Source organism: Vicugna pacos, unplaced genomic scaffold (assembly GCF_048564905.1).
Source record: "Vicugna pacos unplaced genomic scaffold, VicPac4 scaffold_183, whole genome shotgun sequence".
NCBI lineage: Eukaryota > Metazoa > Chordata > Mammalia > Artiodactyla > Camelidae > Vicugna > Vicugna pacos.
Genome location: NW_027328862.1, coordinates 1,469 through 68,045, shown reverse-complemented (window position 1 = coordinate 68,045; position 66,577 = coordinate 1,469). Strand labels below are relative to the sequence as shown.

At 39.8% G+C, this 66,577-nt stretch overlaps 2 protein-coding genes and 1 long non-coding RNA gene across 3 annotated transcripts in view; 2 read left to right on the top strand and 1 right to left on the bottom strand.

Annotated features, from left to right (window-relative positions):
• Window positions 1-5,925: 5,925 nt before the first annotated feature.
• LOC140695187 (RING finger protein 17-like) lies at window positions 5,926-31,296 on the bottom strand. The gene is given in 14 exon segments (XM_072958047.1): window positions 5,926-6,314; window positions 8,460-8,561; window positions 9,766-9,849; window positions 10,834-11,141; window positions 14,461-14,535; window positions 14,806-14,882; window positions 16,094-16,180; window positions 16,182-16,266; window positions 20,348-20,447; window positions 21,737-21,818; window positions 22,717-22,828; window positions 25,739-25,830; window positions 28,718-28,812; window positions 31,153-31,296. Coding segments are annotated over 14 exon segments (1,632 nt in total). The 5' UTR covers window positions 31,283-31,296; the 3' UTR covers window positions 5,926-6,111.
• Window positions 31,297-51,550: 20,254 nt separating this feature from the next.
• LOC140695185 (RING finger protein 17-like) lies at window positions 51,551-61,130 on the top strand. The gene is made up of 5 exons (XM_072958046.1): window positions 51,551-51,694; window positions 54,035-54,129; window positions 57,017-57,108; window positions 60,019-60,130; window positions 61,029-61,130. Exons 1-5 carry the CDS (start codon window positions 51,565-51,567, stop codon window positions 61,128-61,130), a joined length of 531 nt encoding a protein of 176 aa, XP_072814147.1. The 5' UTR covers window positions 51,551-51,564.
• Window positions 61,131-62,412: 1,282 nt separating this feature from the next.
• The window catches only part of LOC140695186 (uncharacterized), a 5,631-nt gene continuing 1,466 nt past the window's right edge, over window positions 62,413-66,577 (top strand). Inside the window, exon 1 of the long non-coding RNA XR_012070891.1 lies at window positions 62,413-62,499. This is a non-coding gene — a long non-coding RNA (uncharacterized lncRNA). The remainder of the gene's footprint in view (window positions 62,500-66,577) is intronic.

Sequence of the window (66,577 nt, the reverse complement as noted above, 5' to 3'; positions counted from 1 at the left end):
GAGGAGGAGAAGGAGGTTAGTATATCTATTTGTTAATAAACGAATGAAGAGACTAGTGTTTCTGCCTCTCTATTGATGTGTGTGTCTGTCTGTGTATTGGAGGAAGCCTCCCAGGACTCGACTGACCTGGAAGGATGTCAAATGCCACCCTGAGGCAGTAGAAGGACCCCAGAGAGCAGGCTGAGGGGGACTCGGGAGGAAATCCGCAGGCTTTCCTGGGAGGCCCAGTCCTTCCTTGCTGCCCTGTCTGCAGCCGCCCCGCCCCCTGGGCATAGCGCGCCAGCATCCCTGGAGCCAACAAACACGGGGAAGTGCACCCAGTGAAGCTGTGTTAGCAGATGGCGCCCTCAGAGAAGGCTGAGGGGGACACGGGAGGAATCCAAAGCTTACTTCCGCAGCCCCCGCCCCTCGCTGCCGCACTCTCTGGAGCCTCCCCCCCTTACCCCTTAGAAGGACCCCTGAGCGCACAGCGTCCGCCTCCTTGGAGCCAGCCAACAAGGAGATGTTCACCCAGTGAAGCCCATGCAGCAGTGGGCGCCCCTAGAACAGGCTGAAGGGGACCCGGGAGGAAACCCACAGGCTTGCCTGGGCAGCCCCTGTCCCCCTTTGCCGGCCTCCGTGTGGTCGCCCCGCCCCCACTCCTTTCACCGCCCCCTGAATGCAGCGACACCCGCGTCCAGGGAGCCAGCCAACAAGGACATGTGCACCCAGTGGACCTGGGACAGCAGAGGACACCCTCAGAACAGGCTGAGGGGGACACGGGAGGAAATCCACAGGCTTGCCTGGGCAGCCCCCAGCCCCCTCTGCCGCCCTCCTTGTGGCCGCCGTCGCCCCAGCCCCTTTCACCGCCCCATGACCGCAGACGAAGCCTCCTCCAGGAAGCCGGCCTACAAGGAGATGTGCACCCAGTGAACCTGGGGGAGCAGAGGGCGCCCCCAGCGGAGGCTGAGAGGGACAAGGGAGGAAACACACAGGCTTGCCTGGACAGCAGCCAACCTTCGCTACTGCCCTGTCTGCAGCCGCCCCGACACCCCTTCCCCGCCCCCAGCCCCTAGGCATATCACGAGAATATCTCAGGAGCCGGCCAACATCGGGAAGTGCACCTAGTGAACCTGGGGTAATAGTGGGCGCCCCAGCGCAGGCTGAGGTGGACAAGGGAAGAAATAACACAGCCTAGCCTGGGCAGCCCCCATCCTTCGCTGCTGCCCTGTCTGCTGTCGCCCCACCCCCTTCCCCGATCCTGCCCCCTGGGCATACCGCGCCAGCACCCTGGGAGCCAGCCAGCACGGGGAAGTGCACCCAGTGAACCTGGGGAAGCAGAGGGCCGCCCCCAGAGCAGGCTGAGGGGGACAGTGGACGAAATCCACAGGCTTCCGTGAGCAGCCCCATCCTTCGCTGCTGCCCTCTCGCAGCCGCCCGCCCCTTTCCTCGACCCCGCCCCCTGGGAATATCGCCCAAGCATCCCGCGAGCCGGCCAACACGGGGAAGTGCACCCCGTGCACGAAGGGTAGCAGATGGCGCCGCCAGAGCAGGCTGAGGGGGACAAGGGAAAGAAATACACAGGCTTTCGTGGGCTGCCGCCATACTTCCCTGTTGCCCTGTCAGAAGCCACCCGGCCGCCTCCCATGACCCCGCCCCTTGGGCATACCGCTCCAGCAACCTTGGAGCCGGCCAACCCTGGGAATTACACCAAGTCAAACTGGGGTAGAAGAGGGCGCCCACAGAGCAGGCAGAGGGATACAAGGGAGGAATCTAAAGCTTACCTGCGCAGCCCCCGCCTCACGCTGCCATACTCTCTCTAGCCGCCCCGCCCCCTGCCCCGTAGAAGGACCCCTGAGTGTATAGCGCCCACGTCCAGGGAGCCAGCCAACAAGGAGATGTGCACCAAGTGAACCTGGGGCAGCATGGGGCGCCCACAGAGCAGGCTGCGAGGGACACGGGAGGAACCCCAAAGGTTTGCCTGGGCAGCTCCCGTCCTTGGCTGCTGCCCTCTCTGCAGCCGCCCCGCCCCCCTACCCCAATCCCGGCCCCTGGGCATACAGCGCCAGCATACGCAGAAATAAATTCAAAATGGCTTAGACACTTAAACGTAAGACAAGACACCACACACCTCTCGGTAGGAAACGTAGGCCAAACAGTATCCCACGTACACCTCACCCATTTTCTCCTAGGGTAGTCTCCCCAAGCAACAGAAAACTCAGCAAAAATACAAACACAAACGGGAGCAAACTGAATTCATCAGCTTTGGCACAGCAAAGGAAACCAGAAGCAGAACTAAACCACGGCCTACGAAATAGGAGACAATCTTTGCCAAACATGAGACTGACTGGGGGTTCATTTCCACAATAACCAAACAGCTCATCCGACTCAACGGACAGAAGACGACCCAATCCAAAAATGGGCAGAAGACGACCTCAGGAAGCAATTCTCCAGCGAAGACCCTCCAGCGACCAATGAGAGGCACATGACAAAACAGGCTCAAGGTTGCTAATTATCCGAGGAATACAAGGCAAAACTACAATGAGGTGGCATCTCGCCCCAGTTAGAGTGGCCACCATTCCAAAGCCCACACAGGATCAAGGCTACAGAGGCTGTGGAGAAAAGGGATCCCTCCTACACTGTCGGTGGGAATGTCGTTTGCTGCAGCCACTGTGCAAAACAGGAGGGAGGGTCCTCAAAAGACGGAAAATACACTGGTCAGAAGCTTTGGATCTCGGGGGGAGGCTAACAAGCTCCCAAAGGCCCGGCCTCGCCCCTGCTTCTGCCCCAGCTCGCCTGTGCCCCACAGGGTCCGGGGCGGCCTCCACTCCCAGGGCAGGGCCACCCGCGCGGGAAGGCCTCGCAAGGCCTGAGGGCCAGTCTCGGCTGGCCCGGGGCCGTCCAGCGCCCTCCCATCTCCAGGAGCTGCTCCCACTTTGCCAAAGCCGCCTGTGAGCGGCGGCCAAGAAAGCCGCGCGGTTCAGCCAGTACTAAGGAGGGGGAGGAAGGCACCCCAACCAGGCCGGGGGGGGGGGCCCCGGGACCCGCCTCACGGTCCCAACCTGGACGCGCGGCCTGGACCCCACCGACGCACCCCTCCCCCACCCCGGGCGCCTCCCCAACTACAAAGCCCAGGCCTCACCCGCCGACTCCCCGACCTGCGCGCCCCCACCAGCGCCCCCTTACCTGGCTCGCGACGGCAGCAGAGGCGACAGCAAGCGGCGGGAGGCCGAGACCCCAGGCAGCCTTCCTCCTCCGGGAGCTGGTCCAGGAGCACCCAGCTCCCGCCCAGCTTCCTCTCGTTCTGCACGCGCCCCAGCGGCCCCGGCGTCCCCGCGCCAGTGCGCGCGCTCGCGCACGAGCAGCTTTGAGCGCCCCTCCCCCTCCTGCCTGCCTGACAGCAGCAGGGAGGCTTGGCTGCGACTCCAGCAGTAGGGATGCTGCGAGTGGGGCCGGTCGGTGGGGCGGTGGGGCGGTGGGGCGGTGGGGCGGTGGGGCGGGCCCAGCCCGCGGCCAGGGCTGGCCGGTCCCGAACTCCAACGCGGCCCCCCACGCCCTCCTCCAGGGTCCCGGCCCCCAAGTAGGACCACCACGGGCCCAGGGCCAGGCCTCACCCCACCAGCCCCGCTACCACTGCTCGCCGACCCCCCACCCAGTCAATGCCTCCCCACCCCCTGCCACGCCCGGTCCCCGATCCACTGCACCCCCGAGACAAAGCTGCTTCTCCTCACACCCAAATCCCGCCCCAGGTCTGCGCCCCACTAGGTCCTAAGCTACAGCCCCTGTAAACCGCGCTCACCCCTAGGGCCTCACCCCAGGTCCCCCCACCGTCCGGAGATACTCCCCTAACCCTTCACCTAGGAATGAGCCCCCACCCTTCAGCCGGGTCACTTCCGCTCCCAGCAACCCTTCCCCCTCACCCTGTCCGCCCTTATCGCCAGATCGCCGCACACCCGGAGTGCACCCCTACCGCAGATGACCCCCTCAGCCCTCTCCTCGCGAGAGCCGGGCGCTCCCGGCTCCGATCACCACGGCGACAGCCGCTAGACAGGGATGCCCCGGGCCCACGGCAGGCACGCAGTCCTGGCTCCCAGGGGCGCGGCCCCGGCGGCCGGGTGGGCGGGGCTTGAGGCCATTCCAATTCCCTGCCCCACCCCCACGCCCCCATCCCACCCCGAAGCCCAATGCCTCCTCAGAGCCCATGGGTTAGGTGGTCCCGAGCTGCACACCGCTCGCCAGTGGGCCTTGGCTGCTTGATGCTGGTGCGGGGAGGGAGGGTGCAGCCTTAGCCCGGCCCTCGGCCCCCGGGATGGACAGCGGGCAGCAGCGGCAGTGGCAGTGGTAGTGGTAGTGGGGGTGGCGGCGTCGGCGGCGGAGGCGGGACAGGGCGGCTGTCCTGGGAGAGCAAGTCCCCTTGCTCCCACTTCCCCCGCCGCCTGGCCTCTGCTGCCAGAGCTTCCTGGAAGGAGTTTCCCCCTGTCAGCCTGCCCCTGGGAGGCAGGCCGGCTATGGCCAGGGGGGCGGGGCGGCGGCAGTGGCAGCAGCAGAGCTGGAGATGGCAGGATTGGGGCTGACCCATACTAGTAGCCAGGTACTTGCTCCCATTGCCCGCTGTCGCTGTCGCTGTCGCTGTCTCTGTCCCTGTCGCTGCCCCCGCCCCTGCACATTGACTGCACCACGCCCACCTCTCAGGAGCAGGATCACCTGAGGACAAGCCTCCAGGGACCCTGGGGCAGCAGAGACCGCCCCCAGAGCAGGCTGAGGGGGACACGCGAGGACACCCAGTGCTCATAGCAGCACTATTTACAGTAGCCAAGACATGGAAATAACCTAAATGTCCATCCACGGATGACTGGATAAAGAAGTTGTGGCATATTTATACAATGGAAAACTACTCAGCCATCATATATAAATTAATGCCATTTGCAGCAAGATGGATGGACTTGGAGGCTGTCATTCTAAGTGAAGTAAGTCAAAAAGGAAAGAAAAATACCGTATGATATCACTTATGTGCAAAATCTTAAAAAAAAAAAGACAAATGATCTTACTTACAAAACAGAAGCAGACAAAAAACAAACTTGTGGTTACTGGGAGGGGGAAGGGAGTAGAAAAGAATAAATTGGGAGTTCAAGATCTGCAGATACTAATATATATAAAATACATAAATAGCAAGTTCATACTGTATAGAATAGGAGACTACATTCAATACCTTATAGTAACTTATGGTGGAAAAGAATAGGAAAACAAACATATGTATGTTCATATATGACTGAAGCATTACGATGTACACCAGCAATTGACAATGACATTGTAAACTGACTATATTTCAATAAAAACACATATTTTAAAAAATTAAAAAAAAAAGGATGCTTTAAACCCAAACTTGCCTTCCCTCACAAAAGGTATACATTTCTAAGAATACTCTCCTTAAGTTAAATCTTCTAGAAAGTTGTATTTTAATTCATGCTATCTCACTACATAGATTCAATCTAGCTTTTATAAACACAGACGTTATTTCTATCCATAGAAATAAATCTCAACTGCCTTCATCTGGATTGTCCTTCATATACCCATTCAGTTTAAACTTGAAAGGCATAATGACAGTCCCACACAGAAATATATTTATTTATAAAGCTATGACCATTAAATGAAGTGACCATGCTATAATTAATACTAGTCCTTACCACAAGAACAGTATCAGTTTATTTTCCTAGGAGATTGAGGAAACATTTTTGAACACATAGATTGAATTCTAATGTCAATTAAATTTTGGAAATCTCATTAAAAACTGTACTCAATCATCTGGTAACTAACTGTAACACTTTTTTAGTAGGACTATTTTTGTGCCTCATGCCCTGCTTTGAAGCAACAGAGAAGAGTATTTAAGTTTGATATATTGGAAAGTTCCTTTTGCAAGCTCCCCATCTTAATAACACAGACAAATCATACCACTTTACCAATTTAGTAATTAATAAGACAAATTACAGAGCAAAATAAAAAGTCTATACCTTGGAAGTGAAAAAGGATAAATGACTCCTCCCTACCTGTCCAGTTTTTTCTTTAGTATCTCCCTCCTCCACATACGAGTGTGTCTAAGCAGGCCAAGAACACATGGCCAAGAACACATAATAATCATAAAATAACATACCCTGGGACAACCAGGACTTCAGAATTTCCAAAATCTATCATGAATATTTGTATCAGTGCAACTTCATGGACTAAGTATTTGGTTGGACTACGTCTTCTGATATTTTCACTTCCTATTGGAATTAATTCAGTAATAGTTCCTCGACACCACATTCCATTTTCAATACTGTTGACAAATATTCTTGCACCTAAACAATGAGGGAGATGAATCATTATCAATGTTTATGGAGAAAAACACCCAATAACCTCTAAGTTACAAACATGTACATTAGTTTCACCACTAAGAAGTCTTAATTCATGTATTTACTGACGACATACAGTGAATACACAGCCCCTTGTCAAATGCTATGAGAGGGATAAATAAAGCTAGTATATTCTGACAGTTTCTGTAATACAGAAACTCATGAGCTAGACAGGGAGGTAAAAACAAAGAATACAAAGTCAGCAGTCCTTTACTGAGGACCTGTGTTTTATGAACTGTAACAAAGATGAATGAGACCATGCTGCCTCAAGAAGCTCAAGAAAGGAAAAGAGACAGGCAAATTAAGTTACTATAATACACTATGCAAAACATTAAAAGAAAAAAGAACTTCTAGCCTTTTGCATGTACACACACATGTGCACAGATACATGCATGCTGAAATTTGTAACATACTTCTTTGGAAGCATAAAGGAAGAAGCAATTACCTTCCCTCAATTAAAAGTGGAGTGAGAGTAAAGGAACCAAGAAAGGCAGAGTGGGAAAGGCCAAAATTAAGAAATGTACACACAGTGGACTTCAGAAAAGGGGAAGATGAACCAAGGACGTAGCAGCAGAGGAGGGCCTCATGGAGGCATCAGATGAATTACAAATAAATAACCAGGAAAAAAAAGATCAAGCCAGAAAGAGGCCCGAATTTTTACGTTTACAATGGGCTCAGCAACATTCTCAATATTTTGTGTGTGAGTTCACCTCCTCCCCACAACAACCCCATGAAAGTGGTCTTCCACCCAAATGTGTGAGGAAAGTAGGCAGACAGAGCCTCGTAGCTACTAAGGAGAGGTAGCAGGTGGTGTTGGAGGCCATCCTTTTAACTAATTCAGCATTAGAGAGAAATTTGGTATGACCTGGTCACAGATTATATACAAAGATGCTCTATAATCCCCTCTGTATATGCTAATAAACACAGGATAGCTGAGAGGCAATTTTAACTTCTACCAAAACATTAGTTTGGCCTTGAGATTGTCATCAACCCTTTTCTTATGTTGCTATATACCACATGACCTATATTTTTAGTTTTAAACTACATGCTATTAAAACATTCTTTCTTGCAGTAGGTGAGATACAAGTCTACTGGAGCTACTTGTTAGTCCTTATAATGAAGAACATAGGTAGGAAAAGGGAACAGGGGATACTCTGCTAAAGCATCACATCACATTTCTTCCCTTACCAACCACTTCTCAAAAGATAAATGAGTATTTAAATCATGTATATTTGCCTTGAAATAATAATTATCCTTGACAATTTAAAGCAAAGGATGAATTTCTGGCTTTCTTAGCATATTTTCTGAATCTAAACTGAGCTTTTGGGCATATATTAAATTTAAAGAATTATTTCCAGCCATAAAAAATAAGTTTAACACTACACTTCCCGCTTTAGATGCTCATAATTTAAACCCTGTTTTTTAACTTTTAAAATTATTATTCATTTTTGTTAGTATATGATGGTTCTAGTCTTCTGATATTCTGAAAAAAGACACAGACAAGCTGGGAATTAATCACACTTTTAAAGAACTACTATATAAAGCTAAACAGATCATACAGTACTTTCTGGTATCAGTTATATGCAGGTGTTGACCAATGTTAGCAGAATGAGAAAAATGCTATAATAATAAGTCAAATCATAGCCTCATCTTATTATAGATACACCATATTTAATCCATGTTATAAGGGAAGTATTTGTAATGAAAGTTTAAATTACAGCAAGTCACATACAGCCTTAGAATTAAGATGGGCTGATTAAGTGTACCTACCATGCTGTGTGGCCCAGGAAGATATTTAAAAAATATCTCACCTTACTCCATAGTGGAGTTTTTGTGTACCTCATTTGACAGTCAATTTTAATATTTAGTTAAGTTATCTAAATAAGTTAAATAAAATTAAACTTATGTTAAACAATTTCAAAGCCTTTTATGCTTGTACAAATCTGTATCACAAAAAAAGTCTATATGGGTTGGCCAAATATTACAATATTTAAATAAACTTCAGATTTTAACTTGGAGTAATATTTCATTACCTAGCTCCAAAATGTCTGAAGGATCAAGGTGTAAACTCTTATTGCAAAACTGATTCACCTTCTTTTCCAATACTGTTGCATCTTTTATTTGTGAATACTTCCGAATATAGAAGTGGCAAGGATGTATTACATGGCTTACAAAAACTCCGCTCTGGAGAACCTGGATAAGAATATTTAAACCATATTAAGAAACCAAAAGTTAGGAAAAAATTCACTAAAAACAGAATGCAATATCCTCTAAAAGAATAATAAGTGTCTTGTAGCACTGCAAACTCTAGAAGACCTAGGCCCCACAAGAGTCCAAACGATAAAACAGTAACTAGACTGATAAAACAAATAGAGCCCACTTTCACAGATTTCTTTTGCAACCCGAACCATGAACATTTTATTTTACTTGTAAAATGCGTTAAATAAATGAGCTGTAGTTCCTGTGGTAGTTAGGTTCTAAAGTCAGAGTATGTGCTATAACTCTACTGTTTTACAACAAAACACCAACGTTTATTTATAAATATAATTGGAACTTGGAACCCCCTTGATAATGATTAGGTTTCCAGTATAGCTCCAAATCTCCTTTAAACTGTACTAAATCAAAAGAACCAATAATTAGCTCATAGCCACTCTGACTCCTAAATCTTGTCAGGCTGGAGAGGTATGAAAAAAATGCCTGGGAAAGCCAACATATTGAGCAGCAATTGAGGGGAAGATGTGCATGTTTTGGTGGAAGCAAGGGTTGGGTAGAATAAGACAGTGAGAAATTTTTTGTATATAGTTGTAATTAAGCCAAGTGTTTTTACTGATATGAAAAGATCTCAGAGTACAATGTTAAGAAAGGAATTAAAAGAACAGAACAGTGTGTATGGCATGCTACGTTTTGTGCACAAAAACAAAAAACGAGAACTAGAAAAATAATATCTGTGTATTTGTTCGAATATGCATAAAGAAACTCTGGAAGGGAAGAGGAGACTAGATGGAAAGAGAACAGGTTAGGGGAAAAGTTTCATGGGGTGTTTTAATATGTATACATTTAATTTTTGAACAATGTAGATGTTCTAGTAAATCTAGTAAAAATGTTTAAAAAACAAAGACTTGAAGGAATTGAAGGATAGATGATAAAAACAGAACAAACAGATCATTTTACCTATCCAAAACAGACTGCAAAGAAAAATATGCATACTGAGAATGAGGTAAAGAGATAAGCACGTGTAACTGGGGAGATCGCTGAGAGAAGTGCTATAAATTTCAGAAATATTTTTGCCAATAACAGCCAGAACTTTAACCATTAAAAAGGAAGACGTTTTACATATCAGTAAAATTCATGTTACTCATGGCCTCACTCTTCTTAAGAGTTACTATACATAAAGTACCTGCTTTTGATCCAAAAGGAGATTTCTTCTGAAGAGGCTTTTTTTGATATTTAGGTGTCTCCGTAAGATAATCTGTGCAGCATGCTTCATCAAAATAGGGAAGAAAGACAACTGTATTAATTTTATTATGTTGGCAATGGCACACTTAACATACTGTTTAAAAAGCTGTACTTGAATTGGTAAAACACTGGAGTGGCAGGACCCCCTGTATCAGTAGGCAAAATACTGATAGTTTTCTTAACTCACTGAGTTAATCAGTGACAATAATCATCCAGTGGAAATGAGAGAAAATAGCGTGTCCTTTTTTATGTATCCAAAATATTCTGGAAAGTCAACCAATGAAACAGACTGGGGGGGGGGGTGGGGGGGGGAAGGAAAAAACCGAAGTGGATCTTGAAAATGGTCCTGAAGAAGACTGACGGGATAATTGCACACAGCGTGATCTCACTCTGGTGCTGATGGGAGACACCACTGGAAACCCAATCAAACAGCTGTGATACATTTAAAATGTGACCACTCAGATGCTATTGTACTCATGATAGTTCATTTTATAACAGGAGGTATCTCAGAACAAAGATTTAAGACATGGTCTTCTTAAATTTAAGGACAAAGTCACAATCTCTCATTTATTTATAATATTTTCATCTTTTTTTTGGCCTTTTTTGTTTTGTTTTGTTTTATGAGGGGGAGGTAATTGGGTTTATTTATTTATATTTGGAGGAGGTACTGGGGGTTGAACCCAGGACCTTGTGCAGGGTAAGCATGCACTCTACCGCTTGAGCTATAGCCTTCCCACTATTCTCATCTTTTATATGGGTGGAACACTAAAAAGTCAAATACTCTAATCTTAAAATTACATCTCAGAGCTTAGCTAATATTCTTGAATTAAAAATAAAAATAATCTGAACTTTAGGAATGTGACAGTAGAGGCATGGAATCAATAGGTGTTAACTCACAGTGAGGTGTAAGTAACAAAAACATGTTTAAGTACAGGGACAAAGAAGAACTAATTTTGCCTCTAATTCCAGACATGATACATTATTTCTTTGCTTTTGTATTTTTACTCACTTTCCAGGTTTTCTTCAATAATTTCTTCAATGATCACATCAGGGCTGGATCCCATCTGAGGTAAAGCAGCAGTGGTTTTAGGGGATGTTGTTGCAACAATCTCTTTCTGTGGCTGGAAGTTTTTTGCTTCTAAATGCACATTATTGGTTTCCCATCGCAAAGTAGTTGGTGGGGCTTCATTAGTTAGGACAGAAATGTCAAACTTCTTCTTTTTTAGTGATGGTTGTGTACGACTACAAGCAAATTCCTTTTTATGATTATTGTTCTTTAGAACATTCTGTCCAATTTCATTTTCTTGAGGATCACATCTGTTTAAAAATATAAAGGCTACTTTAAGTCATTTGATAAATTTTTTATATCCACCTTCAAACCGTTTCCTTTACACCTGACAGTTAATACTGTGACATGTGCAGAGTTAGTCACACAGGTGTCTCACGGGTTTTTAACAGCTTTATTAATGTATCATTTACACACTATCAGATCCAGTAATTTTTACTAAATTTACTTGTGTAACCATTGCAATCTAATTTCGAATATTTCCATTACCCTAAAAGAAACTTTTGCCCATTCTCAAGCAAGCCCAAGGGTTTTAAAAGGTCAAGAGGTAAAAATCAATGAGAAGCTGAAGAAAGAACCTGACATAGTCACATCACAATGATTTGATCCTAAAAGAACACTGGATGTAGTTTTTAATTTCAATCCATTTTCAAAACTGACACATTGTAACTGACTGTACTTGAATAAAAAAAACTGTTAAGAACTCTAAAAAAAACCAGCTTCAAATTTTTATTTGGCTTAGGTATTTAATTTTAAATTATGTTAAGGTTATTTCTTTTAATTCACTGAAGTAAAAATAAAGTATAGGAAGCAGTGAGGGGTACAATCCAATCCTAAGCAAATTACTAGAAACCTCCACCTAGGCTAAAAGTCACCATTCGTTTGAATACTTTGGGAATGACTGTTCAACAGTCACCAACCTACAGCTGATTATTCACTTTGCTCCATTATTTTTCTGTCTTCTTTACAAATCCACACAGATTTGGGCTCTCAAGTATAGAAATTCTATCAAAGAAATGAGGTTGAGTCGCAAAAGTTTTAGTTAACTCATGATAGATTTAGTTTCTTCACAGATCACCATTTAAGAGCGATTTCAGAAATAAGAACTAACAAAGCCAACTGGAATCAGCACTGACCTATCTTATCTGTCTCTTAACACACACTGAATAAAGGTCCAAACACCTCCTGACAACACACATATGTACACAACTTTGTAACTGAAACATTTCTTTTCACAACCAACTCTCATCTGAACTTTCTGAGACATTTAACACCATCAACCAACTCCAGTCTCATAAACCTCTCCTCTGACTTCTAGAACACCACTCTCTCCTGCTCCTTCTCAGTTTTGTTTTGTTTTTTGCAGGTTACCCTGTCCCTAATTTAAAATTTATTATTTTTCGAGGGCACTGTACTTGATCTACTTCAATATTTGCTCTCACTGGGCAAACCGATTCCTTTATTACCACCTGTAAACGGTAGAGGCAGGTCACAATGATACTTTCCCTAAAAACTAGGAAGAACTTTAAGATTACTCAGAGTTAAATTTGAATCAATACAAACTCTTACAGAGACAGAATAGCATCTAGGATTAAAAATAACTGACAGTCACCATATTCTAGTCATGAAAATATCCAGATGCATGTAATGACTGGAAAGGATGATTATCCATGGAAGTGTAAAACGTCAAGTCACAGAGGAAAACGGGGGCCAGGGCTCCATGTACGGGGGATGATGACTTGAGACAAAGTCCTCTCGTAACATCCTCCCTGTGGGGCAAGGGCTGCAGCATGCTGTCTAGGACTGATGCAGTTCAGTTATTTGATAAATCTTACTCTCTTTATTCCCAAAATGCTGCAAACAAAGCAACCTCTGATGATTTGGCTTCTTGTGTCTGTCTGGATGTTGGAAGAGAATGCCAACGTGACTGTTCTAGTTCCCGTGGCAATTCTATTTGCCCCTTAATTTAATAAACTGCACTCAATTTAATAAACTGGCACTCTTACAAGAGTTTACTTGGCTTAGACTAGATCTGCTCATGCCTGTTTCTGAGCTGATGAGGCTGTGGGTGGGACCCTCATTAGTTTCCCAAGGTGATGAATGTGGTGCTTCTAAGGGGATGATTTCCCCAGGAGACATACCACCTACAGCTGGATGAACTAACTTTCTTCTGCAGGGGGTGGTTTCTAAAGTATTTATATTTGGACTACTCCTGAGCAAAGAGTCAAGTCCAGAACCTCTTCTTAAGTTTCAGCACATACGGCCTACTTCCCTCTGGACATTTTGCCCTAGAGACACAGTAAACCACAGCAACCACATACCCCACTATCTCCCCCTCCCAACTTCTTTCTTTCCTGTGTCCCAGCCTTGGTGGATAATACCACAGTCCACCAACTTAGTCACCAAAGACAGACCTATAACTCATCGAGGACGCCTCCCTTTTCTTCATTCCTCACACCCAACAAACTACTAAGTTTCATCACTTTTCCCAACTTAACATTTGTCATTATCTATTCCTCTCCAGTGCTCTACCTATGTTTGGTTTCTCATCATTTGCTGACACTATCTATATAACAGCCTAAACCATCCTTCAGCTTCCAACCTCATATTCTTCCAAAGAATCCTCTCAATGGTCACTAGAGTTATCTTTAAGAAATGTAACCTAATTCTATTTGCTTTCATGCTGCAAATCTTTCAGTGGTTTTCTATTATTCACAGCTGAGCTGTCCAACAGAACCTTCTGCGATAATGAAATGGTGCAGTGCTACCCAATACAGCAGCCACTAACCACACATGGCTGAGCACCTGAAATGGGGCTGGTGCAACCAAAGAACTGAACTCTTCATTTCATTAAGTTTTAATTAATTTATGCTTAAATTTAAATGGCCACGTGTGGTTAGTGGCCACCATATTGGATAGCACAGGTCTAGGAAACTAAGTGCAGACGCCCCCGCACAGCATACAAAGTCTAGGATTTAGCCTCCATGTACCTTCTGCCATGTGGTATTATACATGCAGTTCCTTGAATGTAGTATGTTATCTTCCTGTTAAGATACCTGCCTCCCTCTCCAACTGCTACTCATTTCTCATGGACGAAGAAACATAAAATCTCCTCTTTCCAAGTCCCCTGTTACCTACCCCCTGCCCCAAGAGCTGCTCATGTCCTTCCTTTGCAGCTCCATTAAATTCTGCATGTGCAACTTTCACAGCAATGACGCACTTCGTTACAAGGGTCATTCTCTACTTAGTGCAACTTCTCTGCATAAATCTCAGTACCTGGGGTATTAGTACCTAGCATAAAATCAGTGTTCAATGCTGGCTGAATGAACGGCTCTCAAAGATGATTCAGACACGTATCATTGAGTGCTGATTCCTTCTACGTCTTTTAATTCTTAAATATCTTACACAGAATTTAAATGATAGAAACCACGCTGCCCTTTACATTGTTTTTCAGCTTTTGACTCACAAGTACTACACTAAACATCAATTTTTCTGTCCCTTAGATAATATTTCTGTCCCTTAGGCCATGTCAGACACTAATGGCATGTTGCTATTCTTTTAAATACTTACTTTGTTGAGTCTTCAAATTCAATCTTTCCCATAGTGTTGAACATACAGATGATCTCACCGCAATTCATGTTCAACCTACAATTAAATACTTCACATAAAAAAATGTTCTAATATAAGTTTACTACTTTCTCTAATAAAAATTAGTTGCTGACATTAAAAACTCCAAAATACAGAACATTTAATAACTTTGTAATTTATCATAAATTACTTATTTTAATTTAGTTGCTAACTTGGGAAACATTTTTGAACTGAATTATCAATCAATAATTGCTTGCTATTTTAATAAATTTAGGCTCTAATACATCTTTATACTTAATTATGATGTTCTCCTGAATTATAACTTACTTGGGAGAGTTCCTTAGTTTTAGAGAGCTAACCTGTGACAATTCACTCTCAAATGTTAGCTTCAAAGTCTGAATAATCTAGAATCAAAAGAGAAGTATCACTTATGTGTGCATTTTATTTTGTTATAAATACTGTTGAAACAGAATGAGATTTGAGAAGCAAAACTATACCCTTTAGGTATTTCACTAAGTAACATGCTTACAGTTTGATCTTAGGCAAGTAAAATGAGGGATGCATGTAAGTGTCTGTGACTCCCCCAACTCCAAAATTTAAAATCTCTTGGAGATACGTATTAACAGACAGCAACAACACAGGACACTAGTTAATAAATGGAATATAGCTACACAGTTCCAGAGGCATTTCTGATCAGATTTATTTTGCATCTGCATTGCTATCCTCATGTTTTTCTTTTTTTCCCCCATCTTCTTAACTAGACTAACTAGGATAAAGACCAAATTTTACTACCTTTTTAACTTCCTAATGCCTCACACGTAATACACAGGAATTGACGATTACTGTTTTTAGAACTATAGCTGGAGGGAGGCCTGGCCAAGTGAGATGGTGGTAAACTCTTCTCCTTTAATTTGCAGTTCAAGACTTTAGAGGCAGGTAAACCAATGGCTTCTATTTTGTACCTCAGTTCAGTCCAAACATCTCATTATCTATGGGTAATGAGGCCCTGAGGATTCAAAGACAATAGAGTAGGATCTATACCCCAAGGGAGCAAGACAGAAATTAGCAAAGAGGACTGATGGTTAACCTTGTCCTGCCAACGAGCGCATAAGAAACATATTTCTCTCTCTGCACAACTCCAGGCACATCACTAGAGGACAGGATAGAGTGAAGCATCCTGTCTCTTGACCTGCACATCTTGGGGTGGCAGGCTGAGAGAAAAACCTGAATGGGATCTTGGTAAGTTCTTAAGCCAAGAGCTGACAATCATACCTAACTGCTTATAAAAGGAAAATAGAGTCCTATTTAATTTGCTACTCTTAACTTGTCCTCATTTTCTATTCTAGTGACCTAGAAACAACTCTAGATTGAGGGTCACCCTACTTGTTCTTGAATCGTGTTACATCATTTCCCTGAGTGATAAATAATATAACAAAAGTCCAAACACATTTATTAATGTTTGTCTTAGAATTCAAACACCTAAGAATTCTAAACTGATGCCATTACAAGTTAGGATAATCTGAAAAACAAATTTTTCTTAGGTTTTAAATATCATATTCCAAAGTAGGTAAAATAAGCTACCACAGAAATAATTCACATGAAATATTAAAACTACCTGATTCAGGTCACAGTATGTCCTTAGAGAAGGTGCCGATTTTAATTCTCTTGCTATCTTCATAGCTGCATCCAAATCATTTTTTTTTCTCCTCAATGTAGCTCTTAGCCATCATTACATTTGATAAATAATCACCTGTATTTCTTACTACTTCTTCACACAGGTTCTTTTTCCTTCATTTACAATAAAGTTATTTTTCAGTATTTCATAAACATTTTTATGACAGTAAGTTTACAGTAACTCAACAGTATTGAAAAGATAATTTCACTATTTTGTGAACGTAAATAAAGTAAGATTATTAAAAGGGGCATTCAGTTGAACTAAAATGTATTAGAGTGGAAGCTGTGTGCATGTAACTAGAGAAAAATCAGCCTCTGTAGGAGGACACAGTTATCATGTCACAGAGACAGCTGTCAGAGCTGCATAGTAAGATAAACCCTGGATGATTCCACCACCACTTTTAAAAGTAGGAGGAACCCTGGCCATCTTGCTGTCATTTGTGCCATTACATCAAACACATTCTGTGCTCATTTCTCACAAGAATCTATCTGTACATTAAAATATTTCTATAAGTAGATACATATTACATGAACTTAAAATGATATTTATAAATACTTCACCAAACCAGAACTTAATTAACTATTATCTTCAAAGTAATCACTCAGGAAGCTTATAGTATTACTCCTTCATTACTTACCTCATTTTACTCAAGAAATTTTCTGTGCCTATGTTGCAATTACTTTATTATGGAAATAAAGATATTTTGCACCAAAAATTATAGTGTCTAATTGCTCATTTTATTCATCAAACAAATGAGTAAAATGATTTCCTCAAAATCAAATCTGGCCTCCAAAAAGACTCGGCTACACTGAACAGTCTGAAAAGGAAATTAAGAAAACCATTTACAATAGAATAAAAAAAAAAAAAGAATGTATTTAGGAATAAACATAACCAAGGAGGCAACAGACGTGTACACTACCCAACACTGCTGAAATTAAAGAAGGTAAACTAAATGCAAAGATCTCTCATGTTCATGAATTAGAAGACAACACTGTTAAGATGTCAATACTACCCAGAGCAATCTACAATTCAAAGCCATCCTTATCAAAATCAGAACAGAAAAACCCATCCTAAAAGTGACATGGAATCTCAAGGGACCCCAACCTTCCAAAACAATCCTGAAAAAGAACAACAAAGTCGGAGAGCTCACCCATCCTGATTTCAAAACTCGCTACAAAGCCACAGTAATGAAAACATTGCTCTGCTGCCACAAGGACAGACAGACAGACAGAGAGCCCAGAATTAAATCTTCACATATATGGTCAACTGAGTTTCGACAAAAGTGCCAAGACCATTCAATGGAGAAAAGACCCTCTTTTCAACAAATGGTACTGGGAATGAATGACGTTAGGCCCTTTCCTTACACTATATACAAAAATCAGCCCCAAATGACTCAAAGACCTAAATGTTAGAGCTAAAACCATAAGACTGTTAGAAGAAAACACAGAGAGGAAGCTTCAGTATTAGATTTGGCAATGATTTCTTGGATATGACACCAAAACATGGCAACAAAGAAAAAATAGATAAAACAGACTTTATCAATTAAAAACTTACTTAGATCAAAGAATGCTATCAAGAGAGTGAAAAGGCAAGCCACAGAAGCAATGTTTTCTTAGGTCAGTCTGCCAAGGCAAAAGAAATAAAAGCAAAAATAAACAGATGGGACCTAATCAAACATACGAGCTTTCGCACAGCAAAGGAAATTATAAACAAAACAAAAAGACAACCTATGGACTGGGAGAAAATATTTGCAAATGGTGGAACTGACAGGGTGTTTAATTTCCAAAATATACAAACAGCTCTTACAGCTCAACATCAAAAAAAAAATCAAAAAACCCAAAACCCCAAACCAACAATGCAATAGAAAAATGGGTGGAAGACCTAAACATACATTTCTCCAAAGAAGACATACAAACGGCCAACAGGCACATGAAAAGGTGCTCAACATCACAAATTACTGGAGAAATGCAAATCAAAATCACAATGAAGTATATCACTTCACACCAGTGAGAATGGCCATCATCAAAAAGTCTACAAATAGGGGGAGGGTACAGCTCAAGTGGTAAGTGCATGCTTGGCATGCAGAAGATCTTGGGTTCAATTCCCAGTACCTCTTTGAAACATAAATAGGTAAACCTAATTACTCCCCAAATAAATAAATAAATAAATATTTTAAAAGTCTGTAATTATACAAATATAATAAATGCTGGAGAGACTGTGGAGAAAACGGAACCCTTCTACAACTGTTGGTGTGAATGTAAACTGATGCAGCCACAATGGAAAACAGCATGGCAATTCCTAAAAAAACTAAAAATAGAGTTACCACATGATCCAGCAATCCCACTCCTGGGCACATATCTGGAAAAGGCAAAAACTCTAATTTGAAAAGATACATGCACCCAATGTTAATAGCAGCACTATTTATAGTATCTAAGACATGGAAGCACCTAAATGTCCATCAACAGATAAATGGATAAAGACAATGTGACACACATACATACATAAACATATATATATATATATATATATATATATATATATATATATATATGGATATTACTCAGCCACAAAAAAGAATGAAATAATGTCCTTTGCAGCAATATGGATGGACCTAGAGATTATCATACTAAGTGAAGTAAGTCAAAGATAAATATCATATGATATCACTTATCTGTGCAATCTAAAAAAGTGATACAAATGAACTTAGTTACAAAACAGAAACAGACTCACAGACACAGAAAACAAACTATGGTTACCAAAAGGGAAAAGGTGGAGGGATAAATTAGGAGTTTGAGATCAACAGATACACACTACTATATATAAAACGTATAAACAACAAGGACTGACTGTAAAGCACAGGAAACTATATTCACTAACTTGTAATAATCTGAAAAAGAATATATATATAACTGAATCATTTTGCCGTACGGCTGAAATTAACACAACATTGTAAATCAAATACACTTCAATTTAAAAAGTCAAAAAAAAAACAAGCCACAGAACAAGAGAAATTATCTGAAAATGATATATTTGATAAAGGATTAATATCCATAATGGATACAGAACTCCTACAACCCAGCAACAACAAAACAAATAATCCAATTCAAAAATGGGCAGAGGACTGGAATAGATATTTCTCCAGAAAAACATAAGCAAATGGTCAATTGAAAGGATATGGTCCACAATACCACTAGCTATTATGGAAATGCAAGTCAAATACAAAATCAGATACCACTTCACATCCTCAAAATGGCTGTATTTTAAAAAAGAGAATTAACAAGTGTTGGTAAGGATGTGGAGAAACTGGAACTCTTATGCACTGCTAGTGGGAATGTAACCTGTGTAGCCAACTTAGAAAACAGTTTGGTAGTTCTTAACAAGATAAACATAAAAGTACCCTGTGCCACTAAACTGTACATTTTTAAATGGTTACAAAAGTAAACTTCATTATGCATATATACCACTGTTAAAAAATGTAATAAAAATGTATGCACATGACCTATCACTTAAAATTTTATAACTGAATATTAAACATGAGATACCAACAACATTGAGGAATAAAGAATATGATTCATCCATCGTGTATTGAGCCTATGTTCTAGATATCCTAGTTAGACTAAAAAAAAATAAAAAGAACCCAGATCCAAAGGGGCAAGTACCATTACCAAATATATTTCTTACTTTTATGAGCCTGCCTCTTGAAATACAAAAATGTGATTAAAGATTATTTAAGCTCTTATATATCAAAGTTTTAAAAAAGGATGGCTATATAACAGTATGGCGGTATTTGTTTAGAAATGAGTATTAGAAAGTATGTTATTATTTTCTGTGATGCAAATAAACACAAGAAAAAATGATGAAATTACGTACCAGAAAGAGTATGTTTGCATTTTCCCAAGTATGCTGAATTCTACAACGGGATTCAGAATTTGAAATCATTTATCTATGCTAACTGGTTTAAGAAAGAAATTATCTGAACAGCTTTGGATCAGAAGGCAAATAGCCAAAAAAAACAAAAACAAAAAAAACGCTGCTCTTCATTTTGAAGCTGTAAACATCAGCCTATAGGGACCACCCATAACCTTCCAAACTAGTTTAAAAGTTACTCATTACTTTAATCTATGCAAAGGAATAAAATGACAAGTTAATGTTAAAAGCTTCAGTTTCATTGAGTCTATATTTTTAACTTATTACCTGGAATCAAGAGAAGTAAAAAGCTGATCAAACTGTTTCTCCAGAACTTCTATAAGACTGACTGTTTCCTCTTTTGTTTGACTGTGTATGTGTTCGAGCATCCGGGAAGAACATAATACAAAGATATAATTTGGTATTTCTATTTTGGAGGAACTGTACTCTTTAACATAATTTTGAAAGTAAAAGATACTTTTTGGACTTTTCAAAATAACAACACAAGAGGAGATTAGATGATAAAAATGGACTAATTCACAAGGTTAAACTTTAAATCCTGGTACTTGTTAGCAAGATCACATCTTTTTTGGCACTTTGTACTGATAAACTGGCAAAAAGGCCTAGAAAACCCACTAAGTTTTCTAAACTTCTTATCATTTCAATCAGTACAGGAAATGAATCGTTTTGGATAGCTGAATTTCTCTCTGGTAGGATTCCTTAAATTTATAAAACTTAAAATGTAGTATTAAAAATATTTGAAATAAAGTGTTAACTATTTCACATACTTCTTCATATTTTCAAAGAATCACTGCTTGGTATCTGTGACCTTTTCTTCTTCCAATTTCTTTTTGGAATGGGAATATCTACCTATGCCTATCCAACCAGTGTATTTTAGGAGATAATTTATTAGTTTCACACATTCACAGTTGGAGAGGAATTTTGCCCCAGCATGAGTCATTCTCTGAGTCTCACCTATACCTGATTTAGAAGATACTTAGATGAGATTTTGGAGCTAGAGTTGACGCTGAAATAGGTTAAGAATTTGGGGTATGTGAGATGGGATGAATGTATTTTGCATGTGAGAAGGATATGAATCTGGGAGGGCCAAAGGGCAGACTGCTATGGGTTGAATTCTGTACCCCACTCCCCTTTCAGATTCACCTGTTGAAGTCTTAACTCCCGTATCAGCTATAACCCTTTGAGTGCCTTGGCTGTGAATTTGCTGCTGCTGGGTGTAAGGAATTTGTTCCTTCTCAATAAAGAAGTCTCTCTCTCTCTCTCTCTCTCTCTCTCTCTCTCTCTCTCTCTCTTGGGTGACAGGGTTAAGGAGAAAAGAGCATAAGACTCTGTGTAACGATCTACAGCCAGATAACACGCAATGCTAGAAAGGTGATCTGCAATGCTTCCAAGACAAAACTCAGCTCACAGCAAGCGGAAATCACAGCTCCTTAACAGAGCTCCAATTTCAGCATGCTGCTAGCACAACAATGCTATGAGATTACTGCTAGCAGGCCATGAGAGGTGTCCATTCTTTTGTATATTTCTCTTATCATTTGATAATCATACTTAATAACTGAATGCTAAGCTCCAATTTCAGTGATATTACATCCAAATTACACAGTTAAAGAGAACATGCCTTAATTTATGATAGAATTTAATCATTCAAAATGCTTACTTTTACAGCAATACTTAATTCTTCAAAATTCTGGTCTGCTATCTTCAATGCTTCATCAATTTCTTCCACAGTTTTAGTCTCCTAAGAAAGGGAAGGGGAATATACAAACACAAAGTATAAACATAGATGCTTAGATACAACATAGCAGCTGCAAAAGCATCAAGCTACCATTGCGGTTACAGACCCACTACAGAAATCAGAAAAGAAGCAACAATTAACATTTTAGTTTTGGTGATAGCATCCCAAATTTCTTTTAGGTACCTTTTTTGGAAAAAATGGAATTATGTCCTACAACCATTTTGCATCTTAAAACTACCTGAAAAATTTATCATGGCAATAAATATATATACATAAAAAGTAACAGTTCTTAAGAAAAAAAGATTATAATTTGGCTATGTTAAGATTTAAACAATGAAGGTGAAGACAGCGCTCTGTCTTCTCTCCCAGCCCACTAATGATCCCCTTAACAAAAAGATGTAATACTTCATTCAGCAGTATTTTGGAGTTTGTCCTGTTTCTAGTCTTAAATTAGAAGAATACATTATTTAAAGTGATATGGAGTAGTAACAGGTAAAACTCAATCTTCCAACAACAATTACACCATCCTTTCAGTCACCGTTAAAATACCTGGTAAATCACCCTTAGAATTTAGAAACTTGCACTTTATACAATCTCATAGAATGTGAATTCAATAACTAGGTTCAAAAGGAGGAAGCTACGTGCAGGTAAATATCAAGAGCACTGACAGAGCTGGTCAAAGGCAGAATGGGCTAACTTGGGAGGAAAAGAGAATTGCTGAAAACAGTTCAGAACAAATCAAGAGATTCAAGCAAGGGAGTATAGGTTTACCTCTGTTACCTTCATGTTTTCAAAAGAATCTACAGTTATAGGAACCTTGAGAGAAGAGGAAAGTTAAGCTACCAGAGACAAAGTAAAAACGTCTGGCCACGTGTCACTTGATGAATAACATTCTTCATACCTCCATTACAGCTGATGGGTTCAGAACAGTCCCACGTGTGAAGGCTGAATGTTCTAAACCAACAGTTAGCCGGTCAGCAGTCTTTTTAAAGTCCTGAGAACAGTTCTTTATTCTGGAAAATGTCAAGTACATTTATTTTAAATACCAACATTAATATAATGGTTTCAATCCTCTAGTCTGATTTTTACTCTCTCTCAAAAATAATTCAGGGGGAGGTTATAGCTCAGTGGTAGACTGTGTGCTTAGCATGTACGAGATCCTGGGTTCAATCCCCAGTACCTCCATTAAACATAAATAAATAAATAAACCTAACTATCTCCCCACTCAAAAAAACTAAAAAAATAAATCATACCATGACTTCTAAGAACACTTAACAGTGGGCTCTCAATTATCTATGATAAGTAAAGACAGGGAAACCATGACTAAATATGCTTTCATATAAAACTTAATTTTAAGCAAGAATTCAATTTCTTAACAAATTCCTAAAAATAATAGCTTACAGTATAAATTGTGCTTGAATTTCCTAACCATCTCTCCTCCTCTGATATTTTTTGGTAGACATGTTGATAATCCTTTAACTGTCTCAAGCTCAATTATTTATATACACAAATGCCAGCTATTAAAAAATGTACTTATAGGCCTAGATAATGTATATAAAGGTAATGAATTTACCAGATAAGTTAGTTTCAAAGAAAAAGTAAGCTACATTTCTTGAGTACAGATGCTAGAGTTTTTGCCTATTTTTATCTTTATATCCCTATGTTAGTTAGCACACAATAAGCACTCAGTGTTTGTTGAATAAGTAAATCAGAAGCCTATGACACTTCATGGAAGAAACTATTATTAAATATGTTACTCTCATAGAGAGAAATAATAGACTAGATAATTTTTAAACATTCTATTACTTAAAAAGTGAACATTCATGTTCTTAAAAACATATGTGAATGCTTTGGCCATAAGGAGTCCATTATTCAATTCCTGTTTCAAAATATTAAAAGACAAATCAGGAAGGAAACACATCATGTATCAAAAGATACTTCTATTTTAAAATATATAACCATTTAAACCAAATTCTACTGAAATTAGGAAACAGAGGAGTTTCTAACATAAGTATATTTGACATGGAGAACTAATTTTAAAATGGTAATTCAGAAAAAAACTGGGGTACCTAAAACAGATTCATCTACTTCTGAAAATGAAATTTCACTTTGCAACCATATTCAATATTATATAGATCTAGACAAAAGTACAATCAAATTTGATTTGGACGATGTATAAAAAGAAAGATTCATACAGAAGCCCACATTTATATTTTCTCTTGGGGAAAAAAAAGGATAATCTCGCAACACTGGGATGGTCTTAACACAAAGCAGTAATTGGCTGGAGCTGAGTACAGGCTACCTCCTTTGGAGTGGGTAAACCTTCTGTCTGCTACAATCCTTAACGCTCATTTAATGTCAGTCTGTCTCACCCAGTAAGTCATCTGCTAGATTCCTGTAGGTGTTCAAATTTGTTATGGCCACTGACTCACAGGAAGCCAAAAAGATTCCTGAAGTGATTACTCTATTCACTCAGAGCCTATGGAGGAAGTGACCGGTGGAATGCAAATACAGCAGTTGGGAGCAGTACTGGTATTCCATGAGCCTGAGTTTCACCTCTGGTTCTGTCAATAACCAACTGCTGGACTTTAGCTAAGTGGTTATGCTACCCAAAGGAAAAACTGTTCTGTTGGTTTCTATGCATGCATATAAATCTGGACAGAGAAGCTACAGCAATAACATGAAAAGTCATGACAGTTAGTCTAAAGGATTTTGGATTTTACCTGGATAGGTAATGAAAACCATAGAGCAGGAAAGGGTCTGAAGTCCTAAGGAGGTAGCCAAAAGAGACTAAAAGAATCAAACAGGGTGTAGAAATGGAAGATAAATTATAAATATGGGTGATATTGTGGAAATAGAATCTTCAGGAGGTAAGATGGATGAGATATGAGGAACTGGGTGATCTATAGATGTTTGGGCCAATAACAAAATTGAAAAGTTTCAAATGAGACTGTTCCTTGAGGGAACCCTATATTTATTTTATTTCTCATATAACTTACTTCCATATTAAATATGATTTAAGAAGTTAAAAGTTATACAAAAATATAATTACCATCTGAGTAGCGTCTTGGTAAATTAATAAGAAGATTCTTTGACCCTTAAAAAGTTGCAAAGTCAAACTTCACCATTTTTTAAATCATGATTCATTCCACAGTCAACCCTAAATGTACATTCGCCTAGGATCAAAAAATGATTTTCAGAAAAACTACAGCAAATGTCAAAATATCACGGTTCTTCGTCTAACATTTATAAAATGTTTACTCTGTGTCCAGCACCAGGGATGTAGAAAACAATAAAATATGGCCCTTGCCATTAAAGGGGCTTGTAGACTAGAAGAAGATGACAAATATAAATAAGTGCAATTAAAAAAAACACAGGTGCTCATCTCCAGCTGGAATATGTTAAAAAAAACTTTGCATACTATTTCAAGAAGAGAATTTATTAATACATATACATGTAAAATCTTACACAAGAATGGAAAAATGAATAAAATAATCTCAAAGTTATCACTTTCTATAAATCACCTCTCAAACCACTTCTTTTCAAAATCCTGCATTGTATTGTACTCATACTACTGTTGAGAATCAATAGAAATGTACGTTCTTATTTTTTTCCTCCATTATCTTCTCACTCAGCACACTAGTTTTTGCTGAAGTCTATTCTCAGCTTCTCTTACTCTGATGTGGCAATCTTGCATTCTTTTCTTTCCCCACTTTAAATAAGAACAAACTAATGCTGCTTCTTTAGGAGTTGGAGTCTCCATTTCATTTACAGCTAAGATAAATTACAAACCTAAAGAGCAATGTATAAACAATGGGTTACAAACACTAATCTAAGAATGACATTTTACCAATAATTCTAAAATAACTCTTCGAGAAATATGTTAAACTTCAAACACTAAAATTAGTGCACACAGAACATACTTTTTTGGCTGCAGTTTTTCCATAAAAGACTCTTCTTTAATATATCCATCTATTGGGCAGTATCCTTGTTTTGTATTTATAGTTGTAGCAACCTTAGGATAAAAGATGAAAGTAAGAAACCAGAAAGTCACTCAATAAATTCTGTTTATCCAGAATTCAAAAAACTAGTGTGTCATCCATAGATAAAGTTGAAAATAGCTCTAAAGATCCTGAAATCCTCTTTAAATCAAAGAAAAAGCAACATTTACATGTTTTTATCCTACTTTATTTTTTTAAAAAAATCATTTAATTGGCAATTAATTAAGCAGAACATTAACTATACTTCACTCTGCTACATTTCTAAAGGAAATACTTGGAACAATACTTTTAAAATTCACTGTAAAATTTTTACAATGCTATTTTAAGGTACGTACAAAACTCTAAAATACTTGGGAATAACTATAGTAAGAAAAATACAAGCTCTAAGAAAAGAAAACAAAAAACTTTATTGGCAGTCATAAACAAGAACTGAATAAATGGAGAATTAGGTTAGGGTCTTGAAGACAAAGATTTAAAACCCTAAAACACAACTGATATAAAATTAATACAATTCTGAAGTTCGTATGAAAACATAATGAGCAAGAATATAAAATTTTTAATATAACATTCAGTGGAGATTTATCCCACCAGAAAATAAAGCTACTGTAATTAAAACACTAAGGTAGTGGCACAATACAAGTCAACCCTTGAACAACGCAGGGCTTAATGTGCATGTAATTTACAGCTGGCCCTCTACATGTGCGGTGCTTCTGCATCCACGGATTCAACCAACAGCAAACCATGTAGTACTGTAGTATTTATCTACATAAGCGGACTTACACAGCTCAAACCTGCACTGACCAAGGGACAACTGTAAATGAATAGAACAGAGCCCTGAAACAGATCCACAAATAAATGGGAACTTCATATAGACTATAAGGGGCATTTCAATTAAATAGAGGAAAGATTGATTATTCAATAAATCATGTGGGAAAGTCAGCTAATTATTCTGAAGAAGAAAGTCACATACTCACATCATATAAAATATAAAGGGATTTAATACTTACTTTTAAAAAAAAAAGTATTGAAAAAAAAGTACTGTAACTCTGAGATGGAAAATCTGCCTAATCAAAGAAAACCTAGAAGCCACTAAGGAGGAGGAAAAACAATTCAAGAAGGAAACATTTCTGAATGGTAAAATGTAATAAACAAAATTAAAAGTGAAAAATTGGGAGAAAACATTTAAAATACACAGGACAAAGTGTTAATATCTCTATCACATGAAATAGTCTGACAAGCTAGAAAAAGACAATTCAAAAGAAAAGTATGGAAAGGACCAAAAAGGATCCGTTAAAAATCCTCCCAGAAGAGGAGCTAAGAAGTCAACATATGAAAAATTGCTCAATTTCACTAGTAGTCAGGGAATTTCAATTTAAAACAAGGAGATACCCACTTTTTGTCCATTAAATGGTCAAACATTAAAAAAAATGGACAAACTCAAACACGGATATTTTTTGGACCTGGAAACTAACAGAATCTGCAGATAAGATTTTTTTGGTGGGAGTGGGTTTCAAGAATTGTGCAAAGATATGGTGAAAAATGTTGAAAACCACCTAAATGTTTTATCATAAAGAGATTAGTTAAGAATTACAGCTCTTATGTACCATAGTTTATTATATAGTCTTTGAAAGTACTGCAGCAACATGGATGGACCTGGAGATTGTCATTCTAAGTGAAGTAAGCCAGAAAGAGAAAGAAAAATACCATATGATATCACTTATATGTGGAAACTAAAAAAAAGACAAATGAACTTAATAACAAAACAGAAACAGACTCACAGACATAGAAAACAAACTTATTGTTACCAGAGGGGAAAGGGGGTGGGGGGAAGGGATAAATTGGGAGTTTGAAATTTGCAGATACTAACTACTATATACAAAACAGATAAACAACAAGGTTCTACTGCATAGCACAGGGAACTACATTCAATATCTTGTAGTAACCTATAATGAAAAAGTATGAAAATGAATAAATGTATGTATATGTATGACTGAACTATTATGGAGAGATTGACACAACATTGTAAACTGATTATACTTCAATTAAAAAAAAGTAATGTAGGAGACTCTCATGAGAATAGGTTAATGCTGCTAAGAAAAATAAAGCAGACTACTAAATGCGATAGTCTCTCATTTAAATATATACCTCTGGTGGGAAAGAGGATGTTCTGGGAAGGTTTTAAGTATAAGGTACCAAAGATAGTTATGTATTATTAGGTTATCAGGGTAAAAGTGTTACTTTAGGAAAATCACAATGGAGCAATTGTTATTTTTAAGAGTGTCCCCTCAGAACTGAGGACTAAAACTTATATTTCTATCTGCCTCTTCATTTATGCCCTTTTGGCCTGGCATTTCATAGTAAGAGCTGAATGTTACTATCAACAGATTTGATACAGGACATTTCTTCCAGAAAATTTAAGAAATTATTAAATACAACTGATTTAAAATATTTCAGTTAAAACTGTGTAAAGATTCTTAACTTCTAACATTTTTTTTTTCACTCTAGCATCTCTACGAATGTAAATTTGATGACACACAAAGGTTGAGGGGCAGGGCAAAGTTCAAAATTTGCTTGCATGGTATTGGTGTGGAAAATGCAGGTACAAATCTGAAAGGAATATTACTTCATTAAGATAAAAATAAATAGAGGCAATATTCCACAAAAATGTCCAAAAAAGTCAAAATATATAGGCTAAGTGTATAAACTTAACCTTGCATTCCCTTTGATCACTTTGAACAATCATAAAGTGGATATGAACAGCTTATCTTTTGCTAGGTTCCTTAGACTCAGGAGCAAAAATGCAAGTTTTTAGTTCCTAACTAAAAGTATGTCTTATTTCTCCAATATTTTCACCTTTAACATTAGGTTGTAATGCATTCAATATGAAAGACTAAAACTTACCTCACAATCAGGGCATATAATTGTGCTGTATTCTTCAGTTACTAACAAGCACCGTTCACAAAAAGCATGTCCACACTGAAGTTCATGATGGTGACCTACAGATGAAATTTTATTGTGAATTAAACTTTGCACAATTTGTTAATGTTGAATGTTCAGTATAATCAGATGGAAAGTTAAAGGGGATTCTCTTGTATAGGAAAAGATATGTAGTTTAGTTGGAAATGGATGACTTATTAAACGAAATTCAGGAGAAACAAAACAGGTCAGAAGGAGGGAGAAAAATGAGAAGAAAAACCAGGCAGAGCTATGTAATATTGTTTGCATTCATTTAGATGGTTATTTAGCACCTATACTTCTTCAAATTTGACATCTCTTATAATCATATAAAGTGCTCTCACATACTTCATTTGATCATTGTAAATTGCATGGCTAAGAAGGCTGGGAATATTTTATTCAACCTAGGGATGGGTAAACATTTTAGTGATCTGGGGTAAATGGTATAATCTAGACTCCAATCTAGTTCTGTTTCCAAGTCTAATGTTCTTTCTACTTGATCATACTGCCCTCTGCTAATTTGTATTTCCCAACCTGTGATGGGACAGAGAGGGCCAATTTGAGACACTGGCAAGACCATTCTCTTCATGATCTAAGACACTGGCAAGGACAGAAGTCAGATGCCACTAATGTCACACACACATGACTCATATAAAGATCATCTTCACAAACTTAGCATTTATGAAGGGAAATACCATAATCTTATCTTTGGAGTAGGGAGGGAATTAGTGTTTAATGGGTAGCATTTCAGTTTTGCAAGATGAAAAAGTTCTAGAGATCTGTTATACAACAATGTGAATATACTTAACACTACTGAACTGTTCTTTTAAAAATGGTTCAGATGGTACATTTAATGGTATTTTTTTTTTAAAACCACAATAAAAAAGAAACCAGAGAGTGACTCCCCGACCACACTGAGAACTGGAATGCCAATGGCTCTATTGCCCGTGCCACAATCAGGATGTTGCAAATGATGTTGCGGCCAATTCCAGAACCCTAACCCCTGTGCCATGTTCACACCAGCAAGGTGGTCTTGAGTCTTGCCTCTCCTCTGTATGATACCGTAATTTTGATTGAAAAACCTAGTATCAAGATGTTAATAATCTAAGTAGAATTTGGAGTTTATCATAATAAGCATTCATTATAGCTATGTCACTTTCACAGGTTGTCGTTTTAAAAGACTTTGCAAGAAAAAAAGGGAAAAAGAAACTAGATAAAATTAGTCACCATTCACTATAAAATTAGTGTTCTTGCTAATTTATATTATAATAATTGCATTCTTTTGATTAAAAAAAGCTTTAGTTTTAAAGCCAACTGAAACATCTGAAGCTAGCTCACAATCAAGCTAAATTTTAAAGCTCGTTTAAATTCCAGAGATAATGTTACTAAAGAAATCAAAACTATTTCAATTGTTTTACTTTTATAAGGTTTCTGGCATTGTACAAAGCAAAATAACTTGTGCTGCATTACAGCTTACAGCAGTTTCACAACTTTGTATGCACGGGCACTATCTTTCCAATTGAGTACTTCTCAGCATTATAATAAAAATGTATGGAAGAAGCAGTGATTTTAAAATGCCATGTTCTAAAACTTTGTAATACTATCTCATTCGAATAATGGCGATTTTCTATGCAACAGCAGTGATCGAAATTTGGGGTAGGGGAAATTTGGCTCCCCACCGAAAACACAACTAACCAACTTTTCCCACTCGCTCATGTCTCCCAAATGGAGTCCGTCTTGGAGGGACTGAGAAAACTGACTTTCCCTTCGAAAGTGCAAAGATTTAACAGGTACACAGCGTAATAAGGCTTTCAGCAGCTCCAGGAGTTGCAATTCAACAACTCGCCCCTGGCAGAGACACAGCGCCGTACCGCCTTTCCGGTTACATTAAGTAACTTGAACCTGTTCCACCTGAGGGGAGTCTTGAGGGAGCGAATCAAGGGCGCTCGTTCCCTTGCCGCACAAGGTCAGAACGCAAGACGCACAGAAGTGAGGTGCTGTCTGCCAAACCGAGCCGCGTGCCCCGGCCCATCCCCAACGTCCGTTGTGTAATTTTAGAAACATTTCACAGTGGTCTATTCGTTACTACAACAAAAACTACACAAGGAAGCCATGTTCCGTTGCTTCACCACAGGATGACGGCTAGGGCCTCACAGCTCCCCTCTCACCGACCTGCGAACCGGCCGGTGAGGAAGGGGCGGCGCACGGGGAGGCTGGGGGTGAGGAGAGCCGCCCTCGCCCGTCTCAGCGCGTCCCAGCCTCGCTCGCCTCGCGGCCCGCGGGCTCCGGGCCCGGCCTCGACCCGCGCACGCCTCGCCGCCGCGGCCACCCCACCCCGCCCCGCCCCCGCGCGGGCCGCGGGCTGACCCTCAGGCCCTCACCCGAAGCTCCGGGCGCCCTTCCTCCACACCGGGCGCACAGGGCCTCCCTCGTGGCCTGGGCTCGGGCTTGCCTCTCCACCTGCCCGCAGGAAGACGGGCCGCGCCGAGCCCTCAACGCCTCAGCCGCCATCGCCGCCTCCTCAGGCTCGGAGGGCGCCCGCCGCGTGCGGGCCGACGTCCCTCGCGGCAGTGGCCAATCACCGGAGGCGGCGGCTCCAGAGAGCCAATCAGGGGCAAGGAAATTGAAGCCCCCCCCCCCGGCCAGCGGGGCACGCGGGCTGTTTCTGTTTTGCAGCCGTCGGAGAAACGATGCGCGAGGTGATCAAAAACCGTTTCCCCGTCCGATCTTAGTCTGAGCGTCACCGCCTTGGCACTCTTAACTGCATTTAAATCAGACTTCACACAGCATTCCTTCCACTGCTGTTGACCTCACAGGGGGTGAACCATCCTTCACGTTGAAGTCGTCCCCCTTCCCTCGTGCATCATAGGGGCTTCGGTGAGGAAGCCGGCCCAGCTGCCTACCGGTAGGGGGATGGGTTAGCTACTTCAGACTAAGGTGGTCATGATTGCCAACAGCTGTCAAACTCTCGGTGTACAAGGCACTGGGTCGGGAACAGTTGAGGGTGCTAAAAATTTACAAACTAACAGGTTCCCGCTTGAGAGGTATGGAGGCCTCTACCTAAAGGGTAACTTCTAGTACGGTAGCTTGTGTTAAATGCCGGAGGAGAGTGAGAGAAAAGAATTATCTGCGTTGTATGAAAAGCCTTCCTAGAGGATAGAGGGTTTCCACTAGACCTTAATACCTGGGTGGGTCTTGCGGAAGTAAACAGGGTAAATGAGGCATTCCAGGGAGAAAGAACAGCATAAGCAAGAGAAACTAGGTGGGAGATGCTGTGGTCTATTCGGAATTTAACTTATAGATCATTTGGCCAGAGTATTAACTTAACTTACAGTGAGCTTTTTGGAGAGGTATATTGTAGTTGAGCCTTACAGGGTCATGAATGCCGGACTAAGGAGTTTGGACTTCACCATTTAAGCAGTAGAGTGCTGGCCAAATTGTGTGAGCAAGGAATGATGTGATCTGGTAACAGTGCGGCAGGTATATTGTGGAGGAAGCATCTGGAGATGGCAGGGTGCATTCAGCTGCTACGAATAAAAGCCTGCATACAGTCTTCATTTTCTCTTTTCTGTATACTTTTTTTTTTTGGAAATAGAAGTATTCTATGCAAAAGCTCACCCCTGATTAATATCCAAAATGTGCAAACAGCTCACACATTTCAATATTAAAAAACAAACCACCCTATCAAAAAATGGAAGAAGACCTGAACAGACATTTCTCCAAAGAAGATATACAGATGGCTGACAGACATATGAAAAGATGTCCAACATTGCTAATTATTAGAGAAATGCAAATCAAAACCACAATGAGGTATCACCTCCCACCAGTCAGAATGGCTATCATCAAAAAATCTACAAATAATAAATGCTGGAGAAGATATGGAGAAAAGGGAACCTCGTACACTGTTGATGGGAATGTAAATTGGTGCAGCCTCTATGGAAAACAGCAGGTAGTTTCCTTAAAAAACTACAAATGGTCTAAAACTACTATATGGTCCAGCAATTCATATATACCTGGAAAAAAATGAAAACTCTAGTTGGAAAAGATACATGTAGCCTGATGTTCATAGCAGTACTATTTACAATAGCTGAGACATGGAAGTAACTCGAAGTGCCCATAAACAGATGATTGGCTTAAGAAGATGTGGTACACATATACAATGGAATATTGCTCAGTCATAAAAAAGAATGAGATCTTGCCATTTGCAGCAACATGGATGGACCCAGGGAATATTACACTTAGTGAAATTAGTCAAAGAAATACAAATACTATATAATATCACATGTGGAATAAAAAAAATACAAATGAATCTATATATGAAACAGAAACAGACTCACAGACAAAACAAATTTATGGCTACCAAGTGGGATGGGGTGGAAGCGGGGAGGGACAAATTAGGACTATGGGATTAACATATATGAACTACTATACATAAAATAGAAAAGCAACAAGGATTTATGGTACAACACAGGAAATTACGCCCAATAATCACCTATAATGGAATATAATTTGCAAAGAACAAAAACAAAAAGCAGAAGCTGAACCACTATGCTGTACACTTGAAACTAACACAATACTATAATTCAACTATAGTTCAATTTTAAAAAAGCTCACCCCTACTCAAAAATCTGTTTACTTTGTAGACCTCAGGAAAAAGTACTGATTCATTAATACATCTCCATGCTACCATCCAGTAGTTTCTACTACTAATCCATAATGGAATTCAGAGTACTAATCAAGCCAGTATTCCCATGTAACGTGCTAATATTTCTACAACATTTTTTTAGTGGTGTTGCCTGTTCCCCTCATCTGCAGTGCCCACTCCTTTCTCCATCAGTTCATGTTTTTTCCTCATCATTCATGGGTCAGCTTTAGAACCACCTGTGCCTCACAACCTTCAGATTTCTCCCTGCACTCAATACTGGAGCATGTAGCTGCAATCTCCTTTTCCATTAGGATATCTCTAATGTAATTTGAATAATGACAATCTTGTTGCATAGGGGTTCCTCTTGTGTCATAAGATGAACTGAATGTGGTTCAGTACAGAGGAGTCATGTCTGAATATCACCAGGCAGGCTGGAGAGAATTATGCCTTTGGTACAGTTGAATAAATCTTGGGTAAATCAGGGTCAGTGACAAATACAATGACATACATTTAGACCTCACATATTAGGTATTGGTACCTCCCAGATCTTTCCAACAGAGCAGATAGAATTACGTTTACATTTTAGATTGTTTAAATCCTTTGTGTGGAATTCTTTAATGGCTTCCCTTTGACTGTGACAAATCCTTAAAATGGCCTTCGATTTGGCCTCTTTGATTTGGTCTCTGCTGACCTCTGTAGCTTCATTTTGCCCCACTCCTCCTCACTGTGCTCCAGACACTCTGGCCTTTTTCAGTTCTGTAACTCGGTGAAGCTCTTTCCAACCTTAGGGCCTTTGCCTGGAGTTCTCTTCCCTGCATTATTAAAAAAAATCCAGTAGGCTATTTTAGCCCCACAATAAGGAATAAAGGATAAAATTATGAATGCCCATGTTCACTTCAACTGGCTTAAGAAATAATTTAATTTTATTTAAGTAATTCAGTTTTATAATGTCTGGCCAGTTACTCACATTTTAGCAAATTCTTTGTTCCTCCTGTGCTTCATACCTTCCTTCTAGGATCCTTTCCTTCAAGGACACCCTGAAGAAATGTCTTTAGTGAGAGTATCTTAATGGTGAATGCTCTCAGCTTTTATTTGAATGCAAATATTTTCATCTCATTTTCATACTTAAATGATTATTTAGTAACATACCATTCTAAATTGACAGTTTTTTTTTCTCAGTGTTTGAAGATAACATCATATCGATTTCTGACTTTTACTGTTGCTATTGAGAAGTTTGCTATAAATCTGTCATTCTTTACAGGTAAGTTGTTTTTCTTTGGCATTCTATATATTCGTTGTAATGTCAAAGTGTAGCTATTTATTTTCCCTGCTTCAGACTGATTGTAGTTCCTCAGTCTGAGAAATTCATTCCTATCATACTGGTCTGGCAAATTCTCAGCCATTTGTCTTCTTTTAATATTACCTCTTCCTTATTATTTTCTTTTGGAACTCCCGTTAGACAGTAAATAGGACTTTTTTTATCCTTTATTTCTGTTAACCTCTCTTTCATATTTTCCATTCTTTATGTCTCTGTGCTGCGTTATGGGTGATTTTCTTCAGATGTATATCCCAATTAATCAGTTCTCTTTCCAGCTGGATCATTAGATCTGCTGTTTAATATGACCACTGAGTTTTAAATTTTCAATGACTACTTAATCTAATTTTATATATTTTTTTAATTTCCAAATTTGCCTGACCTTTTGGATAATGCTGTATACCTTTCTCATGTCTTTGATTCCATTTTTTAAATTACTTTAATATGATACACTTACTTTATTATGCACCTGCAAATTCCTTTTTCTGCATTCTTGCGGGGTCTAATACTGCGATTTATTATTTTTATTGATTTTCATTCATGGTGATTTGTTTCCTCACGTGTTTTGTAATTTTGCATTTTAAACTCACATGGAAATGCTTATTTGTGGGAATCCTGTGAAGCCTGTAATAAGCATGCATTTCTCCAGATTATGTTTTTACTTCTCACAGGTGCCCCAAGAAACTATGAAACTTGGACTGCTTTAATTTAATTCCTTGGCTTGTGTTTTCCTAGATTACTCCAATAGCATATTCTGAATCTCAGGCCCACCGAGGGCAGGTGTGTATTCTAGATTACCTAGAGAGATACTTTCCCCACCCAAAGGTATACAAGATAGACAAATTTCTTTCCCTTTTAGCCAAATTGTTTACTCCCACCAGCAGTGTATGAACCTTCTATGCAAATGCTTGGATTAGCATTTGTTTTGTTTTGTTTTTTTTTGACGTACTTTGCTGTACTCAGTGGCTGTACTTTGATATCTCCTTTTTGCTTTGATTTACATTTCTCTGAAGGCTAATAAGGCTGGCATCATTTCATATTTATTGGTCATTTAGGCTTTCATGTTTTGTTTAAGGGCAGGGGAGTTCTGTGTGTATTTCTTATTGATTTGCAGCAATTCTTTATTCTAGATTCCATTACAGATATCATTTTCCAGGCTGTGACTTATTTTTTCATTTTATGATATCTCTTGTTGTCCAAAAGTGTTTTATTTCACTATGATATTTTCATTGAGGTTTGCAATATTTGCCTATTGTTTAAGAAATCTCTCCCAAGCTAAACATTCATTTTATTCATTATCTTCCATAAGCTCTATTACCTTCCCTTACACTTTAAAATTCAGCTTTGTTGTTGTTGGTATTTGCGTTGGAGTGGGAAGAAGTGGGGTGCAATGGAAACATGGGAGCCCAGTGATTTGGATGGACAGGGTCATGAACCTTGATGTTCCGCTTTCATGTGTGCTTCTACATATCACATTGTTAGTGAAGTGCCATCTCAGAAGATAGATACAGAGATAGATTCCACAATGGCATTAAAAAAATCGGGGTGGGGGAGCTAATTAGGTTTATTTATTTATTCTAATTGTTTTTGATGGAGGTACTGGGAATTGAACCCAGGACTCATGCATGCTAAGCAGGTACTCTACCACTGAGCTATACCCTCCTGCCTCACAATGGCATTTTATTATGCTTTTCAAAAAAGGATCAAGTATATTTTAACTTCGATTCTGCTTTTGTTTCAATAAAACCTTGGGTTTACCATTTTTCCACTAGACTCACTAAAATTATCAGGTTGTCACTAAAATAATTTATTGTACAACATTCACAGAATGTGCACAGTGTGTACTCAGTAGAAGTATAGTCGTGAACATTCACCTGGTGTCAGAACATGAGAGTAAGGAGGGTACACCAACATGCCCCAGCCAGCATGACATGGTCTCCAAATGCACCAGATGGCGCCAGGCCCATGACAAACAGCATTTGCAGTTTGGTTCCTTTCTTACTTTTTGAAGGTAGTTTTCAGGTCCTCTGCTACTTTGCCTCGGACCTTTCTGTCCTAAATTACTGCTAGCAGAGGTGTGCAGTGAAGAGGTATAAACTGTCTTCCATATGTATTCCGGAGGAGGCGGAATACCCGACTCTTTCAGGAAGTGACTCTGGCTTTTTTCTTAGAGATTGATTACAGGGCAATGGGGCAGGAAGGACCTTTAGAAAGCACTGAACCCCACCTCCTCATTTAGGGTGGGGAAGCCAAAGCTCTGACCTCCATGGGTAGCATCCCAGTGGTTTGATTCCTGGACCGTGCTCCTGGATTTCACTACACCAATCTCCACATCCACTTCCAGAAAACTCTGCCTTGGGAATTACAAAAGAAATGGACTGCGTGGACATGAAATTTTATATGAATGGAGAGATGACCAGTGCTGCTTCAGGCCAGGTCTGGGGGACTTTCTGGGGATAAGCAAGCTTCAACCTTGCTGCTATGAAGAGTTAGGGGACAGGATGGGGGCTACAGGGTCCTTTCTTGAGAAAGAATCCCAAGGAGAGCTCCAGGGTCCTAAAAGTTGAGGAACGTACCCCTGTGAGCCTCCCTATAGGGCAGCAGCGTGTTAGTGTCCTGCACTGGGCCTCTCATGCTCTCGTCAGGGATTCCACTCATTAACTGCGGGCATCTCCATCTGTGTTTGTCACACTCAGGCCAAGTGACTGCCTTCCAGGCTGAGATGGGTGTGGGCCCTTGGTTGCAGAGCCCACGATACCTCTGGCTTGAACTTGGCCAGCAGAGGTTAACTCGTGGTTCCCAGACTTTGGTGTGCTTAAGAGTCCTTTGGAGAGGTTATGAGAGTACAGAAGCCCATGACCTAGAGGTTCTGACCCAGAAGGTCCGGGTGAAGCCCAGGCATGTGCCCTTTCATAGCCGTCCTGTGCTGGATGTCATTAGACTGGATCCACGCTGAGAGCAGATTGCCTTACATTCTGGAGGTCTCTTCTGACTCCTCTGTGGTTCATGTACATTTCTCTAGTTCCTTCCATTCCAAGACATATATTCACTGCTATCAGATTTTCTTCTTTTGGAAACATAAAGCTGCAGACTCCAAGGGAGAAACAACACCCATGTTTTCATAGATTTTGTTTGTTTGCATTGAGGCAAGTTGTTATGATGAGGAACCGTCCAGGAGCAGAGTCAGGGCAAGACCAGGCCTGAGATCACTCTGAGGTGAGGCAGGCGATGGAAGTGCATTTGGGGTTGGCTCAACAGACAAATACAACCCACTGTTTCAGACGCTGATTTCAGTCCGTCGTTGTGTCTCAAACTTTGTTTCAGTCACTGACGATGTGGGCTACGCTGTGAGTGGCCCCTCATGAGACACCTGGCCAGAGGGGTGGGCAGCCCTCTGCCCTCCACCTTTGCAAACTCTGATGGGCAGGAGGCTGTCCATCCCTCCTCTGAAGTCATAAAGGAATGAAGGCATTTCATGCAAAGCTTAGAAGCACGGTCACTTCTCAGGTGGGATATTGTTTGGTTGTGGTATTTATGGCTCTGTCCTTTTGCCCATACTCCATCAGATGTGCCCATAAATGTGGTTCTCAAACCCTGGTCGTGATTCTAACAGGATGGCATCGATTTTTCTGATGGCTTCAGGGAAGATGAAGAAAGTAGGAAGGCATGTTCAAGCTCACGGTAGCAAAGGGGAGTTGGAGAATTAGAGGGGTGGCAGCCCAGGTCCAGCATGATCACGTTTACTGGCCTTTTCTCAGCAGGGAAATTAATTCTCAGCCTTCCTTTCCGTCCAGGAGGGTCTCCTCTTACCCCTTCCCACCTCTTCACCTCTTAGCTTAAAGGCAAATAAAACTCACATCTGAATTGACAGGACTGTCCTGGAAACCAACTCGCTCATCCCTATATGCACTGGTCCCTCTCATTTTAGTGAAAACAGTGTAGTGAATGTCATATTCACCATTGTTTTTGTGCGTAAAGCTGCTTCCTTTTATGCACAGACCTTCCCACCGGGGCTGAGCCCGCGTGGTAGAGTCCCAGCAGCAACAGGCACTCTCTTTCAGATCTCTTTGTTGTGCATCCATTTCGCATTCAATTACTCTCTTCTTTATTTGTCTGTTTCCCACGATGAGTCTTGCTTTTTGAGTCTACTGCGTTTTCCTAAAATGGCCACCGCGTGATCCCCTGCCATGTAGTGTTGACACCTTTCCTGTCAGTGATGGCTGAGGAAGACAGTGGGAGAAAATGAAGGTGGGGTGGTGGGCAAAGGCAGGTCATGCTGAGCACGGTGGGCTGTGCTGACTTTGGAGTTTACGGGGCAGGGGAGTGACAGGATCCAGCAGCCTTCTCGCTCCTTCATGTTGTGGGGAGCACGTGGTGGCACTGGGCAGAAGAGCTTCAGGAGCTGTCAGTGCGACTGTTGTCATCTCCAGAGTCAGGAGACACACCCCTCACAGCCTGGGGCTCCCCACCCCATGTTGCTCTCCGAGGAGGTGAAGGAGATGGGCCTGTGCTCCACAGAGGTGGGCAGTGGGAGGGCATAGGCTCTGTGGACACTTACTGCCTGTGTGACCTTTCTGAGACTCTCCCTCCCCTGCTGGGTGGGCAGGATGATAGTCCTGAGGTAACGCTGGTGTGTGCCACAGAGGGCCCAGTGTGCAGGCGAGCAAAGAGGAAGGCTCCCAACCTGCTTAGACTCTGACTGAGCCTCTCCACCTGTAAAGAACTTTGAATGAAATAGTCACTGGGATCATGAAAAATACTCTGCATCACAGCACCTCTATTCTGGCCTAAAAGATTTAACCTGAATGAAGCCTTTAAAGGAAACTTATTGTCTACAGAAATTACGTGGGCTAGAGGTACAAGCCAATGACACCAAAAGGAAGCAATCAGCCAGATTCAGAGTGTGGAGCCCTCTACAGGACAGCCGACCCAGTTCAACAAATAAACAGCATAAAAAAAGAAAAAAGGGGCAGGAGAGGAGGAAGGGACTGTCTCAGAATAAAAGTCACTTTAAAAGCTGTAACAGCCAAACATAATAATGGACCCCCTCTATGTCTCCATTTTAACAAACTTGTAGTAAAAAGGTGTTTTTAGAGAATTATGGAAATTTGGATTTGTACATATTAGATGCTATCAGGGAATTATTGTTGATGTTGTCAGTCGTTATGTAGTAAAACCTGCCTTTTTAATACTGCAAACTGAAGTATTTAGGGTAGAGCTGCAAGATAAAATACACTGTTGCACAGGACATGCTTTTACTAAAAATTGTTTATTTTTATCAGTTTTAACTGAATGACCTGTATTTCCATTGGCTAAGTCTGGCAACCCTAATTTAGGGGTAATGTGGGATGATGTCATGTTCCAGCAAGGAAAAAAAAAAAGTGGGGCCATAAATTAAGTAAAGCACAGCAAAATGGGAATGATTGTTGAAAGTAGTTGAAGGTACAAGAAGGTTCAAACAAAACAAAACAAATAAAAAATACTCTGTACCAGGAGGCAAATAAACCCAATTCTGTCACTGATTACCTGTGTGACTTTAGACAAATCAGTCTTTGAGATTCAATCTCCTCATCTGTAAAGTGCCCAGGTCATTTCTCAGGTTTGTTATGAAGATCAAGTGTGGAGGGCTTTGTGAATGGTCCGCTGTCAACAGGTAGAGGCATCACTGCTGTTTTCAGGTGATGTGTCCCACATCTCTGGAGATGCTCTTCAGTGGAGAGACTCTGGAGCATACACTTGAATTGTGCAATGAAAGCTGCAACAGCCTTATCACTGGACTTGGTTTCCTAATATCCTGGGGCCAGATCGCATTAGCAGACATGTAATAAGTGAGATGGAAAAGAATTCTCCAACAAGTCACAGTTTCATCAGCTCTGCTCTTTGGGTGAACCTGAAATTACCTTTCAGAGGTTGGCCCAGCTGAAGCAATGCTGGTCCTGGAGAGAGGTCTGGCTACAGTGTTTTGTAATCGAGCCCTGACTTCTCTGAGCCCTGGTTTTCCTTCCTACAAGATGGAAGTGTACTGGTAAGCCTGCTTCCGCCATTGCCTTCCCACTGACACCATAAAAGTAAAAGGAATTTTAAAAATTGTGTAGGACCATTCAAATACTTTTGAGGTTTTATTTTTCATGTTAATACATAAAAATCACTATGGAAAATATTTTTGGAATGCATGCTTTTCCAGTAGAAGAGACTGAAATAAATATCTTTGGATTTCACAGGGGTTGACTGATGCCTCGTTTATGTGAGACAGCATCACGCAGTGGCTGAGAGCTCACACTTTGGAGTCTGACAGATTGAGTAGCTCTGCCTCAGTTTTCCCATCTGTAAAATGGGGGTAATAATAAATAAAGAAATAATAAATAAAATAAATAAATAATAAATAATAAAACAGTATCTACCTCTCAAGGTTGTTGTGAGGTAGATTAAATGAATTAACAGATATAAAAGTGCTCACAACAGTGTCTGGCAAATAATAAGCACTAAATAAGGCTTACAGTCAGCGCCCAGCACAGTTTTTGGCACAGTGTAGGGCCTCTGGAACCATGTTGTCCTCAATGCTGAATGAAGCTGTTATAAACACCTATGTGCATGTTTTTGTGTGAACATAAGTTTTCAACGTCTTTGGGTAAATACCAAGGAGCACGACTTCTGGATCGAATGGTGAGAGTGGGTTCCACACTGGCTGCACCATTTTGCACTCCCACCAGCAGTGAATGAGAGTTCCTGCTGCTCCACTTCCTTGTCAGCACTTAGTGTTGTCAGCATTCTGGGTTTTAGCCATTTCATTAGATGTGTAGCAGTGTCATGTATTAATCCGCATTTCCCTGATGACGTGATGTGGAGTGTCTTTTCCGATGCTTATTCGCCATCAGTATAACTTCTTTGGTGAGGTGTCTGTTACTGTCTTTGACTCATTTTTCGATTGGGTTTTTCTTATTGAGTTTTAAAAGTAATTTTTATATTTTGAGTCGCAGTCCTCTATCAGCTGTGTCGCCGTTTCTTTATGCCTCCCTCCTCGTCCCGCTGAGCTGACGTAAATCAGACATGCCCCCATAGTAAGGAGTCAGACTCCATCTTTTTGGTGTTTGACTGCTGATAGATTTTAAGCATCACTTGTCCCTTTCTTTCTGCCCCATGTCTGGGCAACAATAAGAAAGCCTGGCTGTTCTCTCTTTCGGAGCCCTCAGCCCATCCCCCACCGTGATACAAAGTCTGAGCCAGTTTCCTTTCTCTGATCTCTCAAGCTGTTTTTGGACTTGCTTGGGAACCACCCTGCTCGCCTTAGGAAATCTCACGATGTGAGGAGTAAGCCTTCCCGTGCCCCGGTACGTGGAACGGGGACGGCTTCGGTCGTCTTGACGTCTGAGCCAGCTTTGGGGTGGGGTGTCTTCTCTTTCTGCAGAGTGACTGCAGCACCCCTCTCTGATAATGTAATGTGTGAAATGGCTGACTACTGCTTGAGAAAGGGCCGAGTTTTCGTAGAAGTGGGATGGCTGCTTCCTTCTGAAGAATCTGGATAAGCAGCGGGACAAGACAGTACGAACGTGCCCTTGTGGACCCAAGTCTTTCACGGTTAGGTGGTAAATATCACTGCTGCTTGGAGACCTAGCCGTTCTGGAGACAGTCTGAACACGGGGCTTTAGTATCTGAAGGTCTGGGCAGCTTCGTGGCCTGGGCCCAGGGGAGCTGTTGGAAGAGTCGTGGTTGCAGAGGGCGGCTCCTTCACCCGAGAAAGCCCCGCAGCTCTGCCTGCATTTGACCCCAGCCCCTGAGGAGGGTGAGGTTGTTAGTTCTGAACACAAATCTTTTGGGGGGAATTTATTAAGAGGCCGGGTTCTCGGAACCCCTGTAGAAAATGTTTAATAGCTTTAGAAGCTTGTTGTCTCACACTGGGTGGGATTCAGCTCAGATGAACGCGGCACCTCTTTGCTCCCCAGGCCGCCCTTTTGAGCTGGAGAGAGCTGTCGTCACTGACACGTTACGGCTGAACTGGAGAAGTGTGGAGTGGGTACAGGAGTTTTCCGTGAACGCATCCGAGGAATCTGAAGCACAGAGAGTTGTCCTTACTGGCCTTCTCTGCTGATAATGGAGGACAATCCACTCAAGCTGAGAAAGTCAGGAAGCAGCCCTGGCAGGTGACAGCCAGATCAGGATATCCCCAGCTGAGTGTGAACACTTTTCTCAGATTCTAAAGGGGACTCAGACATCCTGTTCTGCGGCCAGCGGGGAACGGGTTCGAAACATGAATACTCTGCAGAGAGTATTCAAAACAGCTCCACCAGACCCCAAGGCCCAGGACACTTTCCTCTGCGAACAGCTGGTCACAGTCCTTCCCCTGCCTCCTGAGTGGGGGCCCTCCACGTTCCTGTTTCTGAGCCTCTGTTCGAGGCTCACCCCCTTGTTGACCATCTGTTCTCGCTCCTCCAGCCATTCCTTCATCACCCTTACTGAGCTGTTCTCTGAGCCATTCCTGCCCTCCTGGGGCTGATGCTTCAGGGAACAGAGCAGGTAAAACGTGCAGTGCATCAGAGGCTGGGATTTGCCATGGAGAAAAGCGAAACATGGAAGGGAGGGGTGTCAGGGTAGAAGGTGCTGGTCCACAGACCTGAGACATCTGGGAGAAGGCACTTCCCGAGCAGCAGCCCTCACAAGGCCCCAGCTGGACTTGCAGGCCACGTGGACGGGTCGCCCTGTGAGGGCCTGCAGGGCACTGTGGACACCTCAGGCCTTTCTGACTAATATGCTTTAGTATCAGTCTCCTTGTTTGCAGGGCGTCCTATCATCTCACCTGGATGTGTGAGTTAGTCTTACTCCCACAGGGAATCTCATTTCTGTCTCTTAGGGGGTCACAGATATTGTAGTACCCCCGGGATGACAGGGGCTGTAATGCACCCAGGCTCATAGGGGTCCTTAGGGCCAGTAGCTGTCTGCACCCTCCTGTCCCTTTGCCCAGGGAGCTCGCAGTCTGCCCCGGGGGCGCTGGCTTCCAGGACGCGTCGTGACCCACTGGACACATCCCTGGGCCTTTCCCCTTCTTTTCCTGGTACCTGCAAAACTCTCCCTCATCTTTGCCTTCGAAATCTCAGCTCTTAAAATGTGAGCTGGGCCCACTCAGGGTTTTCCCTGGAGACCCAGGACATTCTGCACCTCTGTCAATCCTGCCCTTGCTGGACAGCTTATTTAAAAGTCTGTCTTTCCTGTTGTATCACTTGCTCCTCTGAGGCCAGCACCACATTGCTCAGTCTCAGTGCTTCTCCCATCATTTAGTTCCTGCTGTGTCCTAGCAGTGCTTAATTTGTTGAAAAATGAAACCAAGAGGAAGAAATCCCATGTTATACAAATGTTAACACATAATGTAGGGAAAAACCCCACCAACTGATAAATCTAGTACCTATGCACTTACAAAATGCTTCTCTCCACAATATCTCAATTTATCTTCACAACGACTCTGTAGAAGGGAGCTTCTATCCTTCAAAATGAATCAGGCTTTTGCCTTAAATCTACATTAAACTTTATCTTAGAACCTCTGGACCAAGAAGATAAAATCCCCTGAGTTAGGTTCTGGTATGTCGAAGGGGAGGGCTGAGAACCAGGAGTGGGACAGAGGAGAAGGAGCTCGCCTGGAGTTCTGGTCTGAAGCGGAAAGAACAGCATCGGTGAAATAAAAGTGCAAGATGGGGCCAGGTGCTGGCGGGGGAGGCCCGCGCTGGCTGAGCTGAGGCCAGGTGCCCCCGAGGGGAGTAGATGGTGGCTTTTGTCCTCTCTTTTCAGGGTTAAATGTCAATTTTCAAAGGAAAGGTAAACTCACGGCTCTCACCCAGATATAACAATGAGTAAGTGTTAATGATTTTATTTAGCTTGTATCCAGATGCGGGAACTAGGCAGTTGTTAGAACTGGTTCAAAGGCGCAAAGACGCACATGTTTAGCTGGAGGTGAGGAATGCACGATGCTTGTGCGAACAGGGCAAACTGGCTTTTCCAGAGAAGGAGGACGGTCCCTCATCTGGCCAGGTGTCTCATGAGGGGCCACTCACAGCGTAGCCCACATCGTCAGTGACTGAAACAAAGTTTGAGACACAACGACGGACTGAAATCAGCGTCTGAAACAGTGGGTTGTATTTGTCTGTTGAGCCAACCCCAAATGCACTTCCATCGCCTGCCTCACCTCAGAGTGATCTCAGGCCTGGTCTTGCCCTGACTCTGCTCCTGGACGGTTCCTCATCATAACAACTTGCCTCAATGCAAACAAACAAAATCTATGAAAACATGGGTGTTGTTTCTCCCTTGGAGTCTGCAGCTTTATGTTTCCAAAAGAAGAAAATCTGATAGCAGTGAATATATGTCTTGGAATGGAAGGAACTAGAGAAATGTACATGAACCACAGAGGAGTCAGAAGAGACCTCCAGAATGTAAGGCAATCTGCTCTCAGCGTGGATCCAGTCTAATGACATCCAGCACAGGACGGCTATGAAAGGGCACATGCCTGGGCTTCACCCGGACCTTCTGGGTCAGAACCTCTAGGTCATGGGCTTCTGTACTCTCATAACCTCTCCAAAGGACTCTTAAGCACACCAAAGTCTGGGAACCACGAGTTAACCTCTGCTGGCCAAGTTCAAGCCAGAGGTATCGTGGGCTCTGCAACCAAGGGCCCACACCCATCTCAGCCTGGAAGGCAGTCACTTGGCCTGAGTGTGACAAACACAGATGGAGATGCCCGCAGTTAATGAGTGGAATCCCTGACGAGAGCATGAGAGGCCCAGTGCAGGACACTAACACGCTGCTGCCCTATAGGGAGGCTCACAGGGGTACGTTCCTCAACTTTTAGGACCCTGGAGCTCTCCTTGGGATTCTTTCTCAAGAAAGGACCCTGTAGCCCCCATCCTGTCCCCTAACTCTTCATAGCAGCAAGGTTGAAGCTTGCTTATCCCCAGAAAGTCCCCCAGACCTGGCCTGAAGCAGCACTGGTCATCTCTCCATTCATATAAAATTTCATGTCCACGCAGTCCATTTCTTTTGTAATTCCCAAGGCAGAGTTTTCTGGAAGTGGATGTGGAGATTGGTGTAGTGAAATCCAGGAGCACGGTCCAGGAATCAAACCACTGGGATGCTACCCATGGAGGTCAGAGCTTTGGCTTCCCCACCCTAAATGAGGAGGTGGGGTTCAGTGCTTTCTAAAGGTCCTTCCTGCCCCATTGCCCTGTAATCAATCTCTAAGAAAAAAGCCAGAGTCACTTCCTGAAAGAGTCGGGTATTCCGCCTCCTCCGGAATACATATGGAAGACAGTTTATACCTCTTCACTGCACACCTCTGCTAGCAGTAATTTAGGACAGAAAGGTCCGAGGCAAAGTAGCAGAGGACCTGAAAACTACCTTCAAAAAGTAAGAAAGGAACCAAACTGCAAATGCTGTTTGTCATGGGCCTGGCGCCATCTGGTGCATTTGGAGACCATGTCATGCTGGCTGGGGCATGTTGGTGTACCCTCCTTACTCTCATGTTCTGACACCAGGTGAATGTTCACGACTATACTTCTACTGAGTACACACTGTGCACATTCTGTGAATGTTGTACAATAAATTATTTTAGTGACAACCTGATAATTTTAGTGAGTCTAGTGGAAAAATGGTAAACCCAAGGTTTTATTGAAACAAAAGCAGAATCGAAGTTAAAATATACTTGATCCTTTTTTGAAAAGCATAATAAAATGCCATTGTGAGGCAGGAGGGTATAGCTCAGTGGTAGAGTACCTGCTTAGCATGCATGAGTCCTGGGTTCAATTCCCAGTACCTCCATCAAAAACAATTAGAATAAATAAATAAACCTAATTAGCTCCCCCACCCCGATTTTTTTAATGCCATTGTGGAATCTATCTCTGTATCTATCTTCTGAGATGGCACTTCACTAACAATGTGATATGTAGAAGCACACATGAAAGCGGAACATCAAGGTTCATGACCCTGTCCATCCAAATCACTGGGCTCCCATGTTTCCATTGCACCCCACTTCTTCCCACTCCAACGCAAATACCAACAACAACAAAGCTGAATTTTAAAGTGTAAGGGAAGGTAATAGAGCTTATGGAAGATAATGAATAAAATGAATGTTTAGCTTGGGAGAGATTTCTTAAACAATAGGCAAATATTGCAAACCTCAATGAAAATATCATAGTGAAATAAAACACTTTTGGACAACAAGAGATATCATAAAATGAAAAAATAAGTCACAGCCTGGAAAATGATATCTGTAATGGAATCTAGAATAAAGAATTGCTGCAAATCAATAAGAAATACACACAGAACTCCCCTGCCCTTAAACAAAACATGAAAGCCTAAATGACCAATAAATATGAAATGATGCCAGCCTTATTAGCCTTCAGAGAAATGTAAATCAAAGCAAAAAGGAGATATCAAAGTACAGCCACTGAGTACAGCAAAGTACGTCAAAAAAAAACAAAACAAAACAAATGCTAATCCAAGCATTTGCATAGAAGGTTCATACACTGCTGGTGGGAGTAAACAATTTGGCTAAAAGGGAAAGAAATTTGTCTATCTTGTATACCTTTGGGTGGGGAAAGTATCTCTCTAGGTAATCTAGAATACACACCTGCCCTCGGTGGGCCTGAGATTCAGAATATGCTATTGGAGTAATCTAGGAAAACACAAGCCAAGGAATTAAATTAAAGCAGTCCAAGTTTCATAGTTTCTTGGGGCACCTGTGAGAAGTAAAAACATAATCTGGAGAAATGCATGCTTATTACAGGCTTCACAGGATTCCCACAAATAAGCATTTCCATGTGAGTTTAAAATGCAAAATTACAAAACACGTGAGGAAACAAATCACCATGAATGAAAATCAATAAAAATAATAAATCGCAGTATTAGACCCCGCAAGAATGCAGAAAAAGGAATTTGCAGGTGCATAATAAAGTAAGTGTATCATATTAAAGTAATTTAAAAAATGGAATCAAAGACATGAGAAAGGTATACAGCATTATCCAAAAGGTCAGGCAAATTTGGAAATTAAAAAAATATATAAAATTAGATTAAGTAGTCATTGAAAATTTAAAACTCAGTGGTCATATTAAACAGCAGATCTAATGATCCAGCTGGAAAGAGAACTGATTAATTGGGATATACATCTGAAGAAAATCACCCATAACGCAGCACAGAGACATAAAGAATGGAAAATATGAAAGAGAGGTTAACAGAAATAAAGGATAAAAAAAGTCCTATTTACTGTCTAACGGGAGTTCCAAAAGAAAATAATAAGGAAGAGGTAATATTAAAAGAAGACAAATGGCTGAGAATTTGCCAGACCAGTATGATAGGAATGAATTTCTCAGACTGAGGAACTACAATCAGTCTGAAGCAGGGAAAATAAATAGCTACACTTTGACATTACAACGAATATATAGAATGCCAAAGAAAAACAACTTACCTGTAAAGAATGACAGATTTATAGCAAACTTCTCAATAGCAACAGTAAAAGTCAGAAATCGATATGATGTTATCTTCAAACACTGAGAAAAAAAAACTGTCAATTTAGAATGGTATGTTACTAAATAATCATTTAAGTATGAAAATGAGATGAAAATATTTGCATTCAAATAAAAGCTGAGAGCATTCACCATTAAGATACTCTCACTAAAGACATTTCTTCAGGGTGTCCTTGAAGGAAAGGATCCTAGAAGGAAGGTATGAAGCACAGGAGGAACAAAGAATTTGCTAAAATGTGAGTAACTGGCCAGACATTATAAAACTGAATTACTTAAATAAAATTAAATTATTTCTTAAGCCAGTTGAAGTGAACATGGGCATTCATAATTTTATCCTTTATTCCTTATTGTGGGGCTAAAATAGCCTACTGGATTTTTTTTAATAATGCAGGGAAGAGAACTCCAGGCAAAGGCCCTAAGGTTGGAAAGAGCTTCACCGAGTTACAGAACTGAAAAAGGCCAGAGTGTCTGGAGCACAGTGAGGAGGAGTGGGGCAAAATGAAGCTACAGAGGTCAGCAGAGACCAAATCAAAGAGGCCAAATCGAAGGCCATTTTAAGGATTTGTCACAGTCAAAGGGAAGCCATTAAAGAATTCCACACAAAGGATTTAAACAATCTAAAATGTAAACGTAATTCTATCTGCTCTGTTGGAAAGATCTGGGAGGTACCAATACCTAATATGTGAGGTCTAAATGTATGTCATTGTATTTGTCACTGACCCTGATTTACCCAAGATTTATTCAACTGTACCAAAGGCATAATTCTCTCCAGCCTGCCTGGTGATATTCAGACATGACTCCTCTGTACTGAACCACATTCAGTTCATCTTATGACACAAGAGGAACCCCTATGCAACAAGATTGTCATTATTCAAATTACATTAGAGATATCCTAATGGAAAAGGAGATTGCAGCTACATGCTCCAGTATTGAGTGCAGGGAGAAATCTGAAGGTTGTGAGGCACAGGTGGTTCTAAAGCTGACCCATGAATGATGAGGAAAAAACATGAACTGATGGAGAAAGGAGTGGGCACTGCAGATGAGGGGAACAGGCAACACCACTAAAAAAATGTTGTAGAAATATTAGCACGTTACATGGGAATACTGGCTTGATTAGTACTCTGAATTCCATTATGGATTAGTAGTAGAAACTACTGGATGGTAGCATGGAGATGTATTAATGAATCAGTACTTTTTCCTGAGGTCTACAAAGTAAACAGATTTTTGAGTAGGGGTGAGCTTTTTTAAAATTGAACTATAGTTGAATTATAGTATTGTGTTAGTTTCAAGTGTACAGCATAGTGGTTCAGCTTCTGCTTTTTGTTTTTGTTCTTTGCAAATTATATTCCATTATAGGTGATTATTGGGCGTAATTTCCTGTGTTGTACCATAAATCCTTGTTGCTTTTCTATTTTATGTATAGTAGTTCATATATGTTAATCCCATAGTCCTAATTTGTCCCTCCCCGCTTCCACCCCATCCCACTTGGTAGCCATAAATTTGTTTTGTCTGTGAGTCTGTTTCTGTTTCATATATAGATTCATTTGTATTTTTTTTATTCCACATGTGATATTATATAGTATTTGTATTTCTTTGACTAATTTCACTAAGTGTAATATTCCCTGGGTCCATCCATGTTGCTGCAAATGGCAAGATCTCATTCTTTTTTATGACTGAGCAATATTCCATTGTATATGTGTACCACATCTTCTTAAGCCAATCATCTGTTTATGGGCACTTCGAGTTACTTCCATGTCTCAGCTATTGTAAATAGTACTGCTATGAACATCAGGCTACATGTATCTTTTCCAACTAGAGTTTTCATTTTTTTCCAGGTATATATGAATTGCTGGACCATATAGTAGTTTTAGACCATTTGTAGTTTTTTAAGGAAACTACCTGCTGTTTTCCATAGAGGCTGCACCAATTTACATTCCCATCAACAGTGTACGAGGTTCCCTTTTCTCCATATCTTCTCCAGCATTTATTATTTGTAGATTTTTTGATGATAGCCATTCTGACTGGTGGGAGGTGATACCTCATTGTGGTTTTGATTTGCATTTCTCTAATAATTAGCAATGTTGGACATCTTTTCATATGTCTGTCAGCCATCTGTATATCTTCTTTGGAGAAATGTCTGTTCAGGTCTTCTTCCATTTTTTGATAGGGTGGTTTGTTTTTTAATATTGAAATGTGTGAGCTGTTTGCACATTTTGGATATTAATCAGGGGTGAGCTTTTGCATAGAATACTTCTATTTCCAAAAAAAAAAAGTATACAGAAAAGAGAAAATGAAGACTGTATGCAGGCTTTTATTCGTAGCAGCTGAATGCACCCTGCCATCTCCAGATGCTTCCTCCACAATATACCTGCCGCACTGTTACCAGATCACATCATTCCTTGCTCACACAATTTGGCCAGCACTCTACTGCTTAAATGGTGAAGTCCAAACTCCTTAGTCCGGCATTCATGACCCTGTAAGGCTCAACTACAATATACCTCTCCAAAAAGCTCACTGTAAGTTAAGTTAATACTCTGGCCAAATGATCTATAAGTTAAATTCCGAATAGACCACAGCATCTCCCACCTAGTTTCTCTTGCTTATGCTGTTCTTTCTCCCTGGAATGCCTCATTTACCCTGTTTACTTCCGCAAGACCCACCCAGGTATTAAGGTCTAGTGGAAACCCTCTATCCTCTAGGAAGGCTTTTCATACAACGCAGATAATTCTTTTCTCTCACTCTCCTCCGGCATTTAACACAAGCTACCGTACTAGAAGTTACCCTTTAGGTAGAGGCCTCCATACCTCTCAAGCGGGAACCTGTTAGTTTGTAAATTTTTAGCACCCTCAACTGTTCCCGACCCAGTGCCTTGTACACCGAGAGTTTGACAGCTGTTGGCAATCATGACCACCTTAGTCTGAAGTAGCTAACCCATCCCCCTACCGGTAGGCAGCTGGGCCGGCTTCCTCACCGAAGCCCCTATGATGCACGAGGGAAGGGGGACGACTTCAACGTGAAGGATGGTTCACCCCCTGTGAGGTCAACAGCAGTGGAAGGAATGCTGTGTGAAGTCTGATTTAAATGCAGTTAAGAGTGCCAAGGCGGTGACGCTCAGACTAAGATCGGACGGGGAAACGGTTTTTGATCACCTCGCGCATCGTTTCTCCGACGGCTGCAAAACAGAAACAGCCCGCGTGCCCCGCTGGCCGGGGGGGGGGGCTTCAATTTCCTTGCCCCTGATTGGCTCTCTGGAGCCGCCGCCTCCGGTGATTGGCCACTGCCGCGAGGGACGTCGGCCCGCACGCGGCGGGCGCCCTCCGAGCCTGAGGAGGCGGCGATGGCGGCTGAGGCGTTGAGGGCTCGGCGCGGCCCGTCTTCCTGCGGGCAGGTGGAGAGGCAAGCCCGAGCCCAGGCCACGAGGGAGGCCCTGTGCGCCCGGTGTGGAGGAAGGGCGCCCGGAGCTTCGGGTGAGGGCCTGAGGGTCAGCCCGCGGCCCGCGCGGGGGCGGGGCGGGGTGGGGTGGCCGCGGCGGCGAGGCGTGCGCGGGTCGAGGCCGGGCCCGGAGCCCGCGGGCCGCGAGGCGAGCGAGGCTGGGACGCGCTGAGACGGGCGAGGGCGGCTCTCCTCACCCCCAGCCTCCCCGTGCGCCGCCCCTTCCTCACCGGCCGGTTCGCAGGTCGGTGAGAGGGGAGCTGTGAGGCCCTAGCCGTCATCCTGTGGTGAAGCAACGGAACATGGCTTCCTTGTGTAGTTTTTGTTGTAGTAACGAATAGACCACTGTGAAATGTTTCTAAAATTACACAACGGACGTTGGGGATGGGCCGGGGCACGCGGCTCGGTTTGGCAGACAGCACCTCACTTCTGTGCGTCTTGCGTTCTGACCTTGTGCGGCAAGGGAACGAGCGCCCTTGATTCGCTCCCTCAAGACTCCCCTCAGGTGGAACAGGTTCAAGTTACTTAATGTAACCGGAAAGGCGGTACGGCGCTGTGTCTCTGCCAGGGGCGAGTTGTTGAATTGCAACTCCTGGAGCTGCTGAAAGCCTTATTATGCTGTGTACCTGTTAAATCTTTGCACTTTCGAAGGGAAAGTCAGTTTTCTCAGTCCCTCCAAGACGGACTCCATTTGGGAGACATGAGCGAGTGGGAAAAGTTGGTTAGTTGTGTTTTCGGTGGGGAGCCAAATTTCCCCTACCCCAAATTTCGATCACTGCTGTTGCATAGAAAATCGCCATTATTCGAATGAGATAGTATTACAAAGTTTTAGAACATGGCATTTTAAAATCACTGCTTCTTCCATACATTTTTATTATAATGCTGAGAAGTACTCAATTGGAAAGATAGTGCCCGTGCATACAAAGTTGTGAAACTGCTGTAAGCTGTAATGCAGCACAAGTTATTTTGCTTTGTACAATGCCAGAAACCTTATAAAAGTAAAACAATTGAAATAGTTTTGATTTCTTTAGTAACATTATCTCTGGAATTTAAACGAGCTTTAAAATTTAGCTTGATTGTGAGCTAGCTTCAGATGTTTCAGTTGGCTTTAAAACTAAAGCTTTTTTTAATCAAAAGAATGCAATTATTATAATATAAATTAGCAAGAACACTAATTTTATAGTGAATGGTGACTAATTTTATCTAGTTTCTTTTTCCCTTTTTTTCTTGCAAAGTCTTTTAAAACGACAACCTGTGAAAGTGACATAGCTATAATGAATGCTTATTATGATAAACTCCAAATTCTACTTAGATTATTAACATCTTGATACTAGGTTTTTCAATCAAAATTACGGTATCATACAGAGGAGAGGCAAGACTCAAGACCACCTTGCTGGTGTGAACATGGCACAGGGGTTAGGGTTCTGGAATTGGCCGCAACATCATTTGCAACATCCTGATTGTGGCACGGGCAATAGAGCCATTGGCATTCCAGTTCTCAGTGTGGTCGGGGAGTCACTCTCTGGTTTCTTTTTTATTGTGGTTTTAAAAAAAAAATACCATTAAATGTACCATCTGAACCATTTTTAAAAGAACAGTTCAGTAGTGTTAAGTATATTCACATTGTTGTATAACAGATCTCTAGAACTTTTTCATCTTGCAAAACTGAAATGCTACCCATTAAACACTAATTCCCTCCCTACTCCAAAGATAAGATTATGGTATTTCCCTTCATAAATGCTAAGTTTGTGAAGATGATCTTTATATGAGTCATGTGTGTGTGACATTAGTGGCATCTGACTTCTGTCCTTGCCAGTGTCTTAGATCATGAAGAGAATGGTCTTGCCAGTGTCTCAAATTGGCCCTCTCTGTCCCATCACAGGTTGGGAAATACAAATTAGCAGAGGGCAGTATGATCAAGTAGAAAGAACATTAGACTTGGAAACAGAACTAGATTGGAGTCTAGATTATACCATTTACCCCAGATCACTAAAATGTTTACCCATCCCTAGGTTGAATAAAATATTCCCAGCCTTCTTAGCCATGCAATTTACAATGATCAAATGAAGTATGTGAGAGCACTTTATATGATTATAAGAGATGTCAAATTTGAAGAAGTATAGGTGCTAAATAACCATCTAAATGAATGCAAACAATATTACATAGCTCTGCCTGGTTTTTCTTCTCATTTTTCTCCCTCCTTCTGACCTGTTTTGTTTCTCCTGAATTTCGTTTAATAAGTCATCCATTTCCAACTAAACTACATATTTTTTCCTATACAAGAGAATCCCCTTTAACTTTCCATCTGATTATACTGAACATTCAACATTAACAAATTGTGCAAAGTTTAATTCACAATAAAATTTCATCTGTAGGTCACCATCATGAACTTCAGTGTGGACATGCTTTTTGTGAACGGTGCTTGTTAGTAACTGAAGAATACAGCACAATTATATGCCCTGATTGTGAGGTAAGTTTTAGTCTTTCATATTGAATGCATTACAACCTAATGTTAAAGGTGAAAATATTGGAGAAATAAGACATACTTTTAGTTAGGAACTAAAAACTTGCATTTTTGCTCCTGAGTCTAAGGAACCTAGCAAAAGATAAGCTGTTCATATCCACTTTATGATTGTTCAAAGTGATCAAAGGGAATGCAAGGTTAAGTTTATACACTTAGCCTATATATTTTGACTTTTTTGGACATTTTTGTGGAATATTGCCTCTATTTATTTTTATCTTAATGAAGTAATATTCCTTTCAGATTTGTACCTGCATTTTCCACACCAATACCATGCAAGCAAATTTTGAACTTTGCCCTGCCCCTCAACCTTTGTGTGTCATCAAATTTACATTCGTAGAGATGCTAGAGTGAAAAAAAAAATGTTAGAAGTTAAGAATCTTTACACAGTTTTAACTGAAATATTTTAAATCAGTTGTATTTAATAATTTCTTAAATTTTCTGGAAGAAATGTCCTGTATCAAATCTGTTGATAGTAACATTCAGCTCTTACTATGAAATGCCAGGCCAAAAGGGCATAAATGAAGAGGCAGATAGAAATATAAGTTTTAGTCCTCAGTTCTGAGGGGACACTCTTAAAAATAACAATTGCTCCATTGTGATTTTCCTAAAGTAACACTTTTACCCTGATAACCTAATAATACATAACTATCTTTGGTACCTTATACTTAAAACCTTCCCAGAACATCCTCTTTCCCACCAGAGGTATATATTTAAATGAGAGACTATCGCATTTAGTAGTCTGCTTTATTTTTCTTAGCAGCATTAACCTATTCTCATGAGAGTCTCCTACATTACTTTTTTTTAATTGAAGTATAATCAGTTTACAATGTTGTGTCAATCTCTCCATAATAGTTCAGTCATACATATACATACATTTATTCATTTTCATACTTTTTCATTATAGGTTACTACAAGATATTGAATGTAGTTCCCTGTGCTATGCAGTAGAACCTTGTTGTTTATCTGTTTTGTATATAGTAGTTAGTATCTGCAAATTTCAAACTCCCAATTTATCCCTTCCCCCCACCCCCTTTCCCCTCTGGTAACAATAAGTTTGTTTTCTATGTCTGTGAGTCTGTTTCTGTTTTGTTATTAAGTTCATTTGTCTTTTTTTTAGTTTCCACATATAAGTGATATCATATGGTATTTTTCTTTCTCTTTCTGGCTTACTTCACTTAGAATGACAATCTCCAGGTCCATCCATGTTGCTGCAGTACTTTCAAAGACTATATAATAAACTATGGTACATAAGAGCTGTAATTCTTAACTAATCTCTTTATGATAAAACATTTAGGTGGTTTTCAACATTTTTCACCATATCTTTGCACAATTCTTGAAACCCACTCCCACCAAAAAAATCTTATCTGCAGATTCTGTTAGTTTCCAGGTCCAAAAAATATCCGTGTTTGAGTTTGTCCATTTTTTTTAATGTTTGACCATTTAATGGACAAAAAGTGGGTATCTCCTTGTTTTAAATTGAAATTCCCTGACTACTAGTGAAATTGAGCAATTTTTCATATGTTGACTTCTTAGCTCCTCTTCTGGGAGGATTTTTAACGGATCCTTTTTGGTCCTTTCCATACTTTTCTTTTGAATTGTCTTTTTCTAGCTTGTCAGACTATTTCATGTGATAGAGATATTAACACTTTGTCCTGTGTATTTTAAATGTTTTCTCCCAATTTTTCACTTTTAATTTTGTTTATTACATTTTACCATTCAGAAATGTTTCCTTCTTGAATTGTTTTTCCTCCTCCTTAGTGGCTTCTAGGTTTTCTTTGATTAGGCAGATTTTCCATCTCAGAGTTACAGTACTTTTTTTTCAATACTTTTTTTTTTAAAAGTAAGTATTAAATCCCTTTATATTTTATATGATGTGAGTATGTGACTTTCTTCTTCAGAATAATTAGCTGACTTTCCCACATGATTTATTGAATAATCAATCTTTCCTCTATTTAATTGAAATGCCCCTTATAGTCTATATGAAGTTCCCATTTATTTGTGGATCTGTTTCAGGGCTCTGTTCTATTCATTTACAGTTGTCCCTTGGTCAGTGCAGGTTTGAGCTGTGTAAGTCCGCTTATGTAGATAAATACTACAGTACTACATGGTTTGCTGTTGGTTGAATCCGTGGATGCAGAAGCACCGCACATGTAGAGGGCCAGCTGTAAATTACATGCACATTAAGCCCTGCGTTGTTCAAGGGTTGACTTGTATTGTGCCACTACCTTAGTGTTTTAATTACAGTAGCTTTATTTTCTGGTGGGATAAATCTCCACTGAATGTTATATTAAAAATTTTATATTCTTGCTCATTATGTTTTCATACGAACTTCAGAATTGTATTAATTTTATATCAGTTGTGTTTTAGGGTTTTAAATCTTTGTCTTCAAGACCCTAACCTAATTCTCCATTTATTCAGTTCTTGTTTATGACTGCCAATAAAGTTTTTTGTTTTCTTTTCTTAGAGCTTGTATTTTTCTTACTATAGTTATTCCCAAGTATTTTAGAGTTTTGTACGTACCTTAAAATAGCATTGTAAAAATTTTACAGTGAATTTTAAAAGTATTGTTCCAAGTATTTCCTTTAGAAATGTAGCAGAGTGAAGTATAGTTAATGTTCTGCTTAATTAATTGCCAATTAAATGATTTTTTTAAAAAAATAAAGTAGGATAAAAACATGTAAATGTTGCTTTTTCTTTGATTTAAAGAGGATTTCAGGATCTTTAGAGCTATTTTCAACTTTATCTATGGATGACACACTAGTTTTTTGAATTCTGGATAAACAGAATTTATTGAGTGACTTTCTGGTTTCTTACTTTCATCTTTTATCCTAAGGTTGCTACAACTATAAATACAAAACAAGGATACTGCCCAATAGATGGATATATTAAAGAAGAGTCTTTTATGGAAAAACTGCAGCCAAAAAAGTATGTTCTGTGTGCACTAATTTTAGTGTTTGAAGTTTAACATATTTCTCGAAGAGTTATTTTAGAATTATTGGTAAAATGTCATTCTTAGATTAGTGTTTGTAACCCATTGTTTATACATTGCTCTTTAGGTTTGTAATTTATCTTAGCTGTAAATGAAATGGAGACTCCAACTCCTAAAGAAGCAGCATTAGTTTGTTCTTATTTAAAGTGGGGAAAGAAAAGAATGCAAGATTGCCACATCAGAGTAAGAGAAGCTGAGAATAGACTTCAGCAAAAACTAGTGTGCTGAGTGAGAAGATAATGGAGGAAAAAAATAAGAACGTACATTTCTATTGATTCTCAACAGTAGTATGAGTACAATACAATGCAGGATTTTGAAAAGAAGTGGTTTGAGAGGTGATTTATAGAAAGTGATAACTTTGAGATTATTTTATTCATTTTTCCATTCTTGTGTAAGATTTTACATGTATATGTATTAATAAATTCTCTTCTTGAAATAGTATGCAAAGTTTTTTTTAACATATTCCAGCTGGAGATGAGCACCTGTGTTTTTTTTAATTGCACTTATTTATATTTGTCATCTTCTTCTAGTCTACAAGCCCCTTTAATGGCAAGGGCCATATTTTATTGTTTTCTACATCCCTGGTGCTGGACACAGAGTAAACATTTTATAAATGTTAGACGAAGAACCGTGATATTTTGACATTTGCTGTAGTTTTTCTGAAAATCATTTTTTGATCCTAGGCGAATGTACATTTAGGGTTGACTGTGGAATGAATCATGATTTAAAAAATGGTGAAGTTTGACTTTGCAACTTTTTAAGGGTCAAAGAATCTTCTTATTAATTTACCAAGACGCTACTCAGATGGTAATTATATTTTTGTATAACTTTTAACTTCTTAAATCATATTTAATATGGAAGTAAGTTATATGAGAAATAAAATAAATATAGGGTTCCCTCAAGGAACAGTCTCATTTGAAACTTTTCAATTTTGTTATTGGCCCAAACATCTATAGATCACCCAGTTCCTCATATCTCATCCATCTTACCTCCTGAAGATTCTATTTCCACAATATCACCCATATTTATAATTTATCTTCCATTTCTACACCCTGTTTGATTCTTTTAGTCTCTTTTGGCTACCTCCTTAGGACTTCAGACCCTTTCCTGCTCTATGGTTTTCATTACCTATCCAGGTAAAATCCAAAATCCTTTAGACTAACTGTCATGACTTTTCATGTTATTGCTGTAGCTTCTCTGTCCAGATTTATATGCATGCATAGAAACCAACAGAACAGTTTTTCCTTTGGGTAGCATAACCACTTAGCTAAAGTCCAGCAGTTGGTTATTGACAGAACCAGAGGTGAAACTCAGGCTCATGGAATACCAGTACTGCTCCCAACTGCTGTATTTGCATTCCACCGGTCACTTCCTCCATAGGCTCTGAGTGAATAGAGTAATCACTTCAGGAATCTTTTTGGCTTCCTGTGAGTCAGTGGCCATAACAAATTTGAACACCTACAGGAATCTAGCAGATGACTTACTGGGTGAGACAGACTGACATTAAATGAGCGTTAAGGATTGTAGCAGACAGAAGGTTTACCCACTCCAAAGGAGGTAGCCTGTACTCAGCTCCAGCCAATTACTGCTTTGTGTTAAGACCATCCCAGTGTTGCGAGATTATCCTTTTTTTTCCCCAAGAGAAAATATAAATGTGGGCTTCTGTATGAATCTTTCTTTTTATACATCGTCCAAATCAAATTTGATTGTACTTTTGTCTAGATCTATATAATATTGAATATGGTTGCAAAGTGAAATTTCATTTTCAGAAGTAGATGAATCTGTTTTAGGTACCCCAGTTTTTTTCTGAATTACCATTTTAAAATTAGTTCTCCATGTCAAATATACTTATGTTAGAAACTCCTCTGTTTCCTAATTTCAGTAGAATTTGGTTTAAATGGTTATATATTTTAAAATAGAAGTATCTTTTGATACATGATGTGTTTCCTTCCTGATTTGTCTTTTAATATTTTGAAACAGGAATTGAATAATGGACTCCTTATGGCCAAAGCATTCACATATGTTTTTAAGAACATGAATGTTCACTTTTTAAGTAATAGAATGTTTAAAAATTATCTAGTCTATTATTTCTCTCTATGAGAGTAACATATTTAATAATAGTTTCTTCCATGAAGTGTCATAGGCTTCTGATTTACTTATTCAACAAACACTGAGTGCTTATTGTGTGCTAACTAACATAGGGATATAAAGATAAAAATAGGCAAAAACTCTAGCATCTGTACTCAAGAAATGTAGCTTACTTTTTCTTTGAAACTAACTTATCTGGTAAATTCATTACCTTTATATACATTATCTAGGCCTATAAGTACATTTTTTAATAGCTGGCATTTGTGTATATAAATAATTGAGCTTGAGACAGTTAAAGGATTATCAACATGTCTACCAAAAAATATCAGAGGAGGAGAGATGGTTAGGAAATTCAAGCACAATTTATACTGTAAGCTATTATTTTTAGGAATTTGTTAAGAAATTGAATTCTTGCTTAAAATTAAGTTTTATATGAAAGCATATTTAGTCATGGTTTCCCTGTCTTTACTTATCATAGATAATTGAGAGCCCACTGTTAAGTGTTCTTAGAAGTCATGGTATGATTTATTTTTTTAGTTTTTTTGAGTGGGGAGATAGTTAGGTTTATTTATTTATTTATGTTTAATGGAGGTACTGGGGATTGAACCCAGGATCTCGTACATGCTAAGCACACAGTCTACCACTGAGCTATAACCTCCCCCTGAATTATTTTTGAGAGAGAGTAAAAATCAGACTAGAGGATTGAAACCATTATATTAATGTTGGTATTTAAAATAAATGTACTTGACATTTTCCAGAATAAAGAACTGTTCTCAGGACTTTAAAAAGACTGCTGACCGGCTAACTGTTGGTTTAGAACATTCAGCCTTCACACGTGGGACTGTTCTGAACCCATCAGCTGTAATGGAGGTATGAAGAATGTTATTCATCAAGTGACACGTGGCCAGACGTTTTTACTTTGTCTCTGGTAGCTTAACTTTCCTCTTCTCTCAAGGTTCCTATAACTGTAGATTCTTTTGAAAACATGAAGGTAACAGAGGTAAACCTATACTCCCTTGCTTGAATCTCTTGATTTGTTCTGAACTGTTTTCAGCAATTCTCTTTTCCTCCCAAGTTAGCCCATTCTGCCTTTGACCAGCTCTGTCAGTGCTCTTGATATTTACCTGCACGTAGCTTCCTCCTTTTGAACCTAGTTATTGAATTCACATTCTATGAGATTGTATAAAGTGCAAGTTTCTAAATTCTAAGGGTGATTTACCAGGTATTTTAACGGTGACTGAAAGGATGGTGTAATTGTTGTTGGAAGATTGAGTTTTACCTGTTACTACTCCATATCACTTTAAATAATGTATTCTTCTAATTTAAGACTAGAAACAGGACAAACTCCAAAATACTGCTGAATGAAGTATTACATCTTTTTGTTAAGGGGATCATTAGTGGGCTGGGAGAGAAGACAGAGCGCTGTCTTCACCTTCATTGTTTAAATCTTAACATAGCCAAATTATAATCTTTTTTTCTTAAGAACTGTTACTTTTTATGTATATATATTTATTGCCATGATAAATTTTTCAGGTAGTTTTAAGATGCAAAATGGTTGTAGGACATAATTCCATTTTTTCCAAAAAAGGTACCTAAAAGAAATTTGGGATGCTATCACCAAAACTAAAATGTTAATTGTTGCTTCTTTTCTGATTTCTGTAGTGGGTCTGTAACCGCAATGGTAGCTTGATGCTTTTGCAGCTGCTATGTTGTATCTAAGCATCTATGTTTATACTTTGTGTTTGTATATTCCCCTTCCCTTTCTTAGGAGACTAAAACTGTGGAAGAAATTGATGAAGCATTGAAGATAGCAGACCAGAATTTTGAAGAATTAAGTATTGCTGTAAAAGTAAGCATTTTGAATGATTAAATTCTATCATAAATTAAGGCATGTTCTCTTTAACTGTGTAATTTGGATGTAATATCACTGAAATTGGAGCTTAGCATTCAGTTATTAAGTATGATTATCAAATGATAAGAGAAATATACAAAAGAATGGACACCTCTCATGGCCTGCTAGCAGTAATCTCATAGCATTGTTGTGCTAGCAGCATGCTGAAATTGGAGCTCTGTTAAGGAGCTGTGATTTCCGCTTGCTGTGAGCTGAGTTTTGTCTTGGAAGCATTGCAGATCACCTTTCTAGCATTGCGTGTTATCTGGCTGTAGATCGTTACACAGAGTCTTATGCTCTTTTCTCCTTAACCCTGTCACCCAAGAGAGAGAGAGAGAGAGAGAGAGAGAGAGAGAGAGAGAGAGAGACTTCTTTATTGAGAAGGAACAAATTCCTTACACCCAGCAGCAGCAAATTCACAGCCAAGGCACTCAAAGGGTTATAGCTGATACGGGAGTTAAGACTTCAACAGGTGAATCTGAAAGGGGAGTGGGGTACAGAATTCAACCCATAGCAGTCTGCCCTTTGGCCCTCCCAGATTCATATCCTTCTCACATGCAAAATACATTCATCCCATCTCACATACCCCAAATTCTTAACCTATTTCAGCGTCAACTCTAGCTCCAAAATCTCATCTAAGTATCTTCTAAATCAGGTATAGGTGAGACTCAGAGAATGACTCATGCTGGGGCAAAATTCCTCTCCAACTGTGAATGTGTGAAACTAATAAATTATCTCCTAAAATACACTGGTTGGATAGGCATAGGTAGATATTCCCATTCCAAAAAGAAATTGGAAGAAGAAAAGGTCACAGATACCAAGCAGTGATTCTTTGAAAATATGAAGAAGTATGTGAAATAGTTAACACTTTATTTCAAATATTTTTAATACTACATTTTAAGTTTTATAAATTTAAGGAATCCTACCAGAGAGAAATTCAGCTATCCAAAACGATTCATTTCCTGTACTGATTGAAATGATAAGAAGTTTAGAAAACTTAGTGGGTTTTCTAGGCCTTTTTGCCAGTTTATCAGTACAAAGTGCCAAAAAAGATGTGATCTTGCTAACAAGTACCAGGATTTAAAGTTTAACCTTGTGAATTAGTCCATTTTTATCATCTAATCTCCTCTTGTGTTGTTATTTTGAAAAGTCCAAAAAGTATCTTTTACTTTCAAAATTATGTTAAAGAGTACAGTTCCTCCAAAATAGAAATACCAAATTATATCTTTGTATTATGTTCTTCCCGGATGCTCGAACACATACACAGTCAAACAAAAGAGGAAACAGTCAGTCTTATAGAAGTTCTGGAGAAACAGTTTGATCAGCTTTTTACTTCTCTTGATTCCAGGTAATAAGTTAAAAATATAGACTCAATGAAACTGAAGCTTTTAACATTAACTTGTCATTTTATTCCTTTGCATAGATTAAAGTAATGAGTAACTTTTAAACTAGTTTGGAAGGTTATGGGTGGTCCCTATAGGCTGATGTTTACAGCTTCAAAATGAAGAGCAGCGTTTTTTTTGTTTTTGTTTTTTTTGGCTATTTGCCTTCTGATCCAAAGCTGTTCAGATAATTTCTTTCTTAAACCAGTTAGCATAGATAAATGATTTCAAATTCTGAATCCCGTTGTAGAATTCAGCATACTTGGGAAAATGCAAACATACTCTTTCTGGTACGTAATTTCATCATTTTTTCTTGTGTTTATTTGCATCACAGAAAATAATAACATACTTTCTAATACTCATTTCTAAACAAATACCGCCATACTGTTATATAGCCATCCTTTTTTAAAACTTTGATATATAAGAGCTTAAATAATCTTTAATCACATTTTTGTATTTCAAGAGGCAGGCTCATAAAAGTAAGAAATATATTTGGTAATGGTACTTGCCCCTTTGGATCTGGGTTCTTTTTATTTTTTTTTAGTCTAACTAGGATATCTAGAACATAGGCTCAATACACGATGGATGAATCATATTCTTTATTCCTCAATGTTGTTGGTATCTCATGTTTAATATTCAGTTATAAAATTTTAAGTGATAGGTCATGTGCATACATTTTTATTACATTTTTTAACAGTGGTATATATGCATAATGAAGTTTACTTTTGTAACCATTTAAAAATGTACAGTTTAGTGGCACAGGGTACTTTTATGTTTATCTTGTTAAGAACTACCAAACTGTTTTCTAAGTTGGCTACACAGGTTACATTCCCACTAGCAGTGCATAAGAGTTCCAGTTTCTCCACATCCTTACCAACACTTGTTAATTCTCTTTTTTAAAATACAGCCATTTTGAGGATGTGAAGTGGTATCTGATTTTGTATTTGACTTGCATTTCCATAATAGCTAGTGGTATTGTGGACCATATCCTTTCAATTGACCATTTGCTTATGTTTTTCTGGAGAAATATCTATTCCAGTCCTCTGCCCATTTTTGAATTGGATTATTTGTTTTGTTGTTGCTGGGTTGTAGGAGTTCTGTATCCATTATGGATATTAATCCTTTATCAAATATATCATTTTCAGATAATTTCTCTTGTTCTGTGGCTTGTTTTTTTTTTGACTTTTTAAATTGAAGTGTATTTGATTTACAATGTTGTGTTAATTTCAGCCGTACGGCAAAATGATTCAGTTATATATATATTCTTTTTCAGATTATTACAAGTTAGTGAATATAGTTTCCTGTGCTTTACAGTCAGTCCTTGTTGTTTATACGTTTTATATATAGTAGTGTGTATCTGTTGATCTCAAACTCCTAATTTATCCCTCCACCTTTTCCCTTTTGGTAACCATAGTTTGTTTTCTGTGTCTGTGAGTCTGTTTCTGTTTTGTAACTAAGTTCATTTGTATCACTTTTTTAGATTGCACAGATAAGTGATATCATATGATATTTATCTTTGACTTACTTCACTTAGTATGATAATCTCTAGGTCCATCCATATTGCTGCAAAGGACATTATTTCATTCTTTTTTGTGGCTGAGTAATATCCATATATATATATATATATATATATATATATATATATATATATATGTTTATGTATGTATGTGTGTCACATTGTCTTTATCCATTTATCTGTTGATGGACATTTAGGTGCTTCCATGTCTTAGATACTATAAATAGTGCTGCTATTAACATTGGGTGCATGTATCTTTTCAAATTAGAGTTTTTGCCTTTTCCAGATATGTGCCCAGGAGTGGGATTGCTGGATCATGTGGTAACTCTATTTTTAGTTTTTTTAGGAATTGCCATGCTGTTTTCCATTGTGGCTGCATCAGTTTACATTCACACCAACAGTTGTAGAAGGGTTCCGTTTTCTCCACAGTCTCTCCAGCATTTATTATATTTGTATAATTACAGACTTTTAAAATATTTATTTATTTATTTATTTGGGGAGTAATTAGGTTTACCTATTTATGTTTCAAAGAGGTACTGGGAATTGAACCCAAGATCTTCTGCATGCCAAGCATGCACTTACCACTTGAGCTGTACCCTCCCCCTATTTGTAGACTTTTTGATGATGGCCATTCTCACTGGTGTGAAGTGATATACTTCATTGTGATTTTGATTTGCATTTCTCCAGTAATTTGTGATGTTGAGCACCTTTTCATGTGCCTGTTGGCCGTTTGTATGTCTTCTTTGGAGAAATGTATGTTTAGGTCTTCCACCCATTTTTCTATTGCATTGTTGGTTTGGGGTTTTGGGTTTTTTGATTTTTTTTTTGATGTTGAGCTGTAAGAGCTGTTTGTATATTTTGGAAATTAAACACCCTGTCAGTTCCACCATTTGCAAATATTTTCTCCCAGTCCATAGGTTGTCTTTTTGTTTTGTTTATAATTTCCTTTGCTGTGCGAAAGCTCGTATGTTTGATTAGGTCCCATCTGTTTATTTTTGCTTTTATTTCTTTTGCCTTGGCAGACTGACCTAAGAAAACATTGCTTCTGTGGCTTGCCTTTTCACTCTCTTGATAGCATTCTTTGATCTAAGTAAGTTTTTAATTGATAAAGTCTGTTTTATCTATTTTTTCTTTGTTGCCATGTTTTGGTGTCATATCCAAGAAATCATTGCCAAATCTAATACTGAAGCTTCCTCTCTGTGTTTTCTTCTAACAGTCTTATGGTTTTAGCTCTAACATTTAGGTCTTTGAGTCATTTGGGGCTGATTTTTGTATATAGTGTAAGGAAAGGGCCTAACGTCATTCATTCCCAGTACCATTTGTTGAAAAGAGGGTCTTTTCTCCATTGAATGGTCTTGGCACTTTTGTCGAAACTCAGTTGACCATATATGTGAAGATTTAATTCTGGGCTCTCTGTCTGTCTGTCTGTCCTTGTGGCAGCAGAGCAATGTTTTCATTACTGTGGCTTTGTAGCGAGTTTTGAAATCAGGATGGGTGAGCTCTCCGACTTTGTTGTTCTTTTTCAGGATTGTTTTGGAAGGTTGGGGTCCCTTGAGATTCCATGTCACTTTTAGGATGGGTTTTTCTGTTCTGATTTTGATAAGGATGGCTTTGAATTGTAGATTGCTCTGGGTAGTATTGACATCTTAACAGTGTTGTCTTCTAATTCATGAACATGAGAGATCTTTGCATTTAGTTTACCTTCTTTAATTTCAGCAGTGTTGGGTAGTGTACACGTCTGTTGCCTCCTTGGTTATGTTTATTCCTAAATACATTCTTTTTTTTTTTTTATTCTATTGTAAATGGTTTTCTTAATTTCCTTTTCAGACTGTTCAGTGTAGCCGAGTCTTTTTGGAGGCCAGATTTGATTTTGAGGAAATCATTTTACTCATTTGTTTGATGAATAAAATGAGCAATTAGACACTATAATTTTTGGTGCAAAATATCTTTATTTCCATAATAAAGTAATTGCAACATAGGCACAGAAAATTTCTTGAGTAAAATGAGGTAAGTAATGAAGGAGTAATACTATAAGCTTCCTGAGTGATTACTTTGAAGATAATAGTTAATTAAGTTCTGGTTTGGTGAAGTATTTATAAATATCATTTTAAGTTCATGTAATATGTATCTACTTATAGAAATATTTTAATGTACAGATAGATTCTTGTGAGAAATGAGCACAGAATGTGTTTGATGTAATGGCACAAATGACAGCAAGATGGCCAGGGTTCCTCCTACTTTTAAAAGTGGTGGTGGAATCATCCAGGGTTTATCTTACTATGCAGCTCTGACAGCTGTCTCTGTGACATGATAACTGTGTCCTCCTACAGAGGCTGATTTTTCTCTAGTTACATGCACACAGCTTCCACTCTAATACATTTTAGTTCAACTGAATGCCCCTTTTAATAATCTTACTTTATTTACGTTCACAAAATAGTGAAATTATCTTTTCAATACTGTTGAGTTACTGTAAACTTACTGTCATAAAAATGTTTATGAAATACTGAAAAATAACTTTATTGTAAATG

Bases quoted from the DNA above. Each gene is read 5' to 3' on its own strand.
- LOC140695185 (XM_072958046.1), top strand. From the start codon at position 51,565: ATGGCGGCTGAGGCGTTGAGGGCTCGGCGCGGCCCGTCTTCCTGCGGG. The intron at 51,695-54,034 runs GTGAGGGCCTGA...TTTCATCTGTAG, and splicing joins AAGGGCGCCCGGAGCTTCGG to GTCACCATCATGAACTTCAG. The intron at 60,131-61,028 runs GTATGAAGAATG...TCCCTTTCTTAG, and splicing joins ACCCATCAGCTGTAATGGAG to GAGACTAAAACTGTGGAAGA.